The following is a 72,089-nucleotide window of genomic DNA, read 5'->3' as shown; positions in this document are numbered from 1 at the left end:
GTAGCAAAGTTTGACATTGTATATTGTATACCATAGATTGTTGTATTATTCATATTGGTTTAGTTTAACGAAGATTGGTGATTGTACAATATTTGTTAAAAAGCATGTATATTTGTGCATATGTGATTTACCATTTTATATTTCTGGTGTGCAAAGTAGTTTATGGTTGAGATTCTTGGTTTGGTATCGTCAATGATTTTAATACTCTAACATAGACCCAAGGTCGTGGAAATTCAATAGGATCTGGTGTAGTTGTCGACTAGAAGAAGGCCCATTGGAAGAAAATGGGTGTTTAAAAAGAAGATGAATGCATAAGGCAAGGTGGAGAAATACAAAGCTCAATTGGTAGCAAAAGGTTATTCCCAGGTGTCGGGAATTGATTTTGGTGTTATTTTTTTCTCCTGTTGCAAAATTAGCTTTTAATTAGATTACTTTTATCTGTTGTTGTTGCTTTTGATTTTGAAATAGAACAGATGGATGTGAAGACAACATTTCTTCATGGGGATGTAAGAAGAGATATACATGAAGAAACCTAAAGGCTTTGTGGTGAAGGGTAAGAAAGAACTAGTATGCAGGTTAAAAAAGTCTTTGTATGGGCTAAAAAAGTCACTAAGGATGCGGTATCAGAAATTTGACACATATATACGGGGACTTGGCTTCACCAGAAGCAAAGTAGATCACTGTATGTATTTTAAATTAATTGGTGACCCTGTTATTTACTTGGTCTTATATGTGGATGATATGTTGCTGATTGGAAATGACAAAGATATTATCCAGGATTTGAAGACCCAATTATCCTCCAAATTCTACATGAAGGATATTGGTGCTGCAAACTATATTTTGGGCATGGAAATTAAACGAGATTGGGCAAAGAGGAAGCTCTAGTTAAACCAGAGGAAGTATGTCGAGACAGTACTGTATAGGTTTAATATGCAGGATAGTAAACTGATGAAGGTTCCTATTCATGTAGATGTAAATTTATCTGTTGAATAGTGTCTGATGACACAAGAAGAGGAAGAGGACATGTCTCATGTTCCATACGAAAGTGAAGTCAATAACCTGATGTATGCAAGGGTATGTACTAGAATAGACATTGCACATGTAGTGGGAGTATTGAGCAGGTTTATGTCAATACTAGGGAAGGAGCATTGGACAACAATGAAGCGAGTTTTCAGGTATTTGCATGGCACTAGTGATTATGGTTTGTGCTACTAAGGAAGATTGGGATTAGACATAGTTTTGGACATCTGTGGCTTTATTGATGCAGACTGGGTTGAAGATCTGGATCGAAGAAGATCTATAAGTGGGTATGTGTTTAACCTATTTGGAGGAGCGGTCAATTGGATGAGAAAGGGACAGTTTGTAGTGGATCTTTCAACTACAAAGGTTGAATACATGGCAAGCACTCATGTAAGCAAGGAAGTAGTTTGGTTGCAGAGATTGTGTTCAAGTATGGGGTTGGTACAACGAGCTATAAGGATAGACTTTGACAACCAAAGTACAATTTTCTTGGCAAAGAACCTTGCTTATCATTCGAAGATAAAGCACATTGATGTTCAGTATCACTTTGTGAGGGATATGTTTGAGTAAATAAAGGTGTTGTTGGTAAAGGTGGACACTTTGAAGAATGTTGCAAATGCATTGACGAAGTCTGTCAACACTGAGAAGTTTTCTTGGTGTAGAGAAACAATGGGCATTACAGGACTAAACCAATGATAAAGCTCTCATGTAACCCCATGTGTGGAAAGAAAACAACAAGCGCGAGAATGTTGGGTGTGTGTTATATTATTTCCATGAATAGTCACACGCACGATTGGGGGCAAACTCAAAGATGGTGGGCTGACCTACCCATGGTTTTGTTCATGGGTTTTGCACATGGTTTTGGGCATGATGGTTTCTACCCATGGTATTTTGTAGATCTGGTAAAGGGAACTACGATTATGTTCTAATCCATGGTTAATAGATTGGGGTTTATGAATGCTTCAACATTTATATATATGTATTGTAACATTTAAAGGAATATTATGAAAAATTGGTCTGGTAGTCTCAGTTTTAGGATCCAAGGGAAAATCTTTATGTAGTTGTTTTATGTTCTCGCCATTGTATATTTTATGTTCTAAGAATTCATTTGCAGGTAATTGTTGCACATGGTTAAAACCTACAGAAGATAGTGTCTCCACATCTTCAATTCACGGATGATCGCTGCCAACTCAATATCGTTTGTCATGTAATTTTGTTCATGTTCATTTAATTTCCTTCACTCATATCATAATTCTTGTCTCTCCTACATAAGGACTCCACCAAGTCCTCTTTGGCAAGCATTTGTGCATACCACAAACTCGTAGTTTGGATTTGCAATCTTTAAAACTAGAGAATTTGCCAATAACTGCTTCAACTGCTCAAAAATTGTTGCACATTCCTCTGTCCACTCACATTTCTTTCCTTTCCTCTGCAATGATGTAATAGGATAGGCAACTCGCGAGAAGTTCTTGACGAACCTCCTGTAATAACCTGCTAACCCCATAAATGATTTGGCCTCATCCACATTTCTAGGAGCTGCTCATTCCATAATAGCTCTAATTTTTTTTGGATCTACTACTATACCCTCCTTAGAAACCACATGCCCCAAGTAATGTACATTTGTCTGAAAGAAAACACATTTTCTAAGTTTGGCATACAACTGATTCTCTCTCAGTATTCTCAACACTTCTTCTAAGTGTTCAACATGCTCTTCCTCATTATTAGAATATATCAATATGTCATCAATTAATACTATCACGAACTTGTCCAGATAAGGACACAACACACTATTCATCAAACACATGAAAGTAGTTAGAGCATTAGTCAAACCAAAAGGAACTACAACAAACTCATAATGCCCATACCTGGTCCAGAAAGCAGTCTTGTAGATGTCCTCTTCTTTGATGTGTACCTGATGATATCCTAATCTCAAATCAATCTTCGAGAAAATTGTTGCTCCCTTCAACTGATCAAACAAGTGATCAATCCTCGACAACAGATACCTGTTCTTAATCGTCACCTTATTCAACTTCCTGTAATCAATACATAACCTAAGAGTACTATCCTTCTTCTTCACAAACAATACTGGTGCACCCCAAGGCGACACACTTTTCCTAACATATCATTTTTCAATCATTTCCTTCAACTGTAACTTCAGTTCCACTAACTTTGGAGTGCTCGTCAGGTAAGGTGCTTTCGATGCTAGTGCTGCTCCTAGTACCAACTCAATAGAAAATTCCACTTCCTTGTGAGGTGGCAACTCTGAGATCTCTGTTGGAAACACATCCTGAAACCTCTGTAAAATTGGATACCTCTTCAAGAAATCTACATCCTCAACATCCTTACCTTTATCATTAGAAATATGAACTGTAAATAATACAGACCCTTTCCCGCTACTGCGCTTGGCCTGCATAGCTGTAACCATCCTCACTGATGTAGCCTTCTTCTTACCCTGCAAAATTCTTTGTTCTCCATTGTCATCCAAGCACTCAATAGCCTTATCATAGTAGTCCACCTTAGTCTCATGAATGTACAACCAATCCATACCCAACAACATACTGTATGATCCCAACGGAAGTATATTTAGATATGCTAACGTAAACATGTCGTTCAACTCAAATGAACAAGATCTTACCCAATGATGAACTATTTTCTTTGTACTTGTAGCCAACTGCACTAACCAAGATTTGCATGCACTTCTTACGACACTTATACACTAGGTCAGGACTAATATAACTATAGTTATATCCAAGGTCAAACAAAATAGAAACAACTTGATCACAAATCTTACCTTCCATCTCAATGATATATGCTTGATGATCAACCTGCCTGTTATCCAAAGTTGCATAAATCCGTGGAATACTTTTTCCAACATCCCCAACTATCTATGCCTCCTAAACACTATAAATCTACGGTCTTCCACCCTAATGTTGTGGATAATCTCTCCAGCTGTGATCCTTGCCAAGAGTCCAACACTGTAAAGGCTTCCTGCCATCACCCTTGTTCTGCTCCTTGAACTACAATCCCTATCCTTTGTCAGTTGTATTGAACTTCTTGTGTGACATTACATTCTCTTTGTTGCGCGTGACATGTAGTCTTCCTAATTTCTTATTCAACTTTCCCTTATTCTTGTCGTTACCTTTCCAATCCTGTTTAGATTCATACCTACGCTTTGATTGCTCATAATATTGCTTCAACTTTCTGATGGCTTCCTCCAACAATATAGGCTCATCAAACTCGATCATGTACTTGAATGCTGCCAACAACCCACTAATGAATCTCCGAATCTTTGTTTTCTCCTCCTTAAGATAAGGCATATATCTCAGCAACTCTAAGAACCTGTTAGTATACTCCTCATCAGTCATAGACCCCATCTTTAGCTCACATAATTCCTTTGCCCTATCATCATAGTATATCTTAGATAGATACTTCTTCCTAAAAAGGCTCTCAAACTCACTCCAAGTCAACTACTCTTCATGAATACCTCTGAGATTCTTTACATCTTCCCACCAAATGTTTGCTTTTCCTTTAAGACTGAATGTAGTTATCATGGCTTTCATGTTTTCTGAGTAATCACGCAATCTAAAGAACTTATTCATCCCAAGCAACCAATCTTCTAAATCCCTTGACTTCTTCATTTCTTCATCAAATGTAGGTGCCTTTTCTTTCTTGAAATCATCTGGAAAGCACTACTTCTCACTCCTCCTATATGGATGGTAATGATGATGACCATGTTGTCTCCCTGAACCATAACTAGGATAGAATCCATGATCACTGCCCCTCCAGTCAGGTGTATCTAGAAATATGCCATCTCTAACTATATACTCTTTATCCAACTTGTGTCTTGATCGAGACTTGTTTCCATATGCCCCATTAATGATTTCCTCCTGTCCATGACTGATCCTAAGTAGTCACTGTCTCTACAAATCTGACAAAATTTGAAGGATAACTGCATAATCTCTACTCGTTTCTCCTATTCCCTAGCAAGCCTTTCCCATGATCTAATTATTCTATCATTATCCGCCTTACAACTTCTTATTTCTACTTTCAAAATTCTCAATGTGTTTGTTATGTCAGGGGAGTACTCATCACCATGTTTCTCATTTGATTTGTAGCGAGAATCACGTGAATTGTAGTCCACCATTTTTCTAGTCATATTTGATCCTCTACTTCCTGCAAACATACCATGTCAGATAACCAAATATAAACAAAATCAAACGTACCTCAATGAAGTTCACAGTAGGTTATCTCGTCTGCACCAATTAGTCTAGATTAACATAACATAACATATATATATATATATATATATATATATATATATATATATAGATATATATAATGAAATCAACATACCAACATCAACATCATCGGTTTCTTCACGATGACACAATTGCAATAGTTACCAACACCATGCATACTTATCAAGCACATATACAACTAACATACATGCATGACAAACACATTCCGCCCATCCAGTCTAGGTATTGAACTTGGGAGCTCTGATACCACCCTGTAACCACCTCCTCCCACATTTACCCACGTTCACAAATCTATTGAGGTAAACATGTGACGAAGAGTTATTATGATATGGCCCAACCTCCTATATGCAATTAAGAAAGTCAAGCCTACAAATAGAACTTAAAAATCACAAGCATACATCCTCTAGGGTCCACAAGACACTCAGAGGCAATACCACCACTCCCAGTGCCCAAATCGTGAGTTAACTTGCTTTTTTAGTGACCTGGGTCCCTAGTCACATGCATGAAAAGGCCTTCATGTCAATGTAGGCCTCCAGTCACATGCATAAACCTGCAAGCAAACGATTGTAGCCTAAATTTTCCAGTTCTGAGCCTGCAACCCCATATTATTAGCCACTTTTTCAGGGCCTAACTCCCAACCACTGCCCATAACTTAATGAGACTCTATAAAACAATAAATGACACATAGAAAAAGCCTTTAACACAAAAATTGATCAAGGACTTGACCTAACCAGGCCGAACCATGACAGTCATTTCGTCAAACATTTTAAGAACATGTAATCTATAGGTCATGAATGCATATATGAACATAGGGATCTGATACTTATCTGAGATTCATCAAGAAGGTCTAATGACCTCTCATAATATTTGCAATAACATCTATTAATTCATGCATTCATTAACCATTCATCAACAAATCAAATACATCAAGAGCCATTGCCATTATATATCATATAACCAACATATAACCAACAAATGAACAACATATACACCATGATAAAAACAACCATCAAATCCACATAATAACAAGTACATTTACTCATGAATTACAAGAGGAAAGAGCTCTTATTCACATATGCAAAATCCAACCAAGTCAGGGACTTCCACGTACCACCCGACCATAGATTGGGCCGAACCAAATCTCTCTTCAGCCAGTCATTCGCACGCCATATTCCAAGCATGAATGTGGGATCTCGTGGAATAAACCTGTTGACACCTAATCACAGGGATTGGGTGAACAACTGTAAATAAATGTAAATAAATAATAGAGGAAATGGATAGTCATCGGTAGATGAAACTGAACAGTCTCTCCCTTGTATATAATAATAGACAGCCTAAATGAATAATATATTCTCATTTTCAGGAGTTACCTCCTGGCCTGACATGGTATCAGAGCCAACTTTATCTTTGGCATCACAGTTTGCCCTTGTCACTCCCTCCTGGCCTATATTTTGCTTGTTTTGAAGAACTAACTCCTTTGTCATGCTCCAGAGGCCTGAATAGTGCACTTTCATATGCGTTTCTATTCCTAACTGAACAACTCGTCTCCCATGCTCCTCCACTTTCATGTGTTGCTCTCCCATACCTCTCCCAGCTGCATATTACGCTGATGAAAAGAAAATACAGTTCTGCTTTGAACTTCTTCTGGTTCACACTTTGATTGATGGAACCCTCTGGCACAGCAGAAGCAAGCCCTCTGGCGTTGTGAGTAAGAAGTTACTATTTCTCTGCTAGGTGGAAGACATGTTTTTGTGCAACTATTGCTTTGGTCAATTTTGGATTAGTTTGATAATACTTCCCTTAGGCAATGGTCATGATTTTATGGGTGTGGTGCCCTCGCCTCTTCTGATTCTCAAGGCTGTAACTTCTTAAGCGTCCTTTTACACAGTTTATGCTCAATCGTACTTTGGAATAGTATTATTTTATGGGTATTGTTGTAATGTTGCTTAAGGGACTCTAGGATTTTGCATAAGCGCTCCATAAACACTGCTACAGGCTTTGGTTATGCTGGCTCCCTTACATGCGCCGCTCCCTCGTGTATGTAAATGTTGGCTCCTAAAAGCTGGCAACTCCACGTTGTTGCACATATATAACATGTTGTATCCATATTTATAAACGTTGTTCCACATATTTATAAGCGTTGTTTTCATGCTATCTCCATATATAACATGCTCCTAAACGCTAGCTTCTAAAATCTGGGAACTCCACGTTGTTCCACATATATAACATGATGTCTCCATATTTATAAACTCTGTTCCACATATATAACATGTTGTCTCCATATTTATAAGCATTGTTTTCATGCTGTCTCCATATATAACATGTTGTCTCCCAAGTTATAAGCATTCTTTTCATATATAATGTTGTCTCCCCATATATAACATTGGTATATATGCAACGTTGTTTCCATATACCACGTTGTTTAGCTTCTTCCCCCATATATTACCTACCCCAATAATACCTCTATTTTAAATATATGAGAGTGCAATTTTTAACCACAAGAAGTGCATTTTTTATATATTGGCAGCAGGGTACATTTAAAAAAAAATGCATTCATTGATATCTATTGTGGGAGTGGTTCTCACAAGGAAGGAGAACTATGCAGAATGGTCACGGAAAATCAAACACACTCTCATTTTTAATGAGCTGTGGAAAGGAGCGTGTGTTGGAAATAGAGACAAAGAGCCAGAACAGCCTACCTCAGACAAGGAATTCGCCATTTGGGAAAATAAGAACAACAAGGCTTATGCATTGATTGCGGCATCAATAAATGAAGAGGTGAGTCACCATATTTCACCATTTTCAAATGTTTTCGAAGCCTTACAAAAACTGAAGGAACTCTATGACTCACACTTTGCACTTGAAGTTGTTCAACTCATGATTAAATTGTTCACCCTTGAATTACAAAATGATGATTCTCTTTCTCTTGCCTCAGAAGTAAAATCTATTATGCATGATATCAAAGTCACTAATGTTGAACTGGACATTGCTCTGATAACTTTTCTCAAGGCACTTTATCCCACTTACTCAAATTATCTTGAGTCATTGCAAGCAAATGGAAACCTCAAATATATTACCTTTGACTCCCTTGTAAAAAAAATTACTAAAAGAGAGAAAGCTTTTGGGAAGAAGACAACTCCTCAGTCTTCTGAAGAGGCTGTGTGCCTTGCACATAGAGAGAAGAATCTTGCTCAAGATTCTTCTAAAGGAGGAGGTGGTCGAAGAGGAAGAAGAAGAAATTTCAGAGGTAGGGAGGCAGACACTCTCAAGGAGAAAAGTCAGAATTTCATTGCATATGCTGCAAAAGAGATGGATCGCTTGATGCATCCACATGCAAGTTGCCTTAGGACAAAATTGAGCAGGAAAGAAACAACCCAAGGGTAAAACTAATGATAGAGAGAAAGGTAAAGCACATGAATTTTCTCACTATGTTGTGGCACACTGTAATATTGGAGTAGATGAAGACTTATTTAATGCTTCACTTGCTTCTTGGAAAAAAGATGGGTTGCTTGATTCAGGAGCAACTTGCCACATGACTTTTAGAAGAGAGTTTTTTGAAGAATTTACTGAAAATGTTGATGGAATAGTATACTTTGCAAACAAATCAAAACCCAAGCCATCAGGGCTTGGTACAATCAGGCTTAAATTGCCTGGTCTTCCAGACTTTCTTCTGCATCATGTTTTATATCTCCCACAGCTGAGAAGAAACTTGTTTTCCTTGGTCCACATCCGCCAGCAAGGACACTCCATTCATATCTTTGATGGCAAGCTTGAGGTGAGAAAAGCATCAGACCACTCACTTGTCATGTCAGGGATAAGAAAGGCTTCTCAAGCTGCAGGGTACCTCTTCTCGTGCACAAAATTTCTCATACAATTCTCATTATGAAGAAGGTACATTTCCATGAAGTTTATTATGGCATGCTAGATTTGGACACTTGAACTATGACAGCCTCCGCTTATTGAAGAAAAATGGTGTTACTGGTTTGCCTACAATTCCTAGGAAACTTAAGCAATGTGATGCTTGCATTCTAGGAAAGCATAACAAACAACCTTTTCATGATTCACATTCCAAAGCACATAGAAAACTTGAACTCATTCATTCAGATTTATGTGGTCCAATGCTTGTTCCTTCTGCAAATGGAAATAAATATATGATGACATTTATTGATGACTACACCAGAATGTGATGGGTTTATTTATTGAAGAACAAATCTGATGCTTTTCAAACATTCAAGAACTTTCATACATGGATTGAAAATGATGCACAATCTCATATTGGCTCTATTCGTACTGGTAATGGAAAATAATACACTTCAAATGAATTTGAAAACTATCTTCACCAACATGGGATCAAACATCAAACAACTGCGCATTATAATCCCCAAAAGAACGAAGTAGTTGAAAGAATGAATAGGACAATCTTAAATATGGTGCGCTCCATGATGTTTTTCAAAAATGTAAAATTGATGTTTTGGGTTGATGCAGTTCTATGTGTTGTATATGTAAAGAATAGATGTCCATATAATGCTATTAGAAATAAGACTCCTTATGAAATGTGGTAGGGCACATTCCTTCAGTAAAGCATCTTAGGGTCTTTGGTTCCACCTGTTATGCCTTGATACCAAAGGTACATAAAAACAAACTTGGTGCAACAAGTCATAAGTGTATCTTCCTGGGGTATTCAAACACCTCCAAAGCATACCATCTCTATGATGAAGTCAATAAAAAGTTTGTCGTATCTAGAGATGTAATCTTTCTTGAATCATCCAAAACTGACAATGTTGTTGAGCGGCAACTTGATCGCTTGGATAGATTCGCAAATGCAAAATCATTTCAAGAATTTGATAATCAGATTCCACATCTTGAAGGGTGGATTCCTATACTAGATCAACCCGTGGAATCTTCTTCTGAAGCACTCTCTCTACCGCATGAAACTCCAATAACGGATGACACTTTGAGTGATGTGATTGACAAAATTGAGAGACTCAATCTTGATTCATTCCCAACTCAATCAACGGAGCATCCTGGACCATCTCAGAAGGGTACCCCAAAGTGGCTAACAAAGATACTTGAAAGTGTTCATCCTGATGAGGTTGGAAAGATAGGAACTAGAAATTCAACCTGACAAAATGGAGGTGATGTAGATGACTCTGATTCACCTGTTGATATGGATGTTTCTTATGATTGTGAATTGAATTTGTCTACAGATTTTGAACCGACTTCCTTCAAAGAAGCTGCTTCTCATGATGAATGGAAAGAAGCAATGCAAAAGGAGTATGATGCTTGATAAAGAATGGCACATGGAAGCTGGTTGATCCTCCATTGGGAACCAAACCAATTGGCTGCAAGTGGGTCTACAAGAACAAGTATAAAGCTGATGGCTCACTTGACAAGCACAAATCTAAGCTTGTGCCAAAAGGTTTTGCACAGAAGGAAGGGGTCGATTATGAGGAGATTTTTGCCCCCACAGCAAAATGGGCTACCATTCAGACACTCTTTGCCCTAGCAGCTCAGAATGGTTGGAAAGTCCATCAAATGGATGTAAAAACTAATTTCTTGAATGGAGATATAAAAGAGAATGTTTTTATGTCTCAGCCTGAAGGATTTGCAATAAAAGGACATGAACACAAAGTATGCAAACTTGTGAAATCCTTGTATGGCCTCAAACAAGCACTGCGAGCCTGGTGTGAAAAACTAACTGAGCATCTTCTAAAACTCAATTGCAAAAATTATGATCTTGATGATGCAACTTTGTTTGTCAAGAAGGTTGGAAAAACAATTGTATATCTTGTGGTATATGTAGATGATATTTTGATAACATGGAACAATGAGAGCTACATTACATCCATAAAGAAGGAATTGAGGAAAGGTTTTGAAATGACTAATTTGGGCTATGTTCATTACTATCTTGGTATTGAAGTAACTCAACATCCGAAGTCCATATTCCTTTCTCAAAAGAAGTACATTGGAGATCTGTTGAGCAGGTTTGGCATGACCGAATGCAATCCTCTGACTATTCCAATGGAACAAAACTTAAAGCTCACATCCATTGAAGGAAAAGAATTTGAGGATGCAACAAAGTATAGACAATTTGTAGGAAGTCTCAACTGCCTGACTACTACCAGACCAGACATTTCGTTTGTTGTTGGAATCCTCTCCAAGTTTACGCAAAAGCCTTGTGAGGGACATTGGTCTGCTGCAAAAAGAGTTCTAAAGTACTTGAAGGGAACTCAAGACTTTGGAATCAAGTATACACAGGTGGGCGACTTCAGCTTGATTGGATACTCTGATTCAGACTTTGATGGAGACATAGAAACCAGGGTATCTACTTCAGGTTATGCTATGAGTCTTGGATTAGGAGTTGTCTCTTGGAGATCATGCAAACAATTAGTTCCAGCAGATTCCACAAAAGAGGCAAAATATGTGGCAGCAACTGAGGCAACAAAAGAAATTGTGTGGCTCAGGAAAATTCTAGAATATTTGCAGGTAAAACAAGTACAATCAACTCCATTCATGATTGACAATGCCTCGACAATAAAGTTGGCCAAGAACCCAAAGTTCCATGATCGAACGAAACCCATCAATACAAAATATCATCTGATTCGACATCATGTTGAGGCCAAGACAATCCATCTTCACCATTGTTCCACTAATGAGCAGATGGGGGAATGTTGACACCTAATCATAGGGATTGGGTGAGAAACTATAAATAAGTGTAAATAAATAATAGAGGAAATGGAGATTCATCGAGAGATGAAACTGAACAATCTCTCCCTTGTATATAATTTTAGACAACTTAATTGAATAATATATTCTCATTTTGAGGAGTTACCTCCTGGCCTAACAAAACCAACCAAAATAAAACCAGGGCTTCCAAAGGCCAAACCACCTCAACCCTCAACTAGTGATTCCACCTCATGAACGGACATCACTAACATCAACAAAATCAGTATATACCTAAGTTGTCCAAGGCTCAAGAGCGTTTGTTCCAACCTAACTCCATGGCTAGTAACTCAACCCACCAAGTGCTCCAAATTGTTTTTCCAACCAAGGCTCCAGGACTAGTAACTCAACCCAAGTTGTTCCAGGGCTTCCAGAGAGTTTGTCCAACCAAGGCTCCAGGAACTAGTAAATCAATCCACAACCATAAGGAACATGAGCACCAATCAGAAAAACAAATGGGAAAAACCCACAACACCATAACTCTCTGGGAAATGACAAGGCTAGGCAAAACCACTGTCAATCCAGGCAATCTTCCATGCCAATGAAACATCATGACCAAATAACCACATGCATATACCATGCATGCCAAAACTAGTAAGAAATCATACATGCAACTCTGTACCTGCAAAGCAATCCAACTGTAGCTGCTAATCCCATTGTCCCCTTGTGCTTTCCTGCTTTTCTTTGTCTTCTTTCTCCAAATCCAATGAAACTAGAGTGCTCCAGGCATGCTCCGAGATTTCTCTAAGTGTGCCAGAGTATGAAAGAGAGAATATAAGAGAGCTCCAAGCAAACTAACCAAAGCTTACCCAACCAAAAGTTGTGAACTGATCCTCATAAGCATTTTTATTTCTAGGGCCTCTATTTTCTTAAATTTCCTCTATTTTCCCTTCATTTTCCTCGTGACATGCAACTTGTGACCTTTCACCTTCATTTTCTACTATTTTTCATTATTTCACAAATAAAATGTCAATTAATGCCTCTTTGCCTTTCCAAATCCTTTTCCAATTTCCATAGTCATTTATTAATCACAGGTGATACCCATCACTATATTTTGCCCAACCTTCAACTTGGAATATGTGTCCCATCACCTTGGTCTTGTTTTTGCCTTTATTAACTTTATTACGTGGATTTTTATCCGGGGTTGTTATAATGGTATTGCAATAATCTACCAATGATGCAATTACTCAAAATGTTACCAACATGCTCATAGAAAATGAGATGCAAGAGAACAAATTAAAAGAACTACAAGACATTGCAAATGTAGTTCATTTGTTAATGACTCCATTGCCAATATTGTCACCTTCATTGTCAATTTTTGTTGTTGCAATGCCACAAGCATTTAACAAGGCCACGAATCTTCTTAATGCAGTGAAGACATATATCCTCGACAAAATATGCCAAAGATTATAAATTATTGATGATGCATGGCAATAAATTTTCAATTTAACATGTTTGCAAGAGCAATTGACGATATTTATGGATCTAGTTAACATTAAGCTTACCGAAGACAAGAAATTTGTTGACAATGAATTAGATATTTTTAAGCGGAGGCTAGAACATTCTCTTGTTTCGAAAAGAAAAACAAACGATTGCTAGATACTGAACAAGTGAAGCAATTGGAAGTTGGATGGGTGGAAAGGGTCATTGCACTTGAGAATATCAATTCTGCCTATAGTGACCTATGCAAAAGGAGAGGCAATGCTTATCTAAGGGAAATTGACATTATGAAAGCCTTAGATACTCCGCGCATGTTGTAGGATTCAAAGTTAATTTCAAAGGACATGTTACAAACTAAATTGAAGGAGAAAAAATAGAAAATGGTAGTAGAGTTTGATAACATCACTGGTTTTACTATAGAACATATTGACACGTGGCTAATTACTTTTTCCAAGGTCAACAGGCAAAATGTTGAGTCGATTGTTCAAGTGTAGGAAGAAACTAGGGAAATTGATAAATATTTTTTTCACTAAAATCATGAATATGGAAGTTATAGTTTCCCCCGACATGACCTACATTAAAAAAATGGTGGAGTGTTTCTTCAACAAGTCATGGACTCATAATACATGTTAAAAATTGCTGTTTTGTGGCTGTAGATGGTGTTCAAGGAAGTGAAACACCAATTTCCGCTATAACAAATCCATCTACTTTACAACTTGTTTTGCATAGTTCCGATTCATTTCAATAATTTTGCCTTTTAAGACTATGTTTTGAATATGATCTTGTACAAATATGAGATATGCCCACGATCACTGGCATTTTATTTTGACTATAATTTTTACTTAATTTGATTATGTATCAATGAACTATGATAATGTTTTCTATAACTTTTGAAAAATATGGTTTCAACTTTTCTATTACATTTAGTGTTGTGTTGTTGTTTTAAACGAAATTGGACATCTGACAATGGTTTGGCATCTTAGAAATGTATCTTTTAATAATATAATACTGACACAATGTCTTCAAATCTACATGAATTTCATTTCGCAAAGTAATTAATTAATTATGTTTTTGATACACCCTTTTTGCTCACAACATAATAACTCTTGGTATTACAATTTTGATACTGTTGAGCTTCGTTTGCTAGCTCCATGTTATTTAGTTCTGTGTATAGAGTTCTCATTTTGCAGAGGTTACAATGAAAGGTTTCGTTGTGCAGAGCAAGTTTCTTCCACACAGTGATATCTCTATCAATGTTATGATAGTTTTTTTCTATAAATTTACCCAAAGAAATGCTTTGACCTTTTCTAATCCTTGTACATAGTTTTCTTTGTCCAAAGGTTACAATGAAAAGCTTCACTTTGCAAAAGAAGCTTTATCGGATAGTAAAACCTCTGCTTGAAGACTCCTCTACTTAAAAAACTATAAATCTAAAAATCATAAATAAAAATTAAACTAAATCAACTTTATAACAAATTCAAAATTATTTAATAATGGATTCTATTCACAACTCTATGCAAATTGACTATCAAAATATGCATTGTTTATTATTAACAATATGGGCAAAAGTTCGTAATGAAAAACTTTTTGTAGTATGGTATATTAACTTTGAACTTTTCTGCGCTCAACTTCTGCACTCAAACAAATCGTTTAGTTCCAACTGCGAACCTATTCAATGTAACGAAAATTGAACTCGCTAACAACACCTATGGATAATTTAATACTAAAATATCAACAATAGAAGCCTTTAGTGCGAAGTTACAAATATGCGCACAATGAACACTTTATTTATAACTAAAATAAAACGAAAAGATAATACAAAGATATACATTATTTATATTTAAAATATTATTAATAATACGATAAACTTTCTTCGTACGATGGACTTTCTCCGCACTTCCGCACAAGAGCATGAATAAAGATACGTTAGCTTAATCTATTTATAATTTAATAGGAACTTCCAATATCAATGCGGAATTGGTTATGACTTTCTACTATGCAAAAAACTTCACATAAAGAAAATCAATTAAATGGCATTGGTATGCATTATTTACAATTAAAATATTATTAATAATATAAGCATAAACAATGTTATTCCGAATAGCAAATATGGACTATGTTCTAATTCTAAATTATTAGTAATAAAAGTCTTCAGTACAAGCTACGGACAACTGCACAATGAAAGCTTGAAGGCTTCTTCCGTACAATGAACTTTCTCAACACTTCGTTAAACAAAGCTTTTGCTCAATTGAATGCATTTTTTGTACATATTTTTTTCATAGTACACACAACCTTTATTCAATTGACTATCGTATGCAATAACTAGCTCCTATTCCTACCAAAATTTATCTCGGTTCTATTTCGTCCATATGAGAGAGCGTAATCATAATAACATGCAGTAATATGCTTCTTTGGCAACCACTCTTTCTCATGGCCAACATACCATTGTATTCATTTGAGAATGATCATTAGTGCAAGATATGTGTGTAGACCCTGTGAAGAAAAAAAGGTTGTGCAGCCAAACAAATGTGCGGAAGGCTTTGTGCAAGATATATTGTATATTATATGAATGTTAATGGAGGACAAGGTATGTGCAACAGAGTGGAGAATATTATTATGTTTCGTTGTGCAGAGATTTTACTGTGAGGAGTACAAAGTATGTGTAGGGGAGAATTTGCATAGAGCTTTGATTTTAGAACTATTAATCTTTGCAAAGGACGGGGTATGTGCAGGAGAACATAATGATTAAAATTGTAATTTTTCATTATGCATGGTTTTTATTATGGGCGAAATTATGCAAAGATGACTGTGCGTATGCGGATCTTATGCAAGCAATGTGCAAACAAAGTTGTGCATGCTTATTTTATTATTAATAGATTATGTACAATGAATGCTTCAAAGTTTTTTGCATAGCTGCAACAAGTAAAAGTTATTTTTCTATTTTAAAAATGGTGGAGTTGTCTTGTTTTTGCAAGCGTCAACTCCGAAAAGATTATTGTGCCGAAAGAAGTTCAATGTGAGGAGGTCAGCATAATGAGCTGAACTTTCACACATTGAATATCCTTCCGCACAATAATATTAAATTGACGAGTTCAAACCAAAAATACTAAAATAAATAATTAGAATGTGTTTTTAAAATATTTCTTATTACATAAAATTAGATATTATTCCTATCACGATTTAACCTCCAACAGTAGTATAAATATTTGTGATCATAACAATTTCAACAAGATTAATAGCTACAATGTAGCATAGTCCCTACCTCTACCACCATCATTAATTAATTGATTAAGCGCCTGCATTTCCGTCTCCTCACATGCTTCCTCTGCACAACCATCTCCGCATTGCTTCCTCCACACATTCACCTTCGCACAACTTTCACACTTCTGCACAAAATGTCCTATTCATATAAACCATAAGTTAAACAAATAAAGTAGATAAATATATGCATTTCTTTTGATTTACCTAACATAATGTGTGTTTGATGGAATAATTTGAAATCAAAATTTGCACAACAGAGCATTACTTTGTTTAAATACCATATGCATATGAAAGTGTCAATTAAGCTGTGTGGTGGTGGTTGTGTGTGAGAGTACGAATGATGACTCATTGTGCAAAGAAGTGCAAATGCTTTGTACTTCCGCAAAATGAGTTTCTTCTGCATAGTATTATCAAACAATTCAACCTTGACTTTAATTTTATTTGTTTTGCAAAACGACTAGCTGCGATTGATTCGAATAGAATGATAGTACTGCTCAATCAACTCATCCTTGGGTTCACCACACACTGAATGAGGTTGGAGGTGTTACCTCTAGACCTGGGTAAGGTGAGTAGTTAAAGTCTTGAATAAATAGGAGATTGGTGTTAGCTATATGGGATATTGCCAGACATAAATTTCCAGATGTTGGATGACTTTTGTTGTTTGCAGAGGCAGTGACGATGGCACATTGCAAATGTAGAACAATAAGAATGAAATGTGAACTTCACATTAACGATTCACCTTTGCTGATTTCCGATTCGCTTTTGGCAATTTCTTAGCTGAATATCTTGTGCGAAGAACTGCAAATGCTCCACACCTCCGCACAATGAGTTCCTTCCATAGTATTACGAATTATTGTTATTAGTTTAGTAATGTAAAACTTTAATTTTATCCGTTTTTAACGAGTTGTTATATTTCAACAATAAATAGTTTCATTTTTATTTTATTTTAACTAATGTAGAAGTGGGAGAAGATATGGGAAGCAACAAATTGCAGGTGCAAAAAACATTCTCGAATAAGGATGGATTTAATAACGAATAAACGACAAAATGATTAGTTGTGCAGAGAAAGCTATGTGGAAGTGAAAGAACATATGTGAAGTTGGCTTTCATTGTGTGTGTGCGGGGGCGAAAAAATAGACAAATTGCAAATGCAAAAAAACATTCTCGAATAATGATGAACTGCAAACCCCACGCTAATGATGAAATATATAACAAACACTGTCTTGATCAATTAATTAATGTTAAAGATAGAGATTATGCTGCATCACAACTATTCCCCTTATATTTATTTGCTTTTATAATTAAACACTGGGATTATCATTAAGACGATGGAGGACCTGAAATTCCTCTTTAAAACAAATGTGATATGCAGCATTGCCGCTTAGTACCTACCTCTTATGCAAAAAGTAATTGATAACAATTATTGAATGTTTGAACAAATTCATAAATCAAATAACGAAACACATTTGAATATGATGAAGAGAAGTAACGAAAGTAATTAATGGACTAGATAACCTTGGAGCAAAATAGAGATAGGTGCATAGATAATTATGGATGAAACATTAGTCCCAACATCATTGTTTATTACAAAAATTAAGAGTTTATTGAAATGTGCTTGTGTACGTGTTATTCCATATTTAGCTTATGCAATCAAATAAAGAGGAGAAATTACAATGTCTACTATCTTTATATTAAATTATGTATATATACACGATATAACAAGAGCTACATAGTAGCTAGTACCTGCAACTTAGTTTAAATATAACTGAATTAAATTAAAAAATAATAAATACAAAAGTTTAATCACAAAAATAAAACAACTAATAAAATATTGTATTGTTGAATGCCATCATAAAAAATGAAGAAATATGGTTAACTAATATTGTTTACATTAACATATATACATTATTTTATTAAAATATATTTTTAATATAATAATAAGTCATCTTAAATTGAAAATTGAAAATATGGAGAAAAAACTATAATTCATGAAAATGAAAATAATAGGAAAAGTAAAAATAAAATAAAATAAAGTAAATAAAAAGGAAATAAAATTAAAAACAAAAAATTAGTAACTAATAGAAATGGAAATTACTAAATAGCCTATAATAAAACCTCAACCAATCACCTTATAAATAAATAAATTTAAATAATAATTAAAATTAACCAAAATTGATTTCTCATGTTAAACTATAAATAAACGACATAAATTTTTAGCCAAAGACAAATTAATACGGAGTCAAAGCAACACTGATATAATAAAATAAATATTAAAAAAAGACTAATTATCGTGACAAACTATTTATTTAACTTTAAATTTATACTCATCCTAATAAAATGCCAAATAAATTATACATAATAAATTTTTTATGTCCAAAAAATAAATTAATATGAAATATCTTATAATAAAATATCTAATATAAAAATTAGAATATCTAACCTATTAAAGAAAAATAAATTACATAAAATGTAAAAAATTAATTACATAAACTCTTAATATTTTGCCAAATCTTTAATTTTACATAAGCCATTGTAAAATTTATTTTAAAAAATTTCCAATAATTTAAGAAATTTCCCATAATGAAAATTAATTACATAAACACTTAATATTTTACCAAATCTTTAATTTTACATAAGCCAGTGTAAAATTTATTTTAAAAAATTTCCAATAATTTAAGAAATTTCCCATAATGAAAATTCCATTCGAAGGGTTCTTCCACTCTATGAATGAGTGGGTTTGTAGTGACGGATTCAACAAGGCAACGGACGGAAGTTGGAATCGCATGTTGGAAGAGTGGATGCATGAATAACCTGTATTGGCCCTCTGGTTTATCCCAGCATGTTGTCCCATATGTCTTTCCTTTCCCAGAATTAATGTTCCCTCTGTGCGCATAAATTGAACCCTGCTAGAAGCTCGAGAAGTGATATAACCGGCCGGGAGTGGCGGCAATACTATTGATCAACTCGAGTGAACTGTGCTCAGACGCTTCGTAAAGTAGAAGGAGCGCAGCCGAGCAATGAGGCTCGAGAAGTGCTGGTTTTGCTCTTCCACGATTTATCCGGGTCATGGGATCCAATTCGTGCGGAATGATTGCAAGGTACTACCCGTTTTCATTTCAACTCTCATTGTTTATTTGCACTTTCTGGACCTGTACAAAGTTAAAACATACCTGGGGCTGATATTGGCACCTGGGAAACCGTGTCTGAAACCCTATGACAGACTATAAAACACTAACCCTTTACAAATCTGGTTCCTCTACAATGGCTAGGCTAGGGTTGCATTACAATTGAGAAACCCATACTTTTTGAGCTTTTGATTTTGATTTTGTGCTGCAAAGATCAGGGCTCAAAAATAACTCTGTGAATATTAGGCACCGGCGTTCTGAGCATGCCTTGTGAGGTTTGCAATGGCCACCCACTGTGGTTCATAATTACGAGGTTTTGTTGGACTTGGCTCAAGTCTGGCTGGACCTGAACCTTTGGACCAGCTCAACCGGTATGGACCAAATTCTTTCCTAAAAGTAACGCAAGAAAGGGAAAAACCTGAAAAAGGTCAAGAAAGAACTTTAGAGCCTTCTAGGGTCGTCACTTCATGGCATGAACTTTGAAGCAGGTTTAACCTTACAGATGTTTAAATTTTCATTTTAAGTGTGGGCTCTAAGCTATGGATAACGTAATTTTGTTGTTGATACTTATCCATGTCTCCTTTTTGAATTACCATTTTGTTTATGTGTATGTATTTTCCAGGTTTTTTATTAGGCAAAATGTTTGTTTTTTTAAAGTAGAAATATCATTTGTTTTTCATTTCTTTAAAGTAGAATTCAACTATATTGACTCTCCAAATTAGAATTTGGATTTTCTCCAAGAATAGGAGCTTGGTTGTCTATGTGAATCAACCTCGACTTTGCACCCCTTTTTCTTTTACAATTCCGTCTGCGTGCAACCTTCATACTACTGTCCAGATTTCTTCTGAAGGCATCAGTTTGAAGGGCAAGGCTAATTGGTGGAAATATGATACTGTGTGCTTAGACCGGCTTAGAATTTACATTCTTTATATGATGTTGTCCTCATAGTATTCAATTACGGGTCCAAGAGAGCCACAGTGAAGGGTACCTATGAACATATTTACTACTTCCATCAAATCATATATCAAACCATATTGGTTCTTGGTCCCTCATGTCAAACTCGTATATGGTGTTTTCAGCACCTTTTGTCACAATCACGTTTGAGATTCAATCCCTCTTATCATCACTAAAAACTGAGTTAGCGATGAATTTTTTTCTTCAAAATGGAATTCAATCATCATAAGCATAGTTGGGTAAGCCTTGGTAAATCGAAGTCATCAACTTCAGCTATGAATATCTCGCCCTATGATCCAAATTGGCTAGGAACCTAAATAGGCGCAGCTTAAGCCCCTGCATAGTCTAAACTTTATAGTAAAGATCAGGCCGTTTGAATGTGGACTGAACCAGGGATGATTTACCTAGCCAAACGTGTTGCAGTTAAGGAATGCCCCCTATTATCCCATTTGAATTAACTAGTAGAGAGAAAACTCATCAACTTCAGCTGTGTGAATATTTCACCGTAGGATCCAAATTGGCCAAGCACCAAAATAGGCCCTGCTTAGACCCTTGCACAGTGTAAAACTTCATACTAAAGATCAGACCTTTTGAATTTGGACTGAATCAGGGATGGTTTATCTTGCCAAATGTCCCTGTTATCCCATTTCAATGAACTAGCTAGAGAGAAAGGTTGCCTCTTCCGTGGTGATGTCCACAATGTTTCAAGTCTTGCTACTACAGTGGTATCTCCCAATTGGGATTTGGTTCCCCATTAATATTCTCCTTAATTCTATCAGAGGAGAATGCATCCAGGTTCCATGAGGGGGATATGATGCCAATGCAAGATTCTTTTGTCCCCCTCTAGAGGCCTATTTTTTCACCTCAATCCAAATCCACATTTTTTTGTACCTTGACTGATCAGACCTATGAAGAAAAAACTTCCATATGAAGGAGAGGGAAAGGAATCCTTTCATTGATTTGCAAGTTTTTTGAATGAATATTTTGTATTTAAGGAAATGATATTAATCTGGGTAACTCACCTTTTAGATGGCAGATTTCAGAATATTTTGGACTCAACCCTAATTTCTATTTATCTTGTTCCTAGAATATTTCAGGTTTATCTGATTTCCAGAATATTTTAGAATCTATAATCAAATTAAATTAAATTTGTGAATAATCTTGTCAGTCAACGAGGTAAAGTCAGAACAATGGCTTATGATGTCATAGTCACAAGATTCAGCTATGTTGACCCTTGCTGTTTTGAAATTCAGTGGCAATGCAAAATTCTGCAAAAATTCCCTATTATAATTCTGTACATAATCTCAAGATCAGTGTCTAGATTTCTTCTTAAAGCATCATTTTCAAGAAGAGGAAGACTAATTGGTGGAAAGGTGTTGCTTTCTGCTTGGACCTGCTTAGCTTTCACATTCTTTATATGATGTTGGTGTGCATTCATGAGCAAGACAACATTATTCTGGGCATATCCAACATGTTTTTTATTTTTGACTCCATTCTCCAATGTATTAGGCAGATTTTCTCCAAGAACAGTGAATTGTTTGTCTACGAGAGCCTGGCTAGCCTCTTTACTCGCTTTTCTTTGTATTAGTGGCATAAGATGAATTTTCATGAGGTGGAGGCTTTGGTTTTACTCTTTTCTGCAAGAAATTACTTTCTCCCATCATTTTTGAATAAAAATGAGAAAAATGAAAGTCCTCATAGTATTCAATTACAGGTCCATGAGAGCCATAGTGAAGGGTACCTATGAACATATTTACTACTGCCATCAAATCATATATCAAACCGAATTGGTTCTCGGTCCCTCATGTCAAAATCGTATATGGCTTTCTCAGCACCTCTTGTCACAGTCACGCTTGAGGTTCAATCCCTCTTATCACCACTAAAAACTGAGTCAGCGATGAATTTTTTTCTTCAAAATGGAATTCAATCATCATAAGCATCGTTGGGTAAGCCTTGGCAAATCAAAGTCATCAACTTTAGTTGTGAATATCTCGCCCTATGATCCAAATTGGCCAGGCACTAAACCCCTGCATAGTCTAAACTTTATAGTAAAGGTCAGGCTGTTTGAATGTGGACTGAACCAAGGATGATTTACCTAGCCAAATGTGTTGTAGTTAAGGAATGCCTCCTGTTATCCCATTTGAATTACGAGTAGAGAGCAAACCCATCAACTTCAGCTGTGAATATTTCACTGTAGGATCCAAATTGGCTAATCACCAAAATAGGCCCTGCTTAAACTCTGCAAAGTCTAAAACTTCATACTAAAGATCAGACCTTTTGAATTTGGACTGAATTAAGGATGGTTTATCTTGCCAAATATGTTGCTGTTAAGGAATGTCCCTGTTATCCCATTTCAATGAACTAGGTAGAGAAAAAGGCTGCCTCTTCCGTGATGATGTCCATAATGTTGCAAGTCTTATTATTACAGTGGTATCTCCCAATTGGGATTTGGTTCCCCACTAATATTCTCCTTAATTCTATCAGAGGAGAATGCATCCAGGTTCCATGAGGGGGATATGATGGCAATGCAAGATTCTTTTGTCAGCCTCCAGAGGCCTATTTTTTCACCTCAATCCAAATCCACGTTTTTCTGTACCTTGATTGATTAGACCTGTGAAGAACAAATCTTCCATCTAAAGGAGAGGGAAAGGAATCGTTTCATTGATTTGCAAGTTTCTTGAACGAAGATTTTGTATTTAAGGAAATGATAGTAATCTGGGTAACTCATTTTTTTAGATGGTAGATTTCTGAATGTTTTGGACACAACCATAATTTCTATTTATCTTATTCCTAGAATATTTCAAGATTTATCTGATTTCCAGAATATTTTAGAATCTATAATCAAATGAAATTAAATTTGTGAATAATCTTGTTAGTCAACGAGGTAAAGTCAGAACAATGGCTTGTGATATCATAGTCACAAGATTAAGCTATATTGACCCTTGTTGTTCTGAAATTCGGTGGCAATGCAAATTTCCGCAAAAATTCCCTATTATAATTATGTACATCTGCAATCTCCAAATCGGTGTCCAAATTTCTTCTTAAAGCATCATTTTGAAGAAGGGGAAGAATAATTGGTGGAAAGGTGTTGCTTTCTGCTTGGACCTGCTTAGCTTTCACATTCTTTATATGATATTGGTGTGCATTCATGAGTAAGTCAACATTATTCTGGGCATATCTGACGTTCTTTTAATTTTTGACTCCATTCTCTAATGTAGTAGGAAGATTTTCTCCAAGAACAGTGACTTGGCTGTCTGCGAGAGCCTCGCTAACCTTTGTACCCGCTTTTCTTTTATGATTCTGTCCATCTGCGATCTCTAGACCAATGTTCAGATTTTGGCTCAAACCATCAGTTTCAATAAGAGTGCGAGTAATTGGCAGAAAGATGTTGTTGCCTTTCTGGACCTCCTTAGCTTCCATATTCTTCATCTGATGTTGAACTGTGTTTACTGGCAAGACATCATTATTCTGGTCATATTCAACTTGCTTTTCGTTTGTAACCCTACTTTCCAAAGTAGCATGCAAATTTTCACCAAGAACAGTAACTTGGTTGTCTGTGGGAGGCTGGCTAGCCTCTGTATCCTGTTTCCTTTTACAAATATGTCCATCTGCATACTCCAGACCAGTTTTCATATTTTGGCTCAAACCATCAGTTTGTTTAGCATTCATAAAAAAGATAGCATTATTTTGGCCATATCTGACTTGATTTTTGTCTCTAACACAGTTTTTAGAGTCCATAACATCAACTGGGTTCTGATTTGCTGACTAGGACTCTTTAATCTCAGAGTCTTTCACTGCCTCATTAGTTGAACTTTTAGACGCTGGTTGGGATAATTAATTTCAATTCTTCTCTGAATGTATGACATAATGTAATAAGGATAACCACAAAAACCTGTGTTTTATTATTATATCTTATAAGCCTTGGAAAACCAAAGTCATCAACTTCAGTTGTGAATATCTCGCCCTATGATCCAAATTGGCCAGGCACCTAAATAGGCACTACTTAAACCCCTGCATAGTCTAAACTTTATAGTAAAGATCAGGCCGTTTGAATGTGGACTGAACTAGGGATGATTTACCTAGCCAAATGTGTCGCAGTTAAGGAATGCCCCCTGTTGTCCCATTTGAATTAACTAGTAGAGAGAAAACCCATCAACTTCAGCTATGAATATTTCGCCGTAGGATCCAAATTGGCTAAGAACCACAATAGGCCCTACTTAAACCCCTGCATAGTCTAAAACTTCATACTAAAGATCGAACCTTTTGAATTTGGACTGAATCAGGGATGGTTTATCTTGCCAAATATGCTGTTGTTAAGGAATCTCCATGTTATCCCATTTCAATGAACTAGGTAGAGAGAAAGGTTGCCTCTTCCGTGGTGATGTCCACAATGTTGCAAGTCTTACTAGTACAGTGGTATCTCCCAATTGGGATTTGGTTCCCCATTAATATTCTCCTTAATTCTATCAGAGGAGAATGCATCCAAGTTCCATGAGGGGGATATGATGGCAGTGCAAGATTCTTCTGTTAGCCTCTAGAGGCCTATTTTTTCACCTCAGTCCAAATCCACATTTTTTTGTACCTTGATTGATCAGACCTATGAAGAACAAATCTTCCATCTGAAGGAGAGGAAAAGGAATTGTTTCAATATTAATCTGGGTAACTCATTTTTTTAGATGGCAGATTTCAGAATATTTTGGACTCAACCATAATTTCTATTTATCTTATTCCGAGAATATTTCAGGATTTATCTGATTTCCAGAATATTTTAGAATCTATAATCAAATTAAATTAAATTTAATTTGTGAATAATCTTGATAGTCAACGAGGTAAAGTGAGAACAATGGCTTGTGATATCATAGTCACAAGATTCAGCTATATTAACACTTGTTGTACTTAAATTCGGTGGCAATGCAAAATTCCGCAAAAATTCCCTATTATAATTTTGTACATCTGCGATCTCTAGATCAATGTCCAGATTTCTTCTTAAAGCATCATTTGGAAGAAGGGGAAGATTAATTGGTGGAAAGGTGTTTCTTTCTACTTGGACCTGCTTAGATTTCACATTCTTTATATGATGTTGGTGTGCATTCATGAGCAAGACAACATTATTCTGGGCATATCTGACATGCTTTTTATTTTTCACTCCATTATCCAATGTAGTAGGCAGATTTTCTCCAAGAATAGTGACTTGGTTGTCTGCGAGAGCTTGGCTAGCCTCTGTACCTGCTTTTCTTTTATGATTCTGTCCATCTGCGATCTCCAGAGCAGTGTTCAGATTTTGGCTCAAACCGTCATTTTAAATAAGAGGGCGAGTAATTGGCAGAAAGATGTTGCTGCCTTTCTGGACCTCCTTAGCTTCCATATTCTTCATCTGACGTTGAATTGTGTTTATTGGCAAGACAACATTATTCTGGTCATATCCGACTTGATTTCCGTTTGTAACCCTACTTTCTAAAGTGGCATGCAAATTTTCACCAAGAACAGTAACTTGGTTGTCTGTGGGAGACTGGCTAGCCTTTGTACCTTGTTTTGTTTACAACTCTTACCATCTGCATACTCCAGACCAATGACACCCTAAATAGCTCAGATGCTTTATTATCAAAGCCCAATATATTCATCATGTCAAAAAAATTGCCAGCATCATCAACAATATGAGGAAACACAAAAAAACGTTAACCATCTCTGCATCTTATTTAGATTTTCCCATTTTTCCCATTCCTGTGTCATGATTGTTCCTCAATTTATGCCTTACGGCGTTTCCTTTGCAACATCTAGTGCAAATGCTAGTTTAAGAAATTTCCCATAATGAAAATTAATTACATAAGCACTTAATATTTTACCAAATCTTTAATTTTACATAAGCCAGTGTAAAATTTATTTTAAAAAATTTCCAATAATTTAAGAAATTTCCCATAATGAAAATTCCATTCGAAGGGTTCTTCCACTTTATGAATGAGTGGGTTTGTAGTGACGGATTCAACAAGGCAACGGATGGAAGTTGGAATCGCATGTTGGAAGAGTGGATTGCATCTCAGGTTTTACAAAAGGAGGTCCTCTCGAGTGAAGAAGGTTTAATAACTCAGAAAGCTTCCAGTATTATTGTATCGAGGAAGGGTTCGGACTAGTAGAAGGAGCGCAACCGAGCAATGAGGCTCGAGAAGTGCTGGTTTTGCTCTTCCACGATTTATCCGGGTCATGGGATCCAATTCGTGCGTAATGATTGCAAGGTACTACCTGTTTTCATTTCAACTCATTGTTTATTTGCACTTTCTGTCTCTAAACTTGGGTCCCCGTTGAGACTCTGCACATAAGCTGTAATTCTCTGAATCTGAGAAATTGACCATTAGTGATTCATGTATTTCACGATTACAAAGATTTTGCAGCCTGTCGAGATTCTGACTATTCCCTAGAGACGACACCTGCGATTGTAGCCTGCTCAAAAATTTCAGCCCTGTTCAGGGCATCAAGAAATATAATAAAGCTTTTAAAACGTACTTTACAGCCTTTCAATCTTGCTTGTTCACAACCGATGTATGCTTCCATTGCTCTGTTTGCACTGCTGAGCCCCGGTGATAAGAGCATTATAATAAGCGAAATGAGGCTTAAGTCTTCTAGTATCTCATTTCTTAAATAAATCAATAGGCCTCAGTTACATTCCCAGGCTTAGCCAAACCAGAAATCGTAGTAGTATATGTAACATCATCAGGGGTTGGTCAAGCTTTTGCTTTTCGTGCCAAAAGACAAAAGCTTTGTTAAAAATTCCCACTCTACAAAGGTTTTTAAGAGCACTGATCATCACAATACCATGGCTTGAATCTGTCATAGTTGTTTTACATTCTCTCATCAAAATAATGTCTGCTTCAACTCTTGAGAAGAAAGGGTAATTAGTAAGTCAAGCTCAGGATTTTTCAAACATCAAATGGCTTCCCAAGGCATTGTTTCGAAATAGATCTTGAAGATATATCTAACACTGCTAATAAACAACCCAGGAAGGATCTTGTGTTAAGGAGCTAGAACGATAATGGTAAATTGAGGTTTCCATCTACTATGACGTCAAAACTAAATCACACTCTATGGAATAATGCAAAATAGTCCAAAGACTCGGATGAATATATGAAGGGGAATGAAGAAAACTTCAACTCTTCAGAAGAAAGCGTAACTAGTAAGTCAAAGACTCGGATGAATATAGGAAGGGGAATGAAGAAAACTTCAACTCTTCAGAAGAAAGCGTAACTAGTAAGTCAAGCTTAGGGTTTTCAGCCATCAAATGGCTTCCCAAGGCATTGTTTCAAAATAGATATATTTAAGACTGCTAATAAGCCACCCAGGAAGGATATTGTGTTAAGGAGCTAGAACGACAATGGGAAACTGAGGTTTCTGTCTACCACGATGTCAACACTGAACTGCACTCTATGAAATAATGCAAAATAATCCGAAAAGTCGGCTGAATATAGGAAGGGTGGACACAAGAAATCTTCAATGTTCCACTCAGTAAATAATGCAAAATAATCCAAAAAGTCAGCTGAATATAGGAAGGGGGACACAAGAAATCTTCAATGTTCCACCAAGTTTCTGGGATGTGGGAGCGGCATATGTGTAAAAGTACCCCCGAATTTTAGCGAGTACCCCCAAATTTTAGGGAACATTGAAGGGGATGTTGGGTCTTCAATGTAGAGGACCCAGTTCAAAAACTGAACTTTAAATTAGAATACATGAAAATGAAAATTGAAATATAAATCATTTTTTTTAATAGTAATGAGTACATTTTACTAGGCACAATCAGTAATTTCGTAGAAATGGCTGCCACTATTTTACTATTAGTAGAGCTATTTCATAAATGTCACAATGATTCTACCATTAGTAGAACTATTTCATAAATGCCACAATGAGACAACATGTCTTGAGAAACTTGAATCCACGCTACTTGGGACACAAATCATGAACCATACCACTTAAGCTAAATTCATTTTACATAAATAATTTTAATTTTATAATCCAATACATGGCAATATAATATAATATAATAATTAATAAATCATAAATCCTCATTCATAACTCATCTATACACTATCAACATTGTACTTTCATCCTATTTTAGAAAATAAAAAATTCAGAAGATATTTGATATAGATCATCTACGTCTCAAGATAAGATGATAAGTTATTACTATTACAAAATTCTAACACAATTTTATAACATACATTAAGTGAAAAAATGGAATACAACCATATTTTAAGTGAAAAGTCAATACTGAACTCTCAATCTTATACGTTAAGATTCAAAATTTTAAATGTCTTAGGACTTAAAAGTTTTAAGTTTACAATTGATTCTAGGTTTACGATTGATGGGTTGTTGTAGAGTACAGGGATAGGGTTGTTAGATTCTCATATATAAAGGGAATCGACCATGATTTTGCTCTTGCTTCAAGATTCTTTTAGGATGAGGGAGTTGACCTAATTTAGGTTGTTTCAGTTGCTAGAGGTTTTGAGTAACAAGTTGTATGAGAGGGATTCTTCTATTCATATGTTGTTAATAGCCTTACATGGGTTGTAACCTATACTCCAAGCTTGTATTTTTAAGATTGACAAGTGGACTTATATTAGAATCACAGATGGTCAACGTTCTTTGGAGGTTCAAGAAACTATGATAGCATCCTGTGATGAATGGGTGATAATTTCTTTTTCAATAAACAACAATTGATTTCAAGGCTATAGTAGGTGCAAATTTGCAAGTGGGTTTAGTGGAGTTGCACAGGGAGTTGATAGCTGTTGGCGAAAACAATTTCGTTGGAAAGAGGGGTGTTAACTTTGAGGGTTACTCCAAAAGTGTTTATACCATGTTTAAGGGCACTTCATGATATATGGGGTACATCGTGTACGATTAATCCTTGGATGGTTTGTGATGGATTTGCACATTAGAGATGGCATAATTATTGATTGCTTGACCTTTGTTCGCTACTTGCATGATATTTTTCCTTAGAGCATTAGATATCTTCAAACACCTTGGTGACATTTTACCTGTTGACCACACGAGGGAGCTTGCTTGTTTGGAGAACACCCTACATTGAAAGAGGAGTGTTTGGCATTTAAAAGGAGGGCATTTATCTCTAAATAGAACGTGATAGCTTGGTTGCTTCCATGGAGGCATGGAATTGACTTAAGGATGTTCGGGTTTTGATAATGTTCATGCAGGGGAAGTGGGCCCTGTTACCCACCAAAATATGGGTAACCCCATAGGGGAATTTTTTTCTCCCTCATTGGACAGCCAGCCTGTCAGTGGCCCTACATTGTTTGGTACATGAAATTATCTTAGGATCCTCCACCATTTGCACTGGTCAAACACCTCTCACCATCCAACATTCCTCTTGACGGAAGGTGGGTCATTGTTTAATAGGTACTTTAACCATCTTGCTATCATGTGCTTTTACTCAATGTTTTGGGCATTCTAACATGGATTAAGGGTTCATTTGGATGATTGATCGATCTTGACTATAAACCTGTTCTCTCACTTTACTAGGGAGGTTAGTTTTTGACCCTAGTCAAGTGGGACCTCCTCTAAGGCCTTAGGGTTGCAAGAGGGACACTACTTGGGAGACTTGGATTGAAGTGGCGGGTCCATGATATTTCATACTTACCACTTTCCATCATTCCCCAAGTTTCATCTCCATTCTATGGGCTTGTGGTGATTGGTTCATTGGTATTGACACTCTCTTATCTTCATCCTTCAGTTTGGGGCAGAAACTTTGCCCTAGAAGTTGATGCAACAAAAGAATGTTAAAACAATAAAATGGCCACAATGAAAGTAAAAGAAAGTTAAAATGCAATAGATGCCTAGGACATCAATTTGTGCATGGGCAAAAGCCTAGGATGACCTTGACTCTCCTCATCAGTTATCACCTAGTTCCTTGAGCACTTGATGCTTCATCACATGATGAAGGAAATCTTGCATGTCCCAACCTTGATGAGTGAAAAACTGATTCATCATTAAGGGGTAAATAAATGTTAAATCATTAAAAGCAAGTTTGGGCTCCTAGTTAAAGCATTATCAAAAATAGGTAAAAGGTGCACGATAGGGGTGGAAAAGGCAGGATAGGGAAAGGGGTAACTCATACCTCCACGATTGCCCACTCCTGACATCTATACAGTTAGGATGATGGACCTCCATCAACTGGTTCCATGGGCATCTTGTCTGGAAGTCTTTCCCCTCCATTGCCACTATTATCGCAAGCACCTATGGATTGAAGGGTTGACCTAGGACATGTTAGCTCCCCTTAGGGTCTGGAACACCTAATAGGGTTGGCCATCTAACCATCCTTAGTACAAGTAGGGAATACTTTTAGGGCATTTGGTCTAGTTAGATATTTGAAGGTGATCTTAGTAGTTAAATATTTGAAGGTGATCTTACTTTGAAGTGTTATTATGCCCTTAACAATTAAGTGTGGTCCACTATGATGCATCTATGGTCATTGCACTAATGATTGGTGGCTTTCACTCAATCTTGAGATAGTTTTACCAAGTGGCTTTAAGGCCACATTACATCACTCCACTACACAACATGCCCAACCTGTAGTGATGACCTTATAGATGCAGTTACCTCTCCAGAGTAGAGCATTGGGCACTTTGATGATTCCAGATGATGATTGAAACCCTAGAGCACTCCCAAATGTTGAAATGCTAAGCTCCTCTGGCTTGGTGTTGGATTGAATTGATGTTGTACATAGCATACCTAGGATGCCCCTAGGTTGGCCTTGACACAGTTTGATGGAAGTTGCTTGATCTGAAGTCCAGATGGTGATAGTCATCCCTAGGATGATGAGGGAGGAATTGCTCCCACTCTTGGAGCCCCAATGCTGGAGAGGGATAATGCGACATCACCCATCTAGCCCTTGAGAGGGTGATATAGGGCACCCAGAGCATGGTTTCTAGACATGGAGGCACTTTGAGGCACTTCTTGAGGTCTCTCCTTAAGAGTTGGAGTTGATTATGATGGTGGGACATCTCATTACCCCATCCCACACTTTTTGTAGCATTTATGGCCCAAAAAGTGCATGAAGCCATGCATTTGGAGGAGATTGACCCACACGTGTGGGTATTTATGGCATTATTTTATTGTTTTGAGCTATGGTGTTGGATTGTAACCCCTTGTTTTGTAAAACACCCACACGTGTGGGTATTTATGGCATTATTTTATTGTTTTGAGCTATGGTGTTGGATTGTAACCCCTTGTTTTGTAACCTAGAGGAACTTGGCAGCTCGCGTGACATGGGGCTACCAATAGACCTTTGGGGGTCTATAACCCGCCCTCCTATCTGTAAACCGGGTCACAATTGAGGGGATTTGTGTTGGAAAATGTAACTATGTTTGGTCTTCATTAATGTACTTGAGTCATCGAGACAAAAACTTGTCAAAAGAATAAAGAAAAGAATTTTTATTATTGTAACAATGTCTTATTAAAGCATGGGTTTCACGCTTGGGTAATCATTATACTAGTCAAAGTCCCCATTGTGGACCCCTAGGATTAATATTGAGTTTATGGAGTCATTGTACATCCAAAGAGACCCTTCTTGGGCTTTTGAATCATGTAAAAAGGTTTCGTATTAAGTCAAATATGATTTATGTGTCCTCCACACCAAGTCATCCTATAAGAGAGATCAAGTTGGCCTAAGGACCCTAATTCGACCCACAAGAAGCCTATAAATACAAGCTAGTCAAAGTCATTTGGAGCATCACATCTCAAACTAGTTTGATATCTCAAGAGTAACTGGAGAAGTGCGAAGTCTGTTGCTGGGAAGTCAAATGTAGTGCGAGTTTGGGGAAGTCTAAGGAGAAGAAGAAAATCAAACTTTTGGTGCCTCTCTCTCTTTGTTTCGTGCCCTAGTTTGGGAGATCGAAGTCTTCCAAGTTTCGTTGTTGTCGAAAGCTGCTTGTTGCTAGAAGCTGCTGCCTAGTCGAAGTTGCTGGAAGGGGTAGAAGATCTGGGAGGCTGACTTGGTGTGGAGGGGAGGTCTGGTCTTGGTCTAAGGTGAAGAGTCTCAAAGAATACTATTGAAAGGAAGAATTATCTTGACTGGGTTTTCCCCTTGAAGGGGGTTTTTCCCCGGCATAGTGCCTATATCTTGTGTCTCTTGTTTTGTGATCTTTATACACACATAATATGGTAATTGCTTGATGAAAGAATAGACAATAAAGAAGTAAAAGAAGCCAACACACTCACAAGTAATTATCAAGAAAGGAGAATCAAACCCTAATATATCTACTTTGATTTTCCAACATGGTATCAGAGGCTAGAGCTAAGGTCAGGAAGAGTCGTAGATCACTTTGTTGCCATGGATTCTCCCTCGTTGATGAACTATATAAGAATGGGTATCAACACTGTTGGATCAAGAAGGTCATCTACTATTTGTTCAACAAGGTCAAAAGTCAAGGATTTTTGGCTGCTCTTACAGGTTCTCTTACTGATGACAATGCATGGATCATTGATAGTGGAGCATCGAGACACATGACAGGTGAAAGTAAACAACTTCATACACTATCAAAGGAGCCATCTTCTCATGCTGTGGAATTGGGTGACAACAAAAGCTATGCTATTAGAGGCCTGGGATCAACATCGTTGAAGTTGGATAATGGATCGAAGCAACATCTCAACAATATTTTATATGTTTCAGGTTTGAAAAAGAACTTGCTTTCTATTTCTTGCTTAAAAGATAAAAGGGAAATAATTGCTTTTGTTGATAGAAAAGTATTGGTTTGGGGAAAGACTCTAGCATTGATAAAGCTAGGGTTATTGGAATTCGTGAAGGAAGTCTTCATAGGGTCATTACACCACCTCAAGCTTTGGTTTATATGGAAATAAGTCCCATTGAGCAATGGCATAGGAGGTATGGTCATCTACATTATAAGGTCATCCCGACTCTTAGTCAACTAGTTCATGTATTCCTAATATGAAGTTGGATCACGAAGGTGTGTGCAAGGGATGCTCTTTGGGAAAACATACAAGAAAGCCATTTCATAATAGAGAAACTAGGTCTAAAGAGATATCAGACCTCATCCATTCCGATATGTATGGGCCCATGTTTGACAAATCACTTGGAGGTCATCTCTATTATGTGACATTCATTGATGACCATTCTATAAAGACATGGCTCTACCTCCTCAAAACAAAAAGATGAAGTATTTGATAAGTTCAAGGAGTTTAGGGTTGAAGTGGAAACCCTAACCGAAAGAAAGATAAAAACTCTGAGGTTTGACAATGGTGGGGAATACACTTCTAAGGAATTGATTGCATATTGTAAGGAAGCAGGCATTAAGAGGGAGCTCATTGTTCCCTATTATCCCGAACAAAATGGATTGACCGAAAGGAAGAATAGGTCAATTGAAGAAGGCATTCGAATTATGCTCCTTGATCAAGATCTACCAAAGTTCTTATGGGGAGAAGCAACGATGACAACCGTATACATTCAAAATAGAAGTGCCCATAAGAGTCTTGATAATACAACACCTGAAGAAGTATCACAGGAAAGAAGCTGAGTGTGGATCACCTCCGAATCTTTGGAAGTCCAGCATATATCCATGTTCCAAAAGACAAACGAAAGAAGTTGGACTCTATAAGTATCAAGGGAATATTTGTTGGTTATAGTCTCTCTTCAAAAGCATATAAAATCTACATCAAGGAAGGAAGACATATCGAAGTAAGCAGGGATGTCATATTTGATGAGAATCAAGCATACAAGGAATCAAGGGATATTCCTATTGATTCTGATGACGAGGAAGTTTCCATACTTGAAGAAGAAAAAGTTCATCATGACAACTCTACTACAAATCTCGAAGAAGGACCAAGTGAACCTATTCAATCAGTGGTCATCCCAACCACAAGGAAGAGGCCAAATTGGTTGAAAGCTACATTGGAAGATGTTGAAGGACATGAAGCTGCGAAAGGTTCCTTTAGGGAAAGTAAGAGACCAAAGAGATATTCTGGCTACGCTGCATATATGACAAAGTTAATTGAAGTCGAACCAGGGAAAGAGACCAACGAGATATTTTGGCTATGCTGCATATATGACAAAGTTAATTGAAGCCAAACCATCTTCATTCAAGGAAGTTGAAGAGGTTTGGAAGAAAGCAATGCAGGAAGAATATCAATCCATCATGAAGAATGGGGTTTGGGAGATCGTTCCTAAACCTAGTGACAAATGGTTGTCACATCTAAGTGGATCTATAAGATCAAACATGCTATTGATGGAAGCATATACAAGTACAAAGCAAGATTCGTTGCAAGGGGTTTCTCTCAAAAGGAAGGCATCAATTATGAAGAAACCTTTGCACCCATAGCAAGGTACACTACTATTAGATCATTGGTTTCATTGATTGCTATAATGGGGTGGAATATCCATCAAATGGATGTTAAGACCACATTTTTGAATGGGAACATTGATGTGGAAGTGTACATTGAACAACCCGAGGGCTTTGAAGTTAATAGTAGGGACTCTCATGTTTGCAAACTTAAGAAGACCTTATATGGTTTGAAGCAAGCACCTAGGGCATGGTATGCAAGGATGGATGCATATCTACTTAGAATTGGGTTCGTGAAGAGTTCTGCAGATTTGAATCTCTACATCAAGGTCATGAATAATGAGCCCGTCATTATTCTACTATATGTGGATGATCTAAGTGGATCTATAAGATCAAACATGCTATTGATGGAAGCATATACAAGTACAAAGCAAGATTCGTTGCAAGGGGTTTCTCTCAAAAGGAAGGTATCAATTATGAAGAAACCTTTGCACCCATAGCAAGGTACACTACTATTAGATCATTGGTTTCATTGATTGCTATAATGGGGTGGAATATCCATCAAATGGATGTTAAGACCACATTTTTGAATGGGAACATTGATGTGGAAGTGTACATTGAACAACCCGAGGGCTTTGAAGTTAATAGTAGGGACTCTCATGTTTGCAAACTTAAGAAGACCTTATATGGTTTGAAGCAAGCACCTAGGGCATGGTATGCAAGGATGGATGCATATCTACTTAGAATTGGGTTCGTGAAGAGTTCTGCAGATTTGAATCTCTACATCAAGGTCATGAATAATGAGCCCGTCATTATTCTACTATATGTGGATGATCTCTTCATCATGGGTGTAGAGCGAAGAATTCAAGAATGCAAGAAGATGTTGGCAATTGAATTTGAAATGAAGGATCTAGGATTGATGCACTATTACCTAGGTCTAGAAGTATGGCAGAGACCTAGAGAGATATATTTGGGGCAAGGAAAATACATCGTCAAGTTATTGCAGAAATTCGGGATGATCGATTTCAGCCAATGACTACTCTTATGATCACCAACCTCAAGAAGTTGAGGGGCTCTAACTCTAGTCTCGTGGATCATACCTCATATCGATAGTTGGTGGGTTCCCTAACGTATCTGGTAAATACTAGGCCAGATATATGTTTTGCAGTGAACATTCTTGCTCAGTTTCAGTTGGAGCCTAACCTTAAGGGGATATCCACTTCTATATCATTCACATCATGCTCTCATTCCCTGGAGCATCGAGCAATTATAAAAGAAAACTTAGTAAAAGGCAAAATGCATATAAAGAAGGGTGGAAAAACAAAGGCAGTGGTAAGTCATGTACCAAAATTGCTCCCTCCTTCATCTACATACCCATGTGTGGGCTTCCCTCATTTTTGCTACCCTTGTATCATGGTATGTGGCTTAGAGCCTCCCATGATGCCCGCAACGCATCCCATCATTATATCACATGACACCTGTGATTTGAGGGATGTACCATGGACCTGTCACTCCCTTGGAGGTTGAAACCACCTAATAAGGTTCTTGATTAACCTCTTTCTTGTACATGGGAACAACTGTACATTCTAAAGCCCATTATGGAAGGGCATGTGACTATGAAGTGTCCACTTGGTAACATGATGTGTAAGCTCATTTGCTCAATTACACTGATAATTTGATGTACTAGAAGGTGAGGAGACATATTGAATCTTATACAAGGATTGTAGGTGGGTCTTCATCTTGGGGCTTGGTCTCCCTATACGGGGTCCAAGCCCTCTAGAGGATCATATTGGCATTTATAGGGTGTGCGTTGAGAGCCATGAGCCTCCACTATAGTAGAGAGTGGATTGCCATGCCATGGGCCTCCACTATAGCAGAGAGCAGATGGGATCCTTTTGCACCATTCATTGCCTACTCGTGTTCCATTTATTTGATGATGATGATGCACCTGGATCACCTTTCACAACAAACTACGCACTTGCACCATACACTTGGCAGCTGATCTAGAGCCTAGATGGGGTTGTGTCTCACCATGGGAGAGAGAGGGAGGGCTTGCGTCATTGTTCCAACCCTTGCGGATGGGACACATGCTTCAGTTGGAGACCCATGAGGATGTTTTTTGTGCTCCCACAGCCATTTGAGAGCACCTTAGGTCATTTGCTTGGAAATCACGGGGCCTCCCCCTTATCACTCTTTTGGAGCCCTTTTATTAATTTTGGGGCATGAAGGACTTCACTAAGCCTTTTAATGGCCCTCCTAGCTATTGTATCACCATTTCGACTCTCTTGAGAGGCTTATTTTTCATATTATGGAGCTATTTGGTGGGCTTGTTGCCAAAAGGATGTTATTTTGCACATTATTTTACTATTAGGGGCATCATTAGGCCTAATTTGGCATTTTGAATCCCTTAGAGGATCATATAAATTGATGAGAGGTTCATTTCATTCCTCATCATCACTTGGATTTGTATCTCTTGGAAAAGGAACTCAGACCTGCTATTGTTGGACGAATTGAAGATTATTTGATGCGTTTTGATGTTTGGATAATTGCTATCTTGTCTTGGAGCTTCATTCTTGCGATTCTAATGGATGAATATGATCTTCTTGTCTTGTAAGTGCTCTTTATATGCAAAATTTTTCATGTTTTATTGTCTAATGTATGGAACACTATGCTTGATTAGTGTTGTGCCCTAACTAGTGATGCAAAATTCATGAACACTTGGTAATATTGGCTCGCTGCATATGTTATTCATCTTTGCAAGAAGATTGAACTATTCCTAGGGGTGGGTTAACTTTTTACACTTTGAAACTCCATTAATTGGCAAGTTGAAGTATAAATCCTACTTGTGACCTTGTAGCTGCTTCTCTAGGGCATGTCAAGTTGCAGTTAGGCTCCTCGGAAGAGAAAAAATCCTAAATTAAATCACTTTGACTCTATTCTCCCCAATTGGCAAGGCACTGGTCTATAAGTCCTTGGTTATCACCACAAGTTTTTTTCCTTTCTTGAATTTTCATTCCCTAAACCTAGACGAACTACCTAGAGCATCCAACGATTCTCATTATAGCCATTGGTATGCTCAACAAGTTGGTAAGGAGTTGCGCTGGGGTGTCGTCGATGTGCCCTCCAAATTTGAAGTCAATCCCACAGTCGGTTTGTGAGATACACAAAACCCTAGCTCCCAAAAGTTTAGCCCTTGGTCCTTCTATGTTAGTGGCCTTCAAAGGAATCTATTTCGCCAGAAAACTCAAAAGAAGTTCACTTATTTTTGATCCCTTTTTTTCCCTTGCTTGGTCTAGATCTTTTCTTTGAAGTTTTACTTGAAACCCTAGGATTTGGTCGGGTCCTCTTGGGCTTCTTTGTGGTCCCATACCTTCATCATTCCTTACCTCACAAGGCCACTTATAAACCTTCTTCCTTTAGGAATCTTAGGTCTAGGACATCCCTCATCAAGGAATACTCATAATCCCTAGGTCTAAGCCTCCTTGCGCCTTTCTTAGAGAGTCCCTCACCTTGCTTCTAAAGCAAGCAAACCCTATCATTTGAGTCTCTCTTGTGAATGGGATCTAGAAATCATTACCTAGTCTATCATTGATTCATCATTCCTAGTGATTTCCTTATACCGAGACTCCTCCCATCGGTAAAAGTCCGTAAAGAGAAGGGGACATCGGTTGAGGTGACAGTGAGTCCTTGCCCCATTGTTGCCACTTGATCTAGTAGTAGTCCCTTTGGAACCCCTCCTAGTACACCTACTAAATTGAGCGGTAACATTTTTGGCGTCGTTGTCGGGGAGGAAGCATGTCTGCCTCCCTAGTAAATCATTGAGGAATTGATTCATTAATGACATTACAAACATTCATTTGGTGACTCCACGATACTCTCATTGACATGGCTAACCCTGAAATTCTAACTTATCAATGAAGAGGTGATGAACCTCCTCATATTCCTTTCTATGATAGGGTGGCTAATAAAAGAAAGCATAAACAATAATTTTTCATTCTTGTAAACTTTTCAAATATTCTTGGGGCCCTTCTTCATCGTATTCCAGAAAAGTCAGATTTGCCACTATTTTATGGAAAAGGAGACCCTCAGAAACACCTTATCCAATTTGAGTTCCTTGTGTGTAACTCAACATATAGTGAAGATGGCCATATCATTTTATTTGCCATGTCACTGCGAGGTGATGCTTGAATATGGTATAAAACCTTAAGCCCCCTCTCTATTTCATCTCGGGATGACTTTTCCCTTGCATTAAAAACGAAATGGTTTTGTGAAAGGGATGTGGTTGAGCTATGTAAAGGTTTCCTTTCTAGTCAAAGGAAAGAGGAAGAACCATTTGGAGAGTTCAAACAGAGATTCAACACTATGGCACATCTGATCCTTGAGGACCTAAGACCCCCTAAATAGGTGATCTTCGCTGCTTCTTTCAACGCCTTCACTGGAAAATTGGCTTTTGATGCTAGAAATAAGAAAGCCATTGACCTTTTTCAAGCCCAAAACATCACCTTTGATCTTGATTAAGCTATGAGGGAAACATTAGTGAACATTGTGCAAATTAGTGACCCTGATATCCCTATAGAAGAGAGAAACTCGTCTCCATGTGAAGACATGATAAGCAAGACCCTCCCAAGGACTTCCAATTAGAATCAATCTTGATATGAGTGACCCCTTCTATGTCTCCTTCAACATCAATAGCCACATCTTAAGAAATTGTATCATAAATTCTGGGAGCCCATTCCACATCATGCCTTTAAGGGTAATGCAAAACCAAAATTTTAATATCTCCAATGAATGCACTAATAAATTAATTATGAATTTTGAGGGAGTCAAAATCCATGGAGTTATAAAAGGGGGAAAGGTGTCTTTCCTTGGTTCTTCGGAAAAGGAAATAATCGTAGATATAATTGTGGTACAAACTCATCCCTCGTGGGGAATGATCCTGTCAAAGCAATTAATAGAGGATTTAAAGATTGCTAATGAAAGATCTAGTATATATCTACATATGGGTGAAAATTCTTATGCTCTTGTGCCTAGGGAAACCTTTTTTGCCCCTATGATTGCCTCTTCAAAAGATTTTGATGAAGAGCTAATTGAAGAAAATGTTGAGCCTTGTGAAAGGAGGATATTTAAAAACGAGCCTGTTGAAACCCTGCCTTCTACTGAAATGTGGATCATGTACTTTGATGGCGCTAAATCCCAAGTTGGCTTTGGAGCTAGAGCTGGTATAGTTCTCATATCCCCATTTGAATAATATACCATGTTTGCTCTCAAAGTCCAATTTAAATGCACCAATAATATTGCAAAATATGAAGCTCTCCTATTAGGACTTGACGCTGCTAGATCACGACAAGTCCAATGATTAATGGTGATAGGGGATTCAAATTTGATTGTGCTAGAGGTAAGGGGAAATTTTAGCACTAAGCATGGAAGATTAAAACCATATAGAGAAAGGGCTATCCATATTGTTAAGAGCTTCCAAGAGGTTTCATTCCGAGCTATTCCCTGAACTTTTAATTCTATTGCTGATGCCCTAGTTGTGGTTGCATCAAGATCCAAATGCATTGATGAAAACATCACTAAATTGGGAAGGTGTATCATTGATACCATACACCGATCCTCTATTCTTGACTATGATGACCACTGGTCAGTCTTTGAAATGACAAAGAAATAGAAGGTTTTCTCCAAAACCAAGGTGAATCAACTATCAAAGAGAAAGATATCATCAATGAGCAACACTTCAATAGAGATGATCATAATATAACTAAAATTGAGAATCATGATTCACCTGACACTGTGGACCTCAACCTAAGGTCCGAATCATCCCTTCAAATAATTAAGATTGCAAAAAGGTTGACCAAAGAAGAAAGGAATGAACTTGAGATTGCTAAGAGAATTCAAGAACATTTTTGCATGGTCTTATGGTGATTTCAAAGCATATAGTCCTAAAATCATTCAACATGCCCTCCCTCTCAAAGGAGGTGCTAAACTTGTAAGGAAAAAGTTGAGGCGAATGAATCCTAATCTTTCTCCCTTGGTCAAAGAAGAACTTTAGAAGATGGTGGATGCCATCTTTATTGCTCCTGTTCGTCATTCCTCATGGGTCTCTAATCCTGTGATCATCTGTAAGAAAACTGACAATATTAGGATGTGTATTGAATTTAGAGACCTCAACTAAGTATGCCTAAAAGATAATTCCCTGCTGGCAAACATAGAGAACTTATTACAAAGAATAACTGGATCTCAAATGATTTCATTTCTTGATGGTTTCTCTGGATACAACCAAGTTGTGGTAAAAGAAGAAGATCGTTTAAAAACTGCATTCACCACCCCATGGGGAACTTATATGTTTCTTAGGATGCCCTTTGGCTTACTCAATGTAGGTTCAACCTTCCAAAGGGCCGCGGATTTCACTTTTAGAGACCTTATAGGGAAAATCATGAAAGTATATCAAGATGATTTAAGGTAGCTTCCAAAGAAAGAGGAGATCATTTCAAACACCTAAGAAAGGTATTTGAGAAATGCAGATAATACAACATATCCCTCAATCCTAAGAAATCTATCTTTGGGGTTGATAGAGACAAACTGCTAGGGCATGTGGTATTTAAAGATGGGATTAGTATTGATCTAGAGAGAATTGAAGCAATCAAGAAAATACCTCCCTTAAAGGATAAGGGCTCCTTAAGATCATTCTTTGGCAAGATTAACATTGTAAGAAGATTTGTGCCAAACTTTGCTGAAATTATTAAACCCTTGAACAACCTTTTGAAGAAAGATGTTCCTTACACATGGGATGTTACAAAGAATAGTTCTTTTGAAGAAATTAAAGAAAGGATTGCTTCTGTCCCTGTCCTTGCTTGTCCTGATTATACTAAAGACTTCATCATCTATTCATTTGCTTCTAAGGATGATATTGCTGGTATTCTTATGCAAAAGTATGATCAGGGGAGGGACTGACCAGTGGCCTTCATGAGTAGACCATTTAGAGATGCTGAGGCAAAATACACCCTTACTGAAAAACAAGCATATGCCCTGGTTAAGTCTCTCAAGCACTTCAGAGCATATGTGGGGTACAATAAAATATATGCTTATGTCCCTTACCCTGCAGTGAAAGATATATTATCACAAACTAATTGTCTTGGATCTAGGGGAAATGGATGGCAAAAATACGGGAATATGATTTAGATATAAGTCCTAAGAAGATTGTCAAGGGTCAAAGTTTAGTAGAAATGTTGACGGAAAGTAATAATTAGGCCATTCTGGAAGGTGAAAAGGAGCAAGCATGTGCTACCTCTATTGAACTTGAAAACGATGAATGGTATGCAACCATTGTCTATTACTCGCGTCACTTGTTTCTCCCCCACACATCTTTGATCACAAAAGGAGAGCCTTGAGATTAAAGGCAACTAAATATTGTTTCGCCCAAGATGGCCTTGGTTGGATGAGCCCTGATGGGGTGATCCTCCGATGTGTGAACAAAGAAGAATCTGAGAATCTAATAACGGAATTCCATGCAGGATTATGTGGTGGACATTATGCTACCAAGACTACCGCACATAAGATCCTAAGGGCAGGATATTATTGGCCATCTATCTTTGCTAACACATTGAATTTTGTCAAGAAATGCCAACCATGCCAACTATTTGTTGAATACAAAATCTCACTGCTATGCCCCTCAAAAATGTCATTGTGGATGCACCTTTTCAAAAATGGGGTTTGGATTTTATTGGTGAATTCAAGGACAACTCAAGCAATGGGCACAAATGGATTCTACTGCCATTGATTACTTCACCAAATGGGTAGAGGTAATTCCTACCAAGAAAGCAACCGATCAAGTGGTCATGGATTTCCTTAAGGAGAAGATCATTACTAGGTTTGGTGTTCCCGCCATGATTGTGACAGAGAATGCAAAAACATTCGATTCTATGGCTTTAACATCCCTATGTAATATGGAATAATTTTGTCGCATTCATCTAGCTATTATCCTCAAGGAAATGGTCAAGTTGAGTCAAGCAACAAAAACCTAATAAAGATAATAAAAAAGAATAGTTCGTCAGAACAAACGAAACTGGGATAGCGAGATAAAATATGTGTTATGGGCCGACTGTACCACTGTAAAGGCATCGACAGGACATAGCCCATTTTAACTTGTTTATGGTGTTGCAACCAAATTGCCTATCCAACTCCAGTTGCTTGCCGTTGAATGCCTAAAAGCATTTCCTGATCAACAAGATGCCATTCAAGCCCGAACCGACCAACTCATTAAGGCTAATGAGATTAAGAGGAAAGCTCTTGACCAACTTGGCCGCAATCATGACAAAATGAAAGCTATTTTCAATAAGCATGTTAAAAGCAAAAACTTTGAACTAGGAAGCCTTGTGCTCTTATGGGATAAAAGGAAAGAAAAACCCGGTATGCATAGAAAATTGGACAACTTATGGGTAGGTCCCTACAAGATATTTGATATGGCCGGTATAAATTCCTATCATTACAAACTCTTGATGGAGAATCCGTTTGCCTCCCTATGAATGGCAACTCCTTAAAGAATATTACCCCGAGGGCACTTGATATTATATTATATGCATGTTAGAGTAGGATGTATTGCATGCTGATTTTTGCATTAGAACTAATGTCATAGTCTTTATCATGCTAGAATAACTGCATTTAGATTAAAGTTGCATCTAAAGTCAAATTTTATTTCCGGTTGTTTTTTGTGGCCTAACACAAGCATGGGCGATCATGAGAGACCACAAAAACATGCTACCCCGTGTGCTTAGTCTTTGATGTGCAAATAACATGTCTACGGTCCCAAGAGATTGTTGGTGTTCTCATGACCTCCCCATTTGAGTACGTTTGTGCACTTTATTGAGACATCATGTCCTAGTTGGAGTTAGATGTTTCCCACCATCTTGTGGGTGACACCCATAGGAGAAGTTTTCTCCTAGATCGTCTTCAGCCGACGACCAACAACCCTTTGCAGCCACTGGATAGCTCGATGTGCCACTATCTCTGCCACTTGAGGCAACCATTATGTGCCCTCGCCCTTTCTGTATGATCGTGTGTTTGAAGGCGGGCTTTCCAAACTTGAAGGTATGGCTTTTCATTATGTAATTGGGTATTCTTGCTTACTTATTACAGACACATTTGAACATAGATCAGTGGGGGGATTCAACGGAAAGAATGGGTGTGGTCTGTACTCTTGCCCCCTTGTCCAATTTGACAGTTAATATTGTATCCTAGTCCGGTGGGATCTCTTTTATTGGCTACTAGATTTAGGAGGGCACTACATGGGAAGCCTTGATTTTGGTTGTGTGGTCCCGCTTCCCGACATCACATACATCACTCTCCTTCACTCATTATAGCCCCTTTTCATATATTTCCCATCTGGGTCCACATTTGTCCTTTGGGTCCATAGGGAGTTAGCCTCACCCTCCCCTTTGTCCACACTTTGGGTCGGGCCTGGAATGATGCCCCAGAGGTTAATGCAGCGAAAAGAAAAGTTAAAAGCATAATTTGGCCACTATCAATAGGAAATGTACCACAAAATGCACAAGATGGACGCGACATACAAATTTAGCACATGGGCAAAAGCCAACATGAGCTCTACCCCTATCATTATGGCCATCACCTTGGTTCCTAGGGCCTCTCATATGAGCTACTTGCATCATTCAAAAACCCATGATTGTGCCAACCCCTGATGGGTGATGAACTACCCAACCTTAAGGGGGTATCCACTTCTATATCATTCACATCATGCTCTCATTCCCTAGAGCCCCGAGCGGTTATAAAAGAAAAATCATTAAAAGACAAAAGACATATGAAGAATGGTGGAATAACAAAGGTCGGGGTAACTCATGTACCACGATTGCTCTCTCCTTCATCTACATACCCATGTGTGGCCTTCCCTCATTTTTTCTACCCTTGTACCATGGCATGTGGCTTGGAGTCTCCCTTGATGCCCCCAATCCATTCCATCATTATATCACATGACACCTGCCATTTGAGGGATGTACCATGGACCTGTCACTCCCTTGGACGCTGAAAACACCTAATAGGGTCCTTGATTAACCTCTTTATTGTGCCTGGGAACACTTGTACATTCTAAAGCCCATTATGGAAGGGCGTGCGGCTATGAAGTGTTCACTTGGTTCCATGATTTGTAAGATCATTTGCTCAATTACACTAATGATTTGAGGTACTGGAAGGTGAGGAGACACATTGGATCTTATACAGGATTACAGGTGGGTCTTCATCTTGGGGGTTGGTCTCCCTATACAGGGTCCAAGCCTTCCAGAGGATCATATTGACATTTATAGAGTGTGCATTGAAAGCCATGGGTTTCCACTATAGCAGAGAGTGGATTTCCATGCCATGGGATCTTTTAGCACCATTCATTTCCCGCTAGTGTTCAATTTATTCGATGATGATGATGCACCTGGACCACCTTGCCCAACCAACTACACACTTGCACCATCCACTTAGCAGTTGATCCAAGGCCCAAATGGGGTTGTGTCTCACGATGGGAGACAGAGGGAGGGCTTGCATCATTGTTCCAACCCTTGCAGATGGGATACATACTTTAGTTGGAGAGCCATGAGGATGCTTTTGTGCCCCCACAACGATTTGGAAGCACCACAAGTCATTTGCTTGGAAATTAAGGCGCCCATCCCCTTCATCACTATTTTGGAGCCCTTTTACTTATTTTGGCGCATGAAGGACTTCATTAGGCCTTTCAATGGCCCTCTTGGCGATTGTATCACCATTTCGGCCCTTGTGAGAGGCTTATTTTTCATATTATGGAGCTATTTGGTGGGCTTGTCACCAAAAGGATGCTGTTTGGCACATTATTTTATTATTAGGGGCATTATTAGGCCCAATTAGGCATTTCAAATCCCTCAGAGGATCATATAAATTGATGAGAGGTTCATTTCATTCCTCATCATCACTTGGATTTGTATCTCTTGGAAAAGGAACTCGGACCTGCTATTGTTCGACGAATTGGAGATTATTTGATGCATTTTGATGTTTGGATAATTGCTATCTTGTCTTGGAGCTTCATTCTTGCAATTGTAATGGATGGATATAATCTTCTTGTCTTGTAATTGCTCTTTATACGCAAGTTTTTTCATGTTTTATTGTCTAATGTATGGAACACTGTGCTTGATTACTGTTATGCCCTAACTAGTGATGCGAAATTCATTAACACTTGGTAATTTTGGCTCATTGCATATGTTATTCATCTTTGCAAGAAGATCGAACTATTTCTAGGGGTGGGTTAACTTTTTACACCTTGAAACTCCATTACTTGGCAAGTCGAAATATAAATCCTCCTTGTGACCTTGTCACTACTTCTCTAGGGCATGCAAAGTTGCAATTAGGCTCCTTAGAAGAGCAAAAATCCTAAATCAAATCACTTTGACTCCATTCTCCATAATTGGCAAGGCATTGGTCCACAAGTCCTTGGTGATCACCACAATTTTTTTTTCCTTTCTTGAATTTTCATGCCCTAACCCTAGACGACCTACCCAGGGCATCCAACGATTTCCATTCTAGCCATTGGTTTGCCCAACAATTTGGTAAGGAGCTGCATTCAGGTGTCCTCTACATGCCCTTCAAATTGGAAGTCAATCCCACAGTCGGTTTGTGAGATACACAAAGCCCTAGATCCTAAAAGTTTAGCCCTTGGTCCTTCTAGGTTAGTGACCTTCAATGGGATCTATTTCACTAGAAAACTCAAAAGAAGTTCAGTTATTTTTGATCCCTTCTTTTCCCTTGCTTGGTCTAGATCTTTTGTTTGAAGTTTCACCTGAAACCGTAGGCTTGGATCGGGTCTCGTTGGGCTTTTTTGTGGTCCCATCTCTTCATCATTCCTTATCTCACAAGGCCACTTAGAAACCTTCTTCGTTTAGGAATCTTAGGTCTAGGGGATCCCTCATCAAGAAATATTCATAATCCCTAGGTCTAAGCCTCCTTGAGCATTTCTTAGAGAGCCCCTCACCTTGCTTCTAAAGCAAGCAAACCCGATCATTTGAGTCTCTCTTGTGAATGGGCTCTCGCAATCACTACCTAGCCTATCATTGACTCATCATTCCTAGTGATTTCCTTATACTAAAACTCTTCCCATCGGTAAAACTCTGTAAAGAGTAGGGGACATCCACTAAGGTGACAGTGGGTCCTTGTCCCATTGTTGCCACTTGATCTAGTAGTAGTCCCTTAGCAACCCCTCCTCAGACCTCTGCTAAATTGAGCAGTAACACACCTTAGTATGCACAACTTGAGGGGTTCTCTTTTGCAAAAAAAGGTTTTGTTTATAGCTGAATATTTGAAGGAGTTTAAATAGTCACAGGCTAACACAAACTGTACCATCTTACTATCATAAATTTTCTTATCTCTTGTGCTCAAGGAACCATGTATTTGTAATTCATTGATGTGCCTTATAGGGTGCAAATTTGTTATTTGAGCTTCTGGATGAGATGGTTGGGACGATGGGGGTGCAAAATGTTGTTCAAATCATCACGAATAATCCCTCAAACTATGTTCTTGTTGGTAAGGTGCTAGAGTCCAAATATAGGGTCATATTTCGGACTCCATGTGCTATACACATTACAAATACCACATGCTTGAGGACCAGGTAAAGTGGATTGGATAAATAACACTACAAAGCATACCAAGTGTATCACAAAATACATCTATAACCACTCATGGGTATTGAGTCTAATGAGGAAAAACACCATGGGCAAGGAACGTGTTAGGCCTGCCATCACGAGATTTGCAGCTCGCTTCCTCACGTTGCTGCCATCACGAGATTTGCAGCTCACTTCCTCACGTTGCTGCCATCACGAGATTTGCAACTCACTTCCTCACGTGGCTGCCATCACGAGATTTGCAACTCACTTCCTCATGTTGCTGCCATCACGAGATTTGCAACTCACTTCCTCACGTTGCTGCCATCACGAGATTTGAAACTCACTTCCTCACGTTGCAATCTATCCTTTCCCAAGCACAAAACTTGTAGAAAATGTTTTCCAGTGATGATTGGAATGTATCTCAATCGACTCGTAAACAAGATGGAAAAGACACCAAAAATAAAGTTATTTACAACACTTTTGAAAAATGTAGAAGAGTGAAAATTTGGCGGGCCTCTTGTTAAGGTGTTGCAGTTGGTGGATGAGGAAAATTTGGCCATGGGTTACAACTATGAGGCTATGAATCAAGCAAAGAGATAAGGGTAGCCTACTATAGGCTATGAATCAAGCAAAGAGATAAGGGTAGCCTACTATAGGCAATGAATCAAGCAAAGAAATAAGGATAGCCTACTATAAGGATAGAGTAGGTAAGGATGGGCCTATTTGGGTATTTGCTAAACCCACGGTATCATTACAAAGCTTGGTTAGGAGAAGATCATACTAGGGAGGTCAAAGATGGTTGTGTGAGTGCTTGGAGTGCATGGTTTGTGATGAGTTTGAGCAATTGCAAATGCATCAACAAATCAATGCTTTCGCTAGGGCCTCATGTACCTTTGGCAAAAATTTAGCAACGATTGCAAAAGATGTGGACTCGACTAGACAAGCAATTCCAATTTTTTTTTTAAAGTTCAATTGTTTAAAATTCAAATTGTAAATACTTGAGTCAAACTCATAATCTTAATTGTTGGCTAGTGAACTAACTTTATACTTTATCTTTGTGGCACATTGGTGGGAGTCATTTCGTAGCCAATGCCCTCAATTGCAAAAGCTTGTAGTTAGAGTCTTCAACCAAATTTGTAATACTTTTGGATGTGAGGGCAATTGGTTTGTTTTTGAGTAGATTCACGCGAAGAAGATAAATCAGTGGGAACAAAAATGATCAAATGATTTCGTTTTGTACAATACAACCTCCGACTAAGAAACCACCAATTGCATAACAAAAGATCTAATATAGATCAAATTGTGTTGGATGATATTCGCCCGACTTCAATATGGGTAGATGAATCTCAACCAAAAGAGTTTGATGCTTATTTTGATATTGATGCCATGTAGTTGCGAGGGTAGATACCAATGCAGATCCAATAGTTGGACTAAGTGCTGAAGGAAGCGAAGCACCAATCAGGGCACACGCAACCACTATTTGTGCAACTTAAGCCAACTCATGCTTTTGCCAGACCTACTACTACTACTATTGAGGTTGCAGATGTCCTTAAGGAAACTAAAGACTCTAAGCTAGATGATATTTTTGTAGCTCACGCTGATGACTCCATTTCTAGTAGTGGTGAATTTGGTGACGAGTTTGATGAGTGATCATGTTGATCAATGATTTGTAGTAGGCCAGTGTTTTTGGATTCTAGAGACTATTTAGAGCCTCATTGATTATGTGTTTTATTGTTGATATGTATTGCACTCGATGCAACAAAAATTACATATTTTTGTCTCTAATGGTTTGGAATCTTAAAAATATTTTTTTCATTAAATTTTAATTATTTCATGCTTTTTTTTGAAAACCATGTCATTGAGTCTAAGTCAAAACCCGAGTTGACAGGTTGCTAAGTTGAAGTCCAAGTTTGAGTTTTAAAATTGTGTTACAAATTTGATTTTCAACCATCTTTTGCTTCATGGTTTGATAATCTTCAACACTTGTATGCCTTGCTGATTTGACATAAATTAAGGCTTAAATTGTTAAGTTCTTTCAATTAACATTGAAGAAGATATGACAGATTTGTTGTTGTATATATAAATGTTATAAAGTTAATTTCAAGTATGCTTTTTGCATGATAAGATTGATATAGGGGCTTAAATTTGTTGGCACTTGGGTATCTTTTCGCTTGGATTGCCTCGTCGATTGTGGTTATTAGGAGGTGAAATATTGTCCATTGTTATTACTGTTTTATTTGTTTTTCATACCAGCCTTGAAGTTGAAAATTCACAAGTTTGCCTTGGTGCAAAACATTGTTTTAAAAAACGGCCGTTTCGATACCGAAACGGCCGAGTTGATCCGAGCCGATACCCTCAGCCATGACTCGGCCTTTGAAACGGTACGTTTGGTCGAGTCATGGCTGACTCGGCCAACTCGGCCGTTTCTGTTATGACTCGGCCGAGTCACAAAAAGCCGGCCCAGAACACGTTAAACAGCAATTGAATATTTTTTTAATGGATTTTTAAGGTGATTTCTGATTGTTTTGGACTCCAAGGTGTTATATGAATTTGCTAAAGGTCATTTGGGGTCCATTCCCCCTCCCAAACCCTATTTAACACACTCAAATGCTCTCTACTATTGATATGCTATTCAAATTTCATGGTAATGTTAAATTCTTAAAGTAAAAGTGACATTCTCCTTAATCTTCATTTTCATCCTTTTACTTAAATTTTTAACATTACCATGAAATGACTCAGGATGTTTGAGAGTGGTTTCGGCCTCATTGGATTTCATATGGAGAAAGTAGAATTTTAGATTTCATTCAAAATCCAGCAGACTTATCAGTTTTTCAGGATTTCAGGATTGGAGGATTGCAATGTTTCCATTGAATTTTGTCATGTATTAGGGTATGGAACTCTTATTTAATCAAGAGCACCAATCCCTCTATGTACCTTGATGTTAGTGACATTGGTTGTCGAACTCCTCTGGGATTCGCTCCCAAACCAGGAGCTTCTGAAAATGTCGCTCTCGCTCCCATTTTCGCTCCTGCTCCCAAGTAACACAAAGAAGAGAAACCGTTTGGATAAAAAACGGTTAATGATCTAGTTTATGTCCAATACAACCTCCGGCTCAGACGAAACCATTTGCTGAACAAAAGACCTGATTCAGATCCCATTGTGTTGGAAGACATTGATCCAACATGAGATTGGGTAGTGGAGAGTCGTCCAGCAGAGTTTGATCTTGATGAGGATCTTGATTTAGATTTAGATATCGAGACATCAATTGAACTTGAACATGCTGTTCAGTTGAATGCAAATCCCAATCCACCATCCTCAGTCTCACAGCTAGCAAGGACTCCAGTTGTAGGTGTGTTTGGAAACATGAATGAAAATCTCTAAAATTATGTTTAAAATCTTTAAAATTATGTTTTTTTATAAAAAAAATAAATATTTAATGTATTTTTTACAACGACCGAGTCATTGAAATCGAGCCGGCCGAGTCAATACCGTTTCGGAGTCGGAGTCGGAGTCGATCCTCGGTCGAGTCGGAGTCGGAGTCGGAGTCTTAAAACATTGGTGCAAAAAGTTGCTCCCTGATATCACCCTAGGTGTATAAGAGGGAGTTGGAATTGTAGTCGTGGTTTACCCATGATAGTTGTTTGACCTTGTTAAGGTTGTTGGTGTGAAACCCTAGGTTGCTTAGGAGAAATGATTGAACTCTTGCAAGGGGTTTTGTCTATTTTATATATTGCTCATTTGTGCACTCAAGGATTGTTTCAAGGTGTGTAATAACTCTTGTTCATAGCAAGCTTGACAGGTTGGATGGAGCTTCCAGTTTTGTTCTTGGGATGTTGAGAAATATATCTCGAGCAAGAGCTTCTTGCACGGGTTAGGCGTGAATGTGTGAGAAGTAGTCTGAGACAACTTGCAGTGATCACTTTGAAAAGTGAGAAATAATACCAATCTTGTAATTTCACTTAAATAAATACAAGTAAAAGTCAAATTTCCTATTTTCGTCTAGTCTTAGAAATCTAAATGAAATATTCTAGAGATTATAAAAAGTTAGTGAATTATATTTGTTCTAATTTTAGCCATACAATTCATTGTTAAGATAAAGTAGTTGCTAGGATGAAGGGAATTAGTTGCTAGGATTGAGGAGATTAATTATCTTTCTCAAAGTATAAGTAGGACAAGATGGGAGAAGTTGAAACACACATGAGGCCATTTTAGAGAGTCAGAGACCAAGAGAAAAAGAAGAGTGCATCTGAGAGAAGGGAAGTGTAGCTGTAGCAAACAATGAGAAGAAATTTATACAACATCATCTTACAGTGGTACGGTAGTATTTAAGTATGGGGGTTTACGCAGTGCATTATATTAGATATCATTTTGGGATTCAACTGCGTTAAGTAAGTCATTCACGTATGACCATTTCCATGAGAGGTAGTCATAACTGACTAATTTCTCATGATTTTTGAATAATTCACTTAGCACTCATTGCATCGGGTGATGCTCACAGGGGTGAAGAAGTGGGATTGAAACTAGTGAAATGAATCACATAGCATCAATCATCACTTCCGGGGCTTGCACCCGGTAACCAGGACTTCCCAGGAGGTCACCCATCCCAGAACTCCTCTGGCTCAAGCGCGCTTAACTGTGGAGTTTTCCCCACAATCAAGCCCACTTAGCTTGCTACCCCATTTGCAAAACCTTAGCAAGTATTGTGCCTCATGAACCATTCGAGTAGAGATCCCTTGACTCTTTTTTTTTTTTTTTGAATTTAAGTATGGGGGTTTACGCAGTGCATTATATTAGATATCATTTTGGGATTCAACTGCGTTAAGTAAGTCATTCACGTATGACCATTTCCATGAGAGGTAGTCATAACTGACTAATTTCTCATGATTTTTGAATAGTTCACTTAGCACTCATTGCATCGGGTGATGCTCACAGGGGTGAAGAAGTGGGATTGAAACTAGTGAAATGAATCACATAGCATCAATCATCACTTCCGGGGCTTGCACCCGGTAACCAGGACTTCCCAGGAGGTCACCCATCCCAGAACTCCTCTGGCTCAAGCACGCTTAACTGTGGAGTTTTCCCCACAATCAAGCCCCTCCTCGATTTTGACAGCGTATCGGTACGTTGTGCCGAGCGAGGAGATGTTCAGGAACTCCATCTCTTCCTGGATGTATCTGTGTAGGCAGCCGTGGTATTTGAGTACCAAATGTAGCTCATAGTCCTTGATACCCAACTGTGTGCGAACGGTATGAAAAATGTTTGTGAACTCCAGCACATCTTGGTCCCTTCCCTGCCGCAGCGTGGTCCACTTTATGTATTTGTCCTCATAGCGTTTGACAAGGTAGTACTGCTCCTTGATGGCATCCAGCCAGGAACAAACCACAATGTAGGGAAACCCTTGATCAATTTTTCTTATATTCTTCAATAGTTCAGCAGAGAGAGAGATAGTACAATTTACAAATCTGATAATTTATGACAGCAGCAAAAGAGACCTAATCAGAAAAGTCAACGCTGGTCAACAGGACAGATTTGACCCTCAATTTAGCTTGGTCAAACCCAGTCAACTTCGGCCTCCAACAGCAAGTCTAATCAGCTTAAAACAGTCCGAAAAAGTCTAGTAAAAACTGGTCAACGAAAGTCAACCCTGTGGCCAGCCCTAGTACAGTCAACGTTGGTCAAAACAGAGGTCAAATTGCCTCGCCTTTTGTGCCCAGATCTGCGGCCTGCTAGGACAGAGATTCCTCACCCAAACTGAAGTCAAAACAGGTCAATGCATCAAGTCAACGCAGTCAAACAGCCTCCCAGCAGTTCTGTCAACGTAGCAAACAGAGTTCTGTCCTTTCCTTCGCATGTGTGAGAGAGAAGACTGCCCAGAAATGCGTACCCAATCAGACGAGGAGAGAGAATGTGAGTGAATGAGTGATGTCCAAATGAGGATGAGGCATCATGAATTTATAGGGAAGCGTTGAGGATAAATAGACATGACTGTTGGGCTTCTGAGCCTACATGAGATCGCTGGCCGACCTTGACAATTTGTCCATAATATAAATAAATTCATATCTTCATTTGTACATGTCAGAATCGGATGATCTTTAGATCAATCCTATACCTCTCGGAGAGAGGAATCCAAGAAAAATATCAGCTGTCATAAATAAGATGACCCATGTGAAGTTTGGACCTAGTTTCCAATTTTAACAGTTTCAAAGATACATGTCTGTCTCGTAAAAGGTGGGGGGGGGTTGTGGTGAACCTCGAGGTCTCACCCTTCTCCCAATTGCCAGAGAACTCATGGATGCAATGGATTCTAATGATCAATAAGCCAAGTAAGAGTATCACTCCTGTCCCTTTGCCATATCAGCGAAACTCGGAATGTAGTGTAACAGTGAGATGATGCCAAATATTATCCCAAATTAAAAGGTATGAGCTCTAAACTTTGCAAGGATGATGGGTTGGGGGATTGACTACTTGCACCTGATGATTTGGCAAAGGAGGATGATTTGTGCTCTCTGTTGAAAACCAATTTGACCCTAGTAACCCGGGACCCCACACCTTAGAACTATATAGGACATTGAGTCAAACTAGAGTATTTAGGAGACAACTTGGATGATATGTTGTAGAAGTGGTTCTAGAAACAGTGTCTTTGAGGAAGGGCAATAGAACCATAACCTTTGCTGACTCGAGGTTGGAGTGCACGACATGGGCTGAAATGAGGTCCTATGAAGAGTACACCCTGTTGGAAACACTGAGAGGAGGGGTGAATCAGTATTTCCTTCAATAGTTAATTTTTAACTTTACAGAGCATTAATTAAGATTAGCATTATATCAAACATAAATCAATATTACATCTCATGAACAATAAACAACACCATTCAAGTTTCAACAATGCATGACAATGAAGACTGTAGACACAAGCTTTTTAGGTGGAAACCCTTCCTTGAGAAAAACCACCGAACGCTTCTTGAATCTTAATATTTGTCTTCAATAAAATCACATCAATATTTTTAGCTCCAACTGAAAGAGGCTCTAATGCCCTAGTTTACAGGCTCCAATTTGAAGGACACCCCAATGCCCTAGTTCACCAGCTGTAACTGGAAGTTCTGAAATTTCTTTAAATGCACCAACTAGAAATTATTCTCCTAACTGATTAGCAATTTATTTGATTACGACAAACCAAATAATTCACTGATGCATTTTTCACAAATAAAATACGCTTCAGAAGTAAAATCAGGTACTAAAAGATAGATGCATAGATAAAAATTTGACACAATTATTTTGGATTGAAAAGTCCGCGGGAAACCCCGAAGGGAAAACCGGTGAAAATTATACCCAGCAACATACTTATAAATTGTTGGCGCTGACATACCTGAATTCTCAGAAGAAACAAAAATCATAAAAACAGAAAATAAAATCTGATTTATCTTTTTGAAATCTGTTCTCTATATTTTTTATTTTCTAAATTTCTTATTATAACTTTACTTCAAAATCAAGGTGCATGGATGCTTAGATTTGAGAATATTCATGAACATACTTAAGAGAACTAAAATAAAACTTTGGTACTTTTATACACAGATTTTCTAGCAAGAAATAAAACTGAAAACAACAAAATTAAAAATCGGTTTTAGATGTTCCCAGGCTTTGCATTATAGCACAGCGTAGTGTGACTCTGGGGACCCAATGCAGAATTTGAGCCTGTTGAAAATTCAAGTGCAATAGAGACTAGCACTAATTTCTGAACATGATAATTACTTCTGATGTTTTATGTGTCTTCTTGTAGCATTAACAACTTCTTCGTCAAACAAATATACTTCAGAAATTCAACCATACAAGAATAAGAAAAGTAGAGATCGCAATGCGTAGAATGGACACAATGTTTACACTGGGAAAACCCACTTGGGGTAAAAACCCAGCAATTTTTTCCTTAGATAATCAATTCAACAAGAGAGATCGAAGTCATAGACAAACTGGCCAAGATGGTCCAACAAGTTCCAAGTCAATGCTCCACAAAATTCCAAGTCAAAACATCCACAAACTGTCCACAAATGCTCTTGGTCAAGGTCTGCTACAAGTTTGTATTAGGGTTGAATTTTGACCTCTTTAGCTGCCACAGAAAAACTCGCACTTCACCTCAGAAACTTCGAATTCCACCTCTCAAAATCAACACAGAAACTCGGACTGATCTTGGCTTTCTGTAGTCACTTGAGCGAGGGCAGATAGATGACTTGTTCTTCTTTTTAGCCTCCTTATCTTCTTGTCTTCCTTCGCTAGAGAACAGAGATATACGTGTAACACTTTTGATCTGAACTGCCTTTTGGATGGAGGACGAATGAGCTACTTATAGGCTTTTTGAAGGACGAATGGGTGTCTCCTTGGGCAGGCCGACATGATCATAGGAGGGTTGACTTGGACAACTTGTGGAGCCATAAATCAACAATAAATTCAGTTTTTCTTTTCATAAGGTCACGATGAACATGCCTTTTTACATTTGACAAATACATGAGCATGACGAACATGCTAGACAAATAATAATTTTATTGTTTCAAGGAAATCAATGATAAAAATATAATTTATGAAGATCGACCATAGCTACAAAAATTCAACAGAGCCGTCAAAAAAGGCCATATCGTTTAATATTTCCAGTTTCTTCCTAGCTTGTTACAATTCAATCAATGTTTATCTCTTTACTTCTCTCTTTGCAGATATTCCGGTTTTGCCGTTCCAAATGTCATAAGAATTTCAAAATGAAGCGTAACCCGCGAAAGGTGAAGTGGACCAAAGCATACAGAAAGCTACATGGAAAAGAGCTTACTAAGGTATCTTTCATGTTTCTTTTGAGCATTTGACAAGTTTGCCCATGTTGTGCCACAATTCTCATCCTAAATTGTAAAACAGATCACTAGTTCATCAGTGGTTGGCCTCTTTGGACTAAGATAACTACTAGACAATAAAGTTTGAAATTGGTCAATTTTGTGACAATAGTAGTTTTCTTATCAATTTTGAAGAACAAAAGTAAAACCATTTCATTTGTCAGGCCATACCAAATGCTCAAGACCATATTTGGATATGGATGGAGCTAGTTTGATGAGATGATTGGACATGGGAAATTTTCAATTAATGGTGTTGTTTTGAAACAAACAGGACACAACGTTTGAGTTTGAGAGAAGAAGAAACAGGCCTGAGAGATATGATAGAAATGTTGTTCAAAATACCTTGAAGGCCATCAAGAAGATTGAGGAAGTTCGTATTAGCAGGGAGGCCAAATTATGGGAGAACAGGTTTGTCTCTTCTCAATAACTTCCCTTATAGAGGAGTTAAAGGTTAATAACTGAAATTAGCTATTTGGTTATGTCTGATTGTTTTGCTTATAATTTGTGTGTCCAAATACATTAGAACTGGTATATACCATTGGTCCATTCTCAAATCTTACCTTCTTTTGGGTGATACTTTTTCCCATCTCTAACTACTATGCCTGTGGTGCTCTTCTGTGATGTCCTTGGTTCTAATATTTCTTAATATCAGTCTACTTGTGGCTATATCTAAGCTAGGGTGGATAGAAATAAACTCAAAAACATGATCGAATGTTTGACATTAGCTGCAATATTAAATGAGTCAGCTAGAATGTTGGGCATGCTTTTATGTTTTTCTTCTTCTGATTGTTTCAAAATGATGTGTTGCTTTTCTTTTTCTTGGTTATAGGATGAAGGGCAATAAAGCTAAACAAATTAAAGAGCATGCTAGAGAATTGGAGCAGGGTATTCATTTGGTCAAAGCTCCGCTTGCTATGCAAGAAGAGCCTGGGCTTACATTGCCAACAAAGGCAGAGAAGATGAAAGTTGAAGTTTCCATCTCTAAGCAGCAAAAAGAACATTCCATGGAGGGGTAAAATGTACATGTGAAGCAGACTCAAAGCATCTATCTATTTTGTAACAGTACCTTGAAAATGTAACTAGGCTACAATATAAGTTGTTTCCTTGTCGTGCTCTGTTATTCTGGTTTTTCTATCAGTAGTCTGGGGATAGAAGCTGCGGCTACCCCTCAAAACAGTCTATACCATGCTTATGAATTCTATTTGAATTCAGCGCAACAATTTTAATATGCTGTGACAATTCTGTAGTCGTTTAAACATCTGAAGTATTTGACTATCACTGAACTTCTTAATAATCACAATTTTGACTATCCATCTCATATTTGCTGCTTAGTTCTTTGTTCTTTTGGATGAGGACACGTTTATAACAGGAAATAGAAATAGAATAATCTGCTGCGTGGAAAAAAGTTGAAACTTTTATTAACACATTAAAATACTATACAAAATTCTTCCCCATGGTTGATAATTACGCCGTAAGGCGTTTCCTTATGGAAAGAACTCCCTGCAGTGCCACCTGTCTTTTTGTATGCCTTTGATTTAAATGTTAGACGATAGAAATCATGTGTACCGTCCGATTAAAATCTAGTATGATTTAGTTACGGAGATTTTCTTATGGCCTCAATTCTGCAGGTTCTTTCGAGCTGGGCATTACGGGTGCTCCAACCGTTTGACAAAAATAGCCTTCATGGGAGCCCAGGAAAAGGCTCTCTTGCAGCGGTCTTGATTCATTCTCTTCTGCAGATGGGGGTTTGGTTTTCTGCTTCCTTGCCCACGTTCCACCCCGGAAGCAGGGAAAGGTTAAGATAATGTGGCACCTTCTGAAGCAGAGGAAGAGCCACGGCACCTTGGGAGCCATTCCTTGAGGCCTGGAGTGGTGATACCAATCCTCGGCCTCTCCCTGGGCTTACAAGAGTGAAACCTTGCTCACCTACTGTTTCAACAATGCTCCTATGTGTCATCATTTGGCGGGTAATTGGCTCCCCAAGGGCTCTTCATCATCATCTTCCTCTTGCGGTTTCTCTCTTGGTTTCATGCCTATTATGCCTATTATGAAAGTAGTTTTTCTCCCCTTTTTGCTACGAGTTATCAACTCTTATGAGAACCTGGCTTCATGCCTCTTATCAAAATCGTTCTTCTCCCCTTTCTACTCTTGTTTTCTTGTTTGCAGGTGAGTGAACAGTTCTCAATCCAAGTTTGAAGGTGGTTTGAAATGGTTTTCCCGTAAATAACCAAGTGCTCCCTTTCTTTTTCTAGGTTGACAAATTTTTTACCAAGCCTGCCAGCTTATTTATTTTTCTGTTATTAATGCATGGACCCTGTTTAATTTATACCCAAGAGTTTCTCGAGGAGGGTTTCAGATTTAGCTATGGCCGCTTCAACGACGTTTAGGCAGTTTTAACTGCTTATTGTTCTATGTAAAATTGATGTACTGTTATTGTTGTTATTTTACACTGTATTTAGCCATGTAATCACACTTAGGTTACCGGGTTTTAACAAATTGGGACCAACGATTAGTCATTTGTTAGGTTGGAGTATATTTACATGGAGATAACGAATGTATTCACCTAGATTAGAGTTCAATAGAGAAGTAATCCACGCGATCTGTGCAAAATCCTCCATATTTGTGCAAGAAGGAATTGTTCTTCGTTGTCCACATGTAAGTTCATTTTCTTTCCAGACTGTAATTGTTTCACCAATCAACCCATGAATTTGCTTTTTTGGATCAGTGTAAGTTCATGAATTTGCTTTCCTGGATCAGGAAAAGTAATTTTCTATTGCATCTGCAGATTTATAGAATTGACTGCGCCTGAAACTATTTTTTTTGCTTTTATGCAAGTTTTTAATAAATCTAGAATAATCTAGATTTTAATTAGGTAAATTTTAGGTCGTTTCTTCTTCCCAGGCTATTAGGTTTCTGTTAAACACACTTTATGAAAAAGTTTATTCAAATTATCAAATATGACCCTAACTGGCTTTTAATATCACGAGCTTATGATTTTATTCCGGTTATTGTAATCAAATATTAATTTTGGGAGCCTCTTTACTGTCCACTGAAATTGCATCGGAGAAGGAGATAATTATCTCTGCTTGAAATTAATTTTTCTTTAGCTCTAACTTGACTGAAGGTTCTAGTAGAATATGCCTTAGTTTAATTAAAGTAACATATGTTTTGTTACTGATCTTATTGAAAGTTTCAGTGATTATATTCCATAGTTCTGTTTTCCCTAACAATTAGTGAGAATCCACGCTCCGCAACAACTTCACGCAAACCATGTGCCGAAATGCATGAGAAGTTTTCACGTCAGCTACCTGCTTTAATTCTCATGAGAAGAGGTTTTGCAACTTTGGCCAATGTGTACAATTATTTATTGGTATATTGTTTGGAGGTAGGTATCAGATGAGGGTAATTAGGGTAATTAATCACTGGCCTTGAAAGTTAAAAATTTCACAAAACAACTATATATACTGGACGTTTAAATCAATGTATATTTATAACTTCCACTTCCTATCTGCCACTCTATTTTAGTGTCTTAAATGCCAATGAGTCCATATTCTTTGGACTATTTTCACTTTATCAGGAGGGTATTTGTAGAAAATTGTTTTCATTCTACAGGACGGTATTTGTGTAGAAGATTGTTTCTGTTTTACAGGAGGTTTCAAAGCTCAAAATTGGCCTTGAAAGTTAAAAATTTCATAATATAATCTTTCTGGAAAAACAACTATATATACAGGACCTTTAAGTCAATGTATATTTATAAATTCCACTTCCTATTTGCCACTCTATTTTAACGTCCTAAATGCCAATGAGTCCATATTCTTTGGACTATTTTCACTTTATCAGGAGGGTATTTCTGTAGAAGATTTTTTTTTTTTTTTTTTATCTAGAAGAGGTTTCAAAGCTCAAATTACATCAAAATGTGGCTCCCTTGCTGAAAATACAATGATGGTTTCTTACAGACAAAAAAAAGTGGCCTGGCCGTTATAAAAATTGTTCCCACTTATTACCACTAGCACTGCAAAAACAAAACGAGTGTCACTGTCCACTTAAACCAGGTGAAGTTGCAGTTATCTTGAAGCCAAAGGGTATCCTAAGGAGATCCACATAAATGAGAATATGCCACATCTTCGGGTTATCAACAGTTTCAACTCATCAGGAAAGGAAATCATTAGTGTTACCATGGGTGCAGTTATCTTGAAGGCAATGGGGTATCCTAAGGAGATCCACATAAATGAGAATATGCCACATCTTCGGGTTATCAACAGTTTCAACTCATCAGGAAAGGAAATCATTAGTGTTACAATGGGCCAAGAGACCCTCCACATACCTCACCTCACCCAACTTCCACTACATTGCTGCACTTCAACTGCCAAGAATTTCAAATGAAATATATCATTGATATCATTACAATTAAATGACCAATAAATCTAATCATCATTTTTTTTTAGTTCACTGCAAATGTTTTAAATTTTGAATGTTGTCCAGGGTTTGATGATATTGCTAGTTGTTTCATTAAATTTATTGATGAATATTTCGACGAATTAAATGAGTGGCTTAATATGATTTGTTCTATTAATGCACGTGTGAGGTGAAATACGATCGTTAGATTTTATGTAAGTTAAGCCGCAAATATGGGAACACAAGTTAATGCATCATGGTCAAATTATGCAATTGTAATCATGGAATGGTTCAAACCTAGCGAGTTATATATCCACCGTCCATGTATACTCCACAAAACAGAAAATTTGGTGACAGTTATGCCCACCAAACCGTTTCACCGCACGGATGATTCTAGTTATGACAAAAGGACTGCATCATCCTGAAACACATCGACAATCCCGCAAAGCGTTCTAAATTTTGTTTGGGTTTCTGTTCGAATTTAATAATTCGTATAATAACTTGGTGGGTGTCGTAGATTGAACATGGAGTGCGCAGAAGATACACTTAAAATCTCGATGGATCTACCGTAACCAATGAAAGAGCACACTATAAAGGATAAATTGCTTTCAACCTCCAAGGATGTCATACTCGATGAAAGCCCATTTGATATATGGTGGGTTACTTTTGACATTTTTTTTTTACACATTTTTCTGGAGCAAAACCATGTTTCAGATGTGGTATTTAAAGATTTGATATATGGTGGGTTACTTTTGACACTTTTTTTTTACACATTTTTCTGGAGCAAAACCATGTTGCAGATGTGGTATTTAAAAGAGGTGTGACAAGAACTTCAGGGGTCATCTCATATACTTCATGCATTCATGACAACAAGATTGACTTCGACAATTTTAATATCTTCTAATCTTACTAATTTTGGTTTTGAATACTTAATATGTTTTTTGAAAAGACTATTCATGCCTCTAAAATATTATAATTTTCTTAAAAAGTTTATTTGACAGATTGTAAGTAATAAATATTACATGAGAAAAACAAAACTTTATTAGATGAAAAACTATATATATGAATTCTCTTTTTATATATAAAAAACAACATATTTTTTCTTCTGAAAAAAACATTGCATTTTGTTTCCAATTGTTCAAATTAATCTTGGAACAAAATTTGTTGTCACTGCTTAATATTGAGTTTAACAATAATTTGTATTATATTAGTTTTTGTTTGGTTTATTGCTTAATTTGTTGTGACTGCTTAATATTGAGTTTAGCAATAATTTGTATTATATTAGTTTTTGTTTGGTTTATTGCTTGTAAAACACCTTAGAGGGTAAAACAATCATGCTTATGTGGAAGAAGAAGTGGGATTGGAACAAGAAGACAGCCTTCAAGCGTCATATAAAATTGGTAAGGAATTTGGTTCAAATGGTTTTGTTAGATATCTTAGAGTGCATAACTAAATATTATTGGAGAATTTATTTCAACAACCTATTAACCGTCCATCCAAGTATCATCCTGGGCATCTTAATTCAATTTTCACTTTGTCCAATTTAATTCAATCAGTACAATCATTCATTTATTGGTTATCTCTCCAATATAATCATTGTGCTCAACGCACCCATTGAAACATCGCTGAAACATTGCTGAGGTCAGCGTATTGAAAACTCCTTTGAAGCATGAAGTCGGCACAAAGTCAGTTTGCATAAAAAGGTAAAGGCACAATTTATTAGTAAGGCAAACACCGTTTTTTAACAAATTTGTTTCAAAGTCTTTCCTAAAATAATTGTGATTTAGGTGGAGTTTATTAGTACCGCAAACACCTTTGTTTTAACAAACTTGTCTCAAAGGATTTCTAAAATAAAGGTGATTCATTTTTGTTTAAAAATAATCTTATGTTATGTTGTGAAAAAAGGGAATTTAAAAAAAAGTGTTTATGTAATTTTTTTGAGAACAACTACAAAAGTATTAAAAGGCACTTCCCTTTGAAAACAACTCTCATAGCTTCCATGGTGTATCTGTTTGTAGGGCCTAATATTATGCTCGATATTATGTTAAACGATTAAAGAATCATCTGCCATTAGATTGAAACAATTATAACGAGCTTCCTGCGACACATTTGCATCTCACAACACCAAAAGCTTGCAGCACAACACCAAAAGCTCACAGCAGAGAGGATCGAAGCTTGCAATAGAGAGGGTCAATTTGAGATCCTCTACCTCAAATTCATGTAGCTCGTCACAACCCTCATAGAATTGAAGTTACCGTAAATTGTCGCCATCTATGGGCATGCTTCCACAGGGGGATTTATTTCTGCGTTAGCCCATGACTACAGATTCATGAGAAAGGACATAGGGTTTCTGTATATGAGCGAGGTAGACATGGGTATTGTCATTCCTCCGAGTGGCATGTCCATCATTAGTAGCAAGGTTGATTCATGTTACTTGACAGAAATTATGTTGGGCATACCCAAGTACTCTACTCCCATGGTCTTCAAAGCGGTTTTGGTGGAGTATGTTCACGATAATTATGTCGAAACCCTAGAAGCCGCCATTGATGCAGTTGTTAAGATGGGTCAGAAAAAATGCAATAAAGAGGTTTACCTACAACTCAGGCTTTGTCTTTTCTCTGAACCTATGGAGAAACTCTGACTAGTTGCCAAAGAGGGTTCTCCACTACTTTCCCGCCTTTGATTTCTTTATCTTTAAACATTTTTTAACTTTGTGAACCCCATGTGTCAATTGTTTGAGTACTCAAATATATGAATATTATGCATAATAACCGCGGATTTTTTGGTACATCACATTCATGCATTTACTATCCATGTGACTGTTTTAATCCTACTTAAAGGTGTTCTATTTGCCCGTAGCTCCCGTTTAATACCTGATAAAGCGAATCTGGGTTTTCGCTTTCCTTGTGATGGACCTGGTAGAGGAGGAACATGTCAAGTATCTGCCTGGGATCATGTCTTCCTTGGTTTATTCTGGATGTACAATGCAATTTCGGTAGTAATATTCCATTTCAGCTGGAAAATGCAGTCTGATGTTTGGGGTAATATAAGTGATCAGGGAGTGGTAACTCATATTACGGGAGGAAACATTGCACAAAGTTCCATTACGATTAACGGGTGGCTCCGTGACTTTCTATGGGCACAAGCCTCTCAAGTGATCCAATCTTATGGTTCTTCATTATCTGCATATGGTCTTTTATTTTTAGGTGCTCATTTTGTTTGGGCCTTCAGTTTAATGTTATTATTCAGCGGCCGTGGGTATTGGCAAGAACTCATTGAATCTATTGTTTGGGCCCATAACAAATTGAAGGTTGCTCCTGCTATCCAGCCCAGAGCCTTGAGCATTGTACAGGGACGTGCTGTAGGAGTAGCTCATTACCTTCTGGGTGGAATCGTCACAACATGGGCGTTCTTCCTGGCAAGAATTATTGCAATAGGATAAAGGCTAGGAGGATTTGAAAAGTATATGGCATCAAGATTTCCAAAGTTCAGCCAAGGCTTCGCCCAGGACCCAACTACTCGTCGTATTTGGTTCGGTATTGCGACCGCACATGACTTTGAGAGTCATGATGATATTACCGAAGAATGCCTTTATCATAAAATTTTTGCTTCCCACTTTGGTCAGTTGGCAATACTCTTTCTGTGGACCTCTGGTAATTTGTTCCATGTGGCTTGGCAAGGCAATTTTGAAGCATGGGTACGCGATCCCTTACATATAAAACCCATTGCTCATGCAATTTGGGATCCTCATTTTGGTCAACCAGCTATAGAAGCCTTTACCCGAGGAGGTGCTCCCGGTTCGGTCAATATTGCTTATTCCGGTGTTTATCAGTGGTGTTATACCATTGGCTTATGCACTAACGAAGATCTTTATGCTGGAGCTCTTTTCTTGCTATTTCTTTCTGTTGTCCTTTTAATAGCGGGTAGGTTACATCTACAACCTAAATGGAGACCAAGTGTTTCATGGTTCAAAAATGCCGAATCCCGTCTCAATCATCATTTGTCAGGACTCTTCGGAGTCAGTTCTCGAGCTTGGACAGGGCATTTAGTTCATGTCGCTATTCCTGAATCAAGGGGAGTGCACGTCAGATGGGATAATTTTTTGGATGTATTACCGCATCCCGAAGGTTTAGAACCGCTTTTCACAGGTCAGTGGAATCTCTATGCTCAAAATCCTGATTCTAGTAGTCACTTATTCGGTACCTCCCTTGCTGGATGCAGGGGAACTGCACATATCCATTATTGATGGAATGGGAAGAAGTATGAAGAATAACACCAAACAATTGAAGCATACCAAGCCTTTTAATAAAATGAATGAAAGGCTTGGTATGCTTCAATTAAGCAATACACGATAACAATCCATCAGAGTATTATCCACCTATTGAAATAGATTCAACAACGGCTAGATCCAGAGGAAAGTTGTGAGCATTACGTTTGTGCATAACTTCCATACCTAAACTATGATATATCTGTATAATTAAATTGGTATATGATCCGATATAATAATAGCTACAGGCTTTACGGGAAAAAAAAGGAGAAAAGGAGGGAAAAAATTTATGGATGAAGTGAAATATCCAGTACTTACGGAGAAAAGTATTCGTCTATTGGAAAGGAACCAATATACTTTTAACGTCGATTCGCAATCGAACAAAACAAAGATTAAAAATTGGATTGAAAATTTCTTCGATGTTAAAGTAATAGCTATGAACAGTTATCGCCTCCCTGAAAAAGGAGGAAAGAGAGTGTCAATGATAGGACATCCAATACGTTGTAAACGTGTGATTATTACGCTTAGAACCGATGATTCTATTCCACTCTTTTCAGAACAATAAGATTTCAAATTTGAAACTAAATGGCCATCCGTTCATATAGAATTTTAACTCCGGATACACGCAATAGATCTGTATCAGGTTTCGATGGAAGAGTGCAGTTGGACCCGCAGAAGAAATTGACCTCTGGACAACATCATTGTGGGAAAGGTCGTAATGGAAGAGGAATTATTACCGCAAGACACAGGGGAGGGGGTCACAAGCGTCTGTATCGTCAAATTGATTTTCGACAGAATAAGGAACACATATCAGGAGAAATTGTAACCATAGAATACGACCCTAATAGAAGTGCATACATTTGCAAGGTGCATTACAAGAATGGCAATAAGATGTATATTCTGCATCCCAGAGGGCTCATGATTGGAGATACTATTCTTTCTGGTCCAAAAGCTCCTATATCAATAGGAAATGCCCTACCTCTGAGTGCGGCTTGAATTATTAATTTAAGTGATCGGAAGCAACCGATTGGGTTTACAGCGAAACCTATAAATCTATCACTGATCCAACTAGGACACTTTTACGGGACGAACCCCAAAGGGAAACTGAGGATAAATGACAGCAGGTGATTGGATTCAAAAATTGTTCATATCGGATCATTGGTTCCGAAGATATAATAATATGGAGAGGACCTGATTGTTTGTCCGAAGCATGAACAAAATGGGATAGAGGCACCCTCTAAAAAGACAAGTTACTCACATTTGATCTGATGGTTAGAGGCGGATTCAGAGCTGGACAGTGGTAGTAATTCCCAAAATAAAAAGATGGGGAGAGGAAAAAAGTAAAAAGAGAGAGAAGAGAAAAAGATTTTTAATATGCCTCCTACGTTATCCATAACATACGAAAGTATTAGCGTAATTTGATAAAGTCATTCATTTTGAATGCTACATAAAGAATATAAGCCAGATGATGGAATAGAGAGATCTAGGATGTAGAGAATCGGGACATAGAGAATACAATAGATGCTCCTTCTCATCTCGATTATATTTATTCAATATATGTGAATATAATATACATCCAGAAAGCTGTATGCCCTGAGAGAGGCTTGTACAGTTTGGGAAGGGATTTTTATTCATCGGAATAAGAGTCTACTTCAACCAATATGCCCTTAGGCATGGCTATACACAACATAGAAATAACACTTGGAAAGGGTGGACAATTGGCTAGAGCGGCAGGTGCTGTAGCAGAACTGATCGCAAAAGAAGATCGATCGGCCACATTAAGATTACCATCTGGAGAAGTTCGTTTAATATCTGAGAACTGCTCAACCACAATTGGACAAGTGGGTAATATCACTGCAAACAATAGAAGTTTCGGCAAAGCCAGAGCTAAACGTTGGTTGGGTAAGCGTTCTGAGGTAAGAGGAGTAGCTATAAACCCTGTAGACCATCCTCATGGAGGTGGGGAAGGAAGAACCCCAATTGGTAGGAAAAAGCCTGTGACCCCCTGGGGCTATAGTGCACTTGGAAAGAAAAGTCGGAAGAGAAATAGATACAGTGATGCTTCAATCCTTCGTCGACGTGAGTAAGAATGGTTGGATATCCATAAAAAAAAAAAGGAAAGAAAGGTAATTGATCATGGCACGTTCACTGAAAAAAAATCCTTTTGTGGCTAATCATTCATTGAGGAAAATTAAAAATCTAAACATAAAAGAAGAAAAGAAGATAATAGTTACTTGGTCCCGGGCATCCGTCATTGTACCCGCAATGATCGGTCATACAATTGCTGTTCATAATGGGAGGGAACATTTACCCATTTATGTAACAGATCGTATGGTAGACCACAAATTGGGGGAATTTGCACCTACCCTACTTTTTCAGGGACATGCAAGAAACGATAAGAAATCTCGTCGTTAATTGAGAAAGACTTGTCATTCATTAGGGAGGATGGAGTCAATGGGAAATAATAGTCCAGGTCCAGAGATACGAGCTTTGGCGAGAAATATACATATGTCTGCTCATAAAGTGCGTAGAGTAATTAATCAAATTCGTGGTCGTTCATATGGACAAGCACTTATGATATTGGAACTGATGCCTTATGGGGCCTGTTATCCCATATCACAATTAATTCATTCTGCGGCGGCGAATGCAAATCACAATATGGGTTTGAACAAAGCCAATTTACTCGTTGGTAGAGTCGAAGTGAATGAGGGTGTTGTTTTTAAAAGGATTCAACCTAGAGCTCAGGGACGCGGTTATCCAATACAGAAACCCACTTGTCATATAACTATTGTATCGGAGGAAATCTCCAGATCGAATGATCCGATTATGTCAATAGAATCCCGAAAAAAAGGATATGTATGGCGCAGAAAATAAATCCACTTGGTTTTAGACTTGGTGTAACTAAAATTGAGCGTTCCCATTGGTTCGCACAACAAAGGAATTATTCCAAAGATCTCCGAGAAGATCAAAAAATACGTACTTGCATTGAAAACTATGTACGAACGCATATAAATAGCTCCTCGAATTATGGAGGAATTGCACGTGTAGAGATTCGCAGAAAGATCGATTTGATTAAGGTCAAAATCTATATTGGATTTCCCAACTTGTTGTTAATAGAAGGTAGGGGTCAAGGAATTGAAAAATTAAGAAACGATGTACTAAATATGCTCGATTTTGTTGTACCATTCAATTTGGGTTCAAATCAACAAGCTACAAGGTACCCCAAATATGTCCTGTACCAAGCAAGTAAACTTTAGAGCAATCGATTTTGGCAATATTAACTACAAGAAGTCTTCAAAAAAGACATCGGAAAAGGGGTGGTAACTGGAGAGAAATGAAGAAATATGTAAGCTTTAAGCTTTTGAATTCGTTGGGCTCCTTTGAGTTAGGGTGGTTGTTTGTAGCATAATGGGCCAAGGAGCCGATAATCCTAGTCTAGACTGTTGTCCTATTTCTAGCAGTACCTTTCTAGCCTCGATTGTTTTAACTTTTGACGTCTCCATTTCTAAGATTTCATTCCCATATTAACTTTTGGCATCCCCATTTCTGAGATTTTCTTCCTAGATGTCTTTTTTCTTTAATACTAAAGTGGCCGAAAATCCTCATCCTTCTTAATTGAGGCAGTTTTGGGGGGTTTCTTAAGATTCACCACTTGGTTTGAGATTCACCACTTGGTTTGTCTACTTTGGACAACCCTCTATAAGGTAGCCAAAAAAATGACAGTGTTTACATTAGAATGTCGTGTTTTTCTAAATCCAATGGTTGCAGCCACTGTGTTGCTTGTAGGTTGAGCATTATTAGATTTTGGCGAGTTTTTGCTTATATGTATCTTCTTGAAAATTTTGGCATAGGTAGACAAGGCTTCTTCACCCTTGTGCCATAACAATTTCATGTTCTTTCTAAAGGCTTCCACATAGAAATGAATGAGGGTTTTGATGATCTTTACCCACACTAAATTGGATGAGATTAGAACTGTGGCCAAATTAAATTCTGCAAACCACTAGTTTATGTTAGAACCGCATTCATTCTGGGAAAATTGTTTTATGTTAGAACCACATTCATTATGGAAACATTGTTTTATGTTAGAACTGCATTCATTATGGAAACACTATTTTATGTTAGAACCACATGCATTTTGGAAACATTGTTTTATGATAGACCTACATTCATTTTGGAAACCATTGTTTTATAATAGCACTGCATTTGCAGACAATCATGACATATTGTCTTGGGTCCAATTTCTCTTTTCATGTGTTGTAAAAGACACATGAGTAAACATTAGAGCAATTGATTTTGGCATTTTTAACAACAAGAAGTCTTTAGAAAAGACATTGGAAAAGCGGTGGTAACTTGGAGAGAAATGAGGAACTATGTAATCTTTAAGCTTCTGAATTCTTTGGGCTCCTTTGAGTAACAGTGGTTGTTTGTAGCATAATGCGCCAAGGAGCCCATAATTCCTGGTCTAGATTGTTGTCCTATTTCCATCCATGCGTCTCTAGCCTCGATTGTTTTAACTTTTGGCATCCCCATTTTTAATATTTTCTTCCTAGATGTCTTTGTTGTTCAATACTAAGTGGCTGAAAATCCTCATCCTCCTCTGCTGAGGGAGTTGTGGGGCATTTCTTAAGATTCAACGATTGGTTTGTCTACTTTGGACAAGCCTCTATAAGGTAGCCAAAAAAATGACAGTGTTGACATTGGAATGCCGTGTTTTTCTAAATCCAATGGTTGCAGCCACTGCGTTTCTTGTAGGTTGAGCATTATCAGATTTTGGCAAGTTTTTGCTTATATGTATCTTCATGAAAATTTTGGCATAGGTAGACAAGGCTTCTTCAACCCTTGTGCCATAACAGTTTCATGCAGCGATTTAATTGAAGTGTTTGGTTTCCCTATTTTTGCATGGCTTATAAGAATTATTTTAATCACACGTTGTTCTCTCAACATGTTATTCTAACGTTAAAAGGCTACACTTATTGATCATTAGATGATTTTTTTGTTTCTTAAGCATAATTTCCTTTTTATTTGATCAACTTAACATGTCCTCAGTGAGCGTTGAAGTGGGATGAGGTAGCGAGAGAGAATTATCAAGGTGTTGGTTTGTCTTTACACCTGATATGATCGTCCTTACATTTCGAAGACAATATTTGTCTTCATTTCATGTTATATATATGGTCTTGATCTAAAGGCATTTTTTCCCCTGTAATTCATCTTGCGAGGAATTTTCACACACATATTTGCATGTTTATATGCTCAACATAAGTATACAACAAGAAAAGTTTAGCGGGATTTGGTATGTTTCCATCATTGAGTTATATAGGATGTGAGACCACAAGGTTTACATGTTTGTATATGCAACTGGGTTTATCCTTTGCTTAGAGATGCAATAATGAAAGCGTACCTAGTTTTGATATGGATCCATTTTGGGTTTATACAGAATTTGAGGTCACTGGATTTTGCATATTGGTGATCAAAGGAGTTCTTGCATGTGCAATAATTATGGAAGGATATAATATGAGAAATTTCATGACACACAAAAGTGAAATAATTATGGAAGAATATAATATGAGAAATTTCATGACACACAAATCAATGTAAATTCTTACTTATGATAAAAACGAAACACCAGTAAAGAAACAAAATTGCATAAAATTTTGACTTCTTTCTTTTATGTTATTTTTTCTTATGCCATTGCCTTACGGCGTTTCCTTTGCAACATTTGGTGCAAATGCTAGTTTAAATTATCGCAAAGCTATCTATCAATACATACAAACTCAGTGTTTATAACACAAACTGTACTAAGCCAATTTAAAGCACGAAGTTCAAACTAATTCAAGTTAAACAGGAAGTGGACGACTGAACTTAGACTCAATAAGTCTTTGTAAGGGAAGGAAGATTGGTAGGCATAATCATCCAAGTGAGCACTGGATAAATTACAGATGTTAGGATTTCTTTTCATCCACTCCATATTCTTCAGAATATTCATTCGGGAAGTGCTCATAATTTTATTGGCCACTTACTCTTCCTTTATTTTCCGCTCAACTTTAAACATGTGTGCTTGCCTGGCCTACAGTCCATTTTGTCTCCATTTCCTTGATCTTCAACTTAAGTGTCCGGGTTACTACAATAATGCCCTCCTTAGTACCTTACGTTGGATATAACATCCATAGATATCCTCAGTAGCCTCCTGGCATCCAAGTCATTGGGCAATTGTTAACATTATTTATTCCGTTTCTACTCGGTGTCTTGAACTCCCTTTCACAGTATCAATGCTTGTATATGGTTCATTTCCCTGTTTTCAAATTCTTTCTGTTGCTAAGAATCATCGGATTTTATCAGCTAAAGAGCTTTTGGAGAAAGTTTGTAGAGCTTCACTGTCTGATCTTTTTGGTTTGTGGTTCTGGTGTTTTAACTCCCCTCCGCTGCAATCATCCTCCATGATTATTAATGATTATCATTTTTATAATTTAATTATTGCCCTTTTTCCCATCACTAAATGATTATTTCTCAATTCAGGGGACTATTGTTTGGCAGAAACTCTGCTGCGGTGCCATTACTTTATACTATTGCTTTTAATTCTACTGAGCCGTGAACTGAAATTTTCTACCATCGACATAGAGTTAGTCTTCTCCTTCCCCCTCTCCCAAGAGGGTTTAATTAATTAATGACCAATAAATCCATTCATCTGCCTGTTTTTCTGTTAGCATTCCACTGACATAAGAGCTAATCTTCTCCTTTCCCCTCTCCCAAGTGTGGGTTTAACCTAATTTAGGGCCAATAAATCCATTCATTTGCTTGTTTTTCTGTGAGCATTCCATTATCTTGAGACATTTCAAACTGATTTGTTGTAAAATCTTTGAGTGCTTTGCTTAA

General features: G+C 37.6%; 1 protein-coding gene across 4 annotated transcripts; it reads left to right on the top strand.

Moving 5' to 3' along the window:
- The first annotated feature begins 19,407 nt into the window (after window positions 1-19,407).
- LOC149146817 (putative ribosome biogenesis protein RLP24) lies at window positions 19,408-57,888 on the top strand. 4 transcript variants are annotated; one of them, XM_089439089.1, is made up of 5 exons: window positions 19,408-19,801; window positions 20,075-20,199; window positions 56,390-56,503; window positions 56,829-56,965; window positions 57,387-57,888. In XM_089439089.1, exons 3-5 carry the CDS (start codon window positions 56,432-56,434, stop codon window positions 57,571-57,573), a joined length of 396 nt encoding a protein of 131 aa, XP_089295215.1. In that variant the 5' UTR covers window positions 19,408-19,801; window positions 20,075-20,199; window positions 56,390-56,431; the 3' UTR covers window positions 57,574-57,888. The 4 variants fall into 4 exon arrangements, with proteins under 4 accessions (XP_089295215.1, XP_089295212.1, XP_089295214.1 ...); XM_089439088.1 differs by lacking the exons at window positions 19,408-19,801; window positions 20,075-20,199 and adding exons at window positions 26,721-26,851; window positions 26,899-27,012; XM_089439086.1 differs by lacking the exon at window positions 20,075-20,199 and having other exon boundaries at window positions 19,412-19,801.
- The last annotated feature ends 14,201 nt before the right edge of the window (window positions 57,889-72,089 follow it).

Source organism: Pinus tabuliformis, chromosome 9, assembly GCF_031772625.1.
Source record: "Pinus tabuliformis cultivar Carrire ecotype Pingquan chromosome 9, CPIR1, whole genome shotgun sequence".
NCBI lineage: Eukaryota > Viridiplantae > Streptophyta > Pinopsida > Pinales > Pinaceae > Pinus > Pinus tabuliformis.
This window is presented reverse-complemented; position numbering and strand designations above follow the sequence as displayed.

What these genes read in the sequence shown, in the direction of transcription:
- LOC149146817 (XM_089439086.1), top strand. Translation starts at nt 19,721, where the DNA reads ATGAGGCTCGAGAAGTGCTGGTTTTGCTCTTCCACGATTTATCCGGGT. An exon ending in TCGTGCGGAATGATTGCAAG is followed by an intron (nt 19,802 to 56,389) that starts GTACTACCCGTT and finishes CTCTCTTTGCAG; the next exon opens with ATATTCCGGTTTTGCCGTTC. An exon ending in GCCAAATTATGGGAGAACAG is followed by an intron (nt 56,966 to 57,386) that starts GTTTGTCTCTTC and finishes TCTTGGTTATAG; the next exon opens with GATGAAGGGCAATAAAGCTA.